Source organism: Rhyacophila brunnea, unplaced genomic scaffold (genome assembly GCF_057557595.1).
Source record: "Rhyacophila brunnea isolate RB1 unplaced genomic scaffold, BYU_Rbru_1.0 scaffold_12, whole genome shotgun sequence".
In the NCBI taxonomy this organism is placed as follows: Eukaryota; Metazoa; Arthropoda; class Insecta; order Trichoptera; family Rhyacophilidae; genus Rhyacophila; species Rhyacophila brunnea.
This window is the reverse complement of record NW_028232774.1, coordinates 25,610,622-25,671,569: the sequence shown is the minus strand read 5'-3', so window position 1 is coordinate 25,671,569 and position 60,948 is coordinate 25,610,622. Positions and strand designations below refer to the sequence as shown.

Here is a 60,948-nt window from a genome sequence, read left to right as displayed (position 1 = left end):
GGTATTAAACCCAAAAGTTGGTTTCAGTAAGTTATATTCATCAGCCAACTTCAAACACTGTTTTCAAATAACTTGAATGTGTTTCAGGTCATTTTATTTCGCCATTTCGAATTGTTTCCTATGGATTGTAAAAAATAAGATGCTGGATGATTTTTTGTAATTATGTTAGTGTTAAACGTTCGCTTACCGTAACTTAGTTTTTGGACAAAGGAGAGCAGGAAAATGTCATGGCCAAGGACCACTTTGACAATAAATGGAAAGAGATGGATTATCAAAAATAAAATCGCATGAAAAAACCAAAAATAGTCTTTTATTCCAGCATTACATTCTTATTCCATCAAATACAATCAATAGTTTCACTGATTTTACAAACCGATTTATCGATTTATTAAGGGCTTCATGAAAATGGGCATTCATTCATAAAATGGGTGAACATACACCCATTCAATAACAGCGGCAGTCAATAATATACATGTCTTCAGTCTACAACTATTACATTGCAGAATACCAAAATTCAACTTGGGAGTCCCTAATCAAAATGAAGACAATAATTATAGAAAACTGAAGATGAGATGTGCATGTCCTCCGAGGTTTACATTCAGAAGTGTGTTTTTACCCTTTGAATATCATGTATGATTAATCATTTTGTTGGTTCAAACCAAATCAATGTTTGCCTTCAGTTTTCTACAAAAAATGTGGTTCCATTAAGCACCCTCAGTCGATAATATCAATATGCCAATATTATTTCCTAATTGAGATCTCAATGGACTGTGCTTCCTTCCTAGCCACCGTGATATTACCAACTTGTTCACTTTGAATATAGTAATCTATACAATTCTTCTTTTACAATCATGTAATAAATAATTACCAATGACTACTAATGACTAAACATTGAGCCATTCGTCTTTTTAATTTTCAAACATAATATACAAACAGCATCATAGCATAATTTTAATTTCTGACATTTTTCAGTTGTTGCTGTGATTCGGCATTTTATCAATCTTGTAATACTGAATAGAATGAAGAAAAAAAAACAATTTGAATCGTCTCAAAAATTATAAAAGATTAGCGAAATTAATGAACTTGGAACAGATTTTATAAAAAAAAAACTTGATACCAACTTTTGATAGGTATAAATAGAATTTTAAATACATGCTCATTGGTAGATAAATACAACTAGGTATAGTTTTAAACTTTCATTTAATTTAAGTTATAAAAAAAATTAAAAAAACATTCTATACGCATTACGAGAATCAAAGATGTCATCTTTGTCTATTGCGATTTAGTACTTGAATACCAAAAATTGCATTCTTCTTGGTCTAGTGCAAAATTATCCAACTAAGTACGGCAGAATATCTGCTTTTGAATCCGTGGCCGCGGGTTTAAATGTCGCATTAGCTAAAGTCACATGCTTTTTCAATGCATGTTTGGATCCAATGATAGTTAACAACCATTTCTCGTAAAAAAAATCTGTTAAGAAAGCTATACAGGAGACGGCCGAGATGCACTTGATTCTAATAGATACTTCATAAAGACATGCTTAAAAATTACTTTACTGAAAACTGGGGGGCTTAGAAATCTATTTTATGAATAAAAATGTAGGTATACCCATAAAAATTAATCAGGGTTCAATATTCAATATGAATGTAGGATAGTTACATAAATGAGATATATATTGAAACCTACATGATTGTAAAAGCAGAAGTAGGAACGTTTGATGGATCCCTCTGATCAATAATCAATTCTTGAAATTATTATGCGTTAACACCGAATGCGATCCAAATATATACATATTAAATACTGAATAAAAATGATCAGGGACCGCCGGGATTATAAATTCTGTTCACTCCCGGCATATTACAATTTTACTTTACAATAGCGACATAAAATAAAAAATACTTAAAACCGTTATTATTAAATAATTAACCATCTCTGGCGGAGGATATCAAGCTACGCCGCGCCGGCCTCTTTCAAAGTTCGGGTTTTGGCAGACCGGCACACGGCAGGTAGCTCGCGCGACAAAACAAACCGCTATACACAATAGTAATGTTCTATTCATTAATAAATTGTCTGTTTTGCAGTTTATTTTTTAATTTAATATATGAGGCGACATTAAAAACCACTTTTTATTCATTTTCTTTTAATCACATATTGTTGGCAGTCAGTCGTTTGGCATGAACCTGGTGGGCGGCCGCGACGTTCACTCGAAGCCTACAACAGAAATGAACACATCATTAATTTATTACTCACTCTTACAGCTACTAAATTTTTGATGATATACATAGGATGGCATATAATTGAGCCCCTAGCTGAAATAATACCATTATGTACAGATGTATGTAAGATAACGCTACACACGCCATCTGTATACCCTATCCAATTGTTTTGAATTTTGTCTAAATATTCAAAGTAAAGACTCTGATGACTGCAGTGGTGATGATTCTCCCGAGGTATACACTCTGCAGTCAAGTCAAGATGGTCATTGAAAGAACTAGCCTTTAAATTGCTCAAAGTTATATGGATCTTTGAAAGGGTAAGGTAAGTTAAGCGAATCCTCATAAATTTTGTGGTCGTGAAAAAAGAGCGTTTATATTTTCAAGGTATGTATATCTATTATAAAAACAAAAAAATTATGCGTTGTTGATTAGTTAAACTAGTTTATTCTTTCATGTAGAATTATGTCCACAATACACGACTGAGATCTTAAAACTGCCATTATCTCAGAATGAAGATTTTGTAATAATGCTATTATTCTAGCAAGAAGCTTAATCAGAAAAAGGTCAAATGCAGGTTGTCAATATCACATTTGTTATGCAAATACACAAAACTGACATGTATTTTCATATACATAAGTAAGAAATGTGACAAATTGAGAAATTTTCTGTGAAAATGAGAAAGAAAAAATTTCAAAAAGACACTCATGTGTCTTATATATTATATTATCATAACGTTTAGTATACAAGATTGAGACTATTATATACAGGCGCTGCGTACTTAGTTCAAAGTAATTTAACAAAAAAAAACTATATTGCAGGCACGATTGAAGCGAAAGTAAAAAAGATGTACCGGGGCTGAGCTGCTGGTGGTGCGTCTGGGAGGTGTCATCAGGCGGCAGGCCACTCCCGCTGCAGTTGAGGAAGTCCCACACGAGGATGGTGTCGTCGTGCGACGACGAAACTATCTGGAACTCGTCGAACTGCAACCTGAACACGCGCCCCGTGTGCTCCTGGTGGCCAAACAAGGGTGGCATGGGCAAGGGCATGGACATGGACATACAGCGAAGGACGCGGATGAAAATAAGGGCCGGATTCATTTACGAGGGTATCAAGAATAGATGCATTTATATAGGAAACAGAAAATTTTGAAATGACACAATTTTAAAGAAAACAATCGAACAGAGAAAAGGTAAAGTTTCGAGAAAGGTTGTAAAGAGAATTGTTTGTTGTGAAATTAAAGTCACACGCGGTTGACAATGTCGGAGGGTGGCAGCGAAATGAGTGGTTTTGCGGAAGGAGTGAAAGGAATATTGGATAAGGAGAGAATAGAGAAGACACTATATATTCCACTTAGTCACAGGTAGTACATGATTTAAAAAAGGCCTAAACGCCAACATGTATAATATAAAAATATTTAATTTTATTCTAAAAAAGAATTCTAGCGCTCAGCTATTTAGAGAGGAGTTTTCGACACTCGTAGCTTATGCATACCCAATTTGAAAGAGTCTTCACTAACTTACCCCATTTTGGACAGAAAACACAAATAGATGGAGCAAATTTTCATTGTCGCCAATGGATTAAAAAAAAAATGAAAGATTCATATGCTTTGGTGATTGTTTTCTTGATAAATGATAACAAAAATTAAACTGTTCTTCTTTTATCACAGATATTATGCAGATAGTCAACATCGTATTTCATTTGATAATGGGTCTCAAATCTAATTCTGAATGAAGTTTTATGCACTAAAAGCACTGTGAAATGAAAAAGTCTGAAAACCACTGGGACTGAAATTCATATATTTAAATAGCATTCAATCACTTGAAATCTTTTTGCGTACTGCACTTTGGTTAACACCAATTACGAGCTTCAAAACTGATGATAAATTTTTACTTAATACACTGGAATTTGGAATAGAAAGTATTGTCAGGCGGCACCTACCACGAGAGTCCGGAGGCAGAGCTGCGCGGCGGGCGCTCGCGGGTCTAGGGCGGCCGGCAGATCCCACACTTTGATTTTGCCATCATACGCTCCGCTTACGATGCGCTTCGCATCAAACCTTATGCAGCGCACCAGTTCCTCGTGGCCTTCCAGCACCCTGCCGACATGACACTCGATTAACATAACGAATGGGGGCGGCGATAGAGAAAGTCAACCATGAGACAAACACTGACCTGAGACACGCCCCGCACTCAATATCCCACAGCCGAATTGTGTTGTCGCTGGAGCCGCTCACTACCAACCGGTCTCGGTACTGCAGGCAGGCAATGCCTCGTTTGTGCCCGTTAAGAGTGCGCACGAATTCACAAGAACTCGTGTTCCAAACCTGCAACGATTGATATTTGAGTTATTCATTTTAAATAGTCCACAAATTGCAGTCAAAGTTTAATAAAAAATATGTATATATTTTAAATTGACGGTGCTAAATCAAAAAGATATTTGGGATGTTATGGCAAAAATTAGTTATTCATCATCAAAAGTGTGTCAACAAGTTATTTCGTGACAAAGTATAACTTCCAAAACCAGTTAAAAGTACACATAAGAGAATGATTAAATACTTAATGACCGTTGAAATTGACAAAATAAAATGATCCAAACAAAATATGCTGATACGTCCATTGTTAGTTTTCTTATATAGGTAATATATTGCAATTGGGAGGTCAATCTCGACCGCATAGTAAAAAGGGGTATATTATTTTTCTAATTTAAAAATACTAAACTAATGAAATACAAACCAAAGTGGACATATCTCTATCTAGAAATAGACATCATTTCATTCATCTCCGCAATTCCAATCTACGTACACAACCGGTAATCATTGTTACGATTCGTTTAAAAAGCACATTAGCTCCATATTTTGTAGATGCTGGAAAATACAGTTAAGGGGGGACATGCTCGTCGAAGGTCAAAATTGAGTTTTTATTGTATATTCAAACCATGATCCTGGACACTCCTTAAACGTTGTAGATGATCTATTTATATAATTTTGAAGCCTTATTATCCTTTATAGTTATTTTAAACATTTGATGACTGCATGAAGTATTTTTGTTACATAAAATAGTATTCTTTTAAGCCTCTCGCTCTAATGTTTTAGAATATAGTCATATTTCGGTACATAACTGTGCAGTGGTGTTAAGATTTTTTACATTTATTAATTTTTAAACGCATTTATAAAACCATTAGCATAATTTATTACGAGATAATTTTTGTAAAATATTCACGATACAAAATTATATTGATAATCTCTGTGATCCCAAATTTGACAAGAATTAGGCATTTTATTATTCAAAAAAATCGGCAAGATTAACACATTTCAAGATGATTCTAAAGATATTTATTATAAGCTATGTCTTTGACCATTCAAGTGTGATAAACATCTTATGAATAATGATTGCTTTATAATAATTATTGACCTAATAAGGTAGTGTTTTTTTGAAATACGCCATTTCTTTTGTCATTCCCCAGTGGTTAAGCTACAACATACGGCCGTAGCCATAAATTAACAAACTATAATTGAAGTAGGGAGTAAAATGATATTAACGCGCATGTTTGAACATGTACCGTTTAAAAAAAAATTAAAAAAAATTCGGTTAGGTACATGTTCAAACACGCGCGTTAACATAATTTTACTCCCTACTTTAATTATAGGTTATGGCTACGGCCGTATGTTGTAGCTTAACCACTAGGGAATGACAAAAGAAATGGCGTATTTCAAAAAAACACTACCTTATTCTTAGGTCAATAATTATTATAAAGCAATCATTATTCATAAGATTTTTATCACACTTGAATGGTCAAAGACATAGCTTATAATAAATATCTTTAGAATCATCTTCAAATGTGTTAATCTTGCCGATTTTTTGAATAATAAAATGCCTTATTCTTGTCAAATTTGGGATCACAGAGATTATCAAAATAATTTTTTATCGTGAATATTTTACAAAAATTATCTCGTAATAAATTATACTAATGGTTTTATAAATGCGTTTAAAAATTAATAAATGTAAAAAATTTTAACACCACTGCACAGTTCTGTACCGAAATATGACTATATTCTAAAACATTAGAGCGAGAGGTTTAAAAGAATACTATTTTATGTAACAAAAATACTTCATGCAGTCATCAAATGTTTAAAATAACTATAAAGGATAATAAGGCTTCAAAATTATATAAATAGATTATCTACAACGTTTAAGGAGTGTCCAGGATCATGGTTTGAAAATACAATAAAAACTCAATTTTGACCTTCGACGAGCATGTCCCCCCTTAAGTCACAGAATATATTCAGCATATTCACGGATAACACGAGAAGAAATGGATTCATGATTGACCTTGATCGTCCTGTCCCCCGATGCGCTCACAATATACTTTTCATCAAAGTCAACGACGTTGACGGCCGCTCTGTGCCCTACTAACACCCTCCGTAGGGTGATTTCTGTTTGCGATGTCATATCCCACACAGCTATCGATCGGTCCTGAAAACAGACATCACATTATTGTTTTTAAAAGTACTTGAGTATCCACTCCAAATACACCAGATTAGCTTGGAAACCATCTTAAAACTTATATAATGTGATTGTATTTACTTTTCTCCTTCCTAAAGTTTAGTAAACACAAGCTTTAGGAAGGAGGAATGAAAATATCACATTATAATAAGAAAACAACATCATCATCTCTATAATCGATTCTATAATGTATGGCATTCAGCAAGATAGTGTCTGCCTTTGCGACGGACATGATTGTCTTGCACTCTCAAAAGTGTGATCTGACATATGCAGTAAAAAAATCTTTTCAGGGTTGACCACTCATCGCTATAGGATTGGTTTGTTGAATATTCGTTTTTGTCGAAATCAACCTTTTAACCCTTTCCCGGCGACCGTATTCCAGTAGGATACAGCTAGTACGTAACACATGGGCGACCGTATAGCAGTCAGATACGCAAACCTTGACCTGTGGATAACGCAAGAAATATTTTTCATGCGGCATTGAGAATTTTATTAAAAAATAGCCCGATCCATCCGCCTACTTCCACCTATATAACTTTGTCAAAAATATGTTGTTTTAATTTCATAAACATCGATCTTTCGAACCCTCTCGATCTATTGAGATTCGCCGGTACGATTGCATCAGTTCAAATCTACGCGGTATTTTTTAGCGCCTGCGCACTAGGTATACAAAATATTTTCATTCGAGTTTGAGTGTGCGCCGAGTGATTTATCGTGTCAAGTTGAATATTCACCGCGATCTTTACAACACCATGTTTGCGGGAATAAAATACAACCAAAAAAACGAACCTGTGTCGTCAAAATATTTATAAATATGTACTTGAACTTGTGTTCTGGATTATGTCATTTATTTTTATTACTCATGGTCATGTCGTCATGTGTCACCCCAATTGTTTGAAAGTCATAAATCGAGCTCATTATTGAAAGTCGTAAATATGTCGTAAAGATACGTCCACACGGAATGAAAAAATATAATATATTATTATATTTTAGTTAGGACGATTGCGAGTTTTACCAATAAATTACAGGAAGGAATATATAAAACGTATAAATAAACGTAAGTATAAAAAAAAACACACGGGTATACAACATAATATAAAATGTAAATCATGGAATATTGACTTTTCAACTGTATTACATATTATCTTTGTATGCAATTTAATGTTTATGAAATTTTAAAACCTCACGCAATAAATGTTTTTATAGCACTTTTACAAGCACGCAGCAGATTTTACAAAATAAATATTGTTTTTTTTTATAAAACATAAAACGACAATCACTAACATAACACAATGCTCAATAAAACTGAAAAGTTTAATCTAGTAAAAATCCAAATTACACTAAAAAAAGAACATAAGAAATTATTACAATATTTCCACCACTGTGGACTCAACTTTACGCGACCCATAAAACTTGTAATAATATGCGACACAATAAAAGCTATTATTTTCAATATTTTTAACGGCATTTTTAAGTGTTTCTAACATGACTAAAATAAAATTAGTGTCAGTGATTTATTTCTTTTCATAGGCGCACAATCTCAATGACGCGTTTTTACGTCACAAACATGGCTGCGTATTTTTTCGGTACAAGGGACTATGGACGATTTTATTCAAGCATTCACAGCTAAATTCAACAATCGATTCTATTTTTTAGTGTGGCACTTCGAACCTTATGTATCTAGGCATGATAACAGTAATACCAGCTATTTTTAATTGCCGTATTTATCATAATATAGCGAAGCATAGCATTTAGAAAAATGATACCGCAGAGAGAGCCCCTTTCATATTGAAACTGACGCGGCGGCCGGGTTAATGAAGAATGTTTTTTTGTATCTAAATGGACTAGAACCATCCTTTTCTTTAAATTACTTTGTAATGGTAATGAATACATCATTCATATGCTGTAAAAATAACGATTTAAATATCTCCATGTATTTAAATATAGGATTGTGAAATTTGTTTTTCTTCTGAACATTTGGTCTATTCGACAAACCAATCCTACAGCGACGCACTGTTGACAATTACCTTTACTAACAAATTACTAACTGATATTTTTGCAACAGTTCGCAACTGGCAAGTTGGCAATATTATTTATAGTCATAAAAGTATGATAAAAAAAGACAATAGATGAAATAATAATGAGAAACAATAAGATGCGCACCTTACTACACGTGACCATGAGGCCGTTGGTGAACCTGAGATGCAGAACAGCCTCGCAGTGGTGGATAAGTGTATTGACCATGTCTCCGGTGGAAGCGTCCCACACGCGCACCGTCGCGTCACTCGACCCACTGATGATGACACGCTCGTCGTACTGTAGGCACAGCACTGAACCCGTGTGGCCGGTTAACACCTGCCACATCCAAACATCACTCATGATAATCTTTTCACATTTTCAAATTGTTCATTTTTTTGTCTATAGTTATGGATACAAATTGATTCAACATTCCATTTTAGTTAGTGCAATTGAGACAAAAATTGAGTTTTCAGTAATACAATGAATAAAAAATGATATTGTTTTTTTTCAATGTGTGTTTGATCCAGCACAAGGGCAGTAGGGTAAGCCAGTTCCCGTTAATTTTGTGTTCCCTGTAGTTTCCCTATACAGTTGTGCAGTAAGCTCTTTGCACAGTATTATGGTTTGACTATACATGCAATGAGCGGCCAAAAGAAGAGAAAAATTTATGATTTTCATGATGAGTGGGAAATTGAGAATTTTTTTGTGACAGTGAAAGACAAGAAAGTGTTTTTGTTTAATTTGTAAAAACTCAATAACAATTTAAAAAAATGTAATACGCTTAATTAAGTTGGAGGATTACAATGGGAGAGTATGGAAGATCACCACTAGTTTTGATACTGGATAGTAGATCACAGCCTACTTGAAGTTGGATATGCCTGATTTTCACAACACAATGTAAGAAAACAATATTTAGATATTGAAGTTACGACTACAATAAAAAGTAAAATACTGTTGGTTATAGTAATTTTGACAACATTCATCTGTCAATTTCTACCCAAATGGACTCATTAAGTTTACGTAGTTTGAGTATACGTTTTATAACTTTGCACTTATTTGCACTCTTTACTTGATACGCCTCTTTGTCTGATTACCTCGCATAAAATTAGATCAAATGATATTTACTTGTATTAATATATGTATGTAGTAATAAATACAGATAGATAACGTATGTAAAAAAAAATATTTTTAGAATATGTTAATTACATCATTTTCATCCTAGAGTCAGAGTGCAGTTAGGAAGCATATACTCTACTGGACCATATAGGTAAATACACAATACATTAGAATTTGTTAATAGTAAGTTTGCCATACCTTTATGCATTGTAATGTATTTCTGTCCCATATTTTAATTGTGTTATCCCGTAGTCCGGAAACTATTTTGTGGTCGTCGTACTGTAAACAATAAACTCCTTTCGAATTTTCACTCCGGCAGTTTATCCTCTGCAACAAAAACGATTAATTCATTAAATTTACAGTTCTGATGACATAATATTTAATTACCTATATAGGTTAGGTACGGTTAAGCGAAATGTTACCTGAAGGTTATGTCGGCCCATTCGCCAGTTATTTTCTATGGCGTCGATGTCTTGGATGATTTTGGGGAAGAGAGCTCGGTAAAATGAGTGGCCAGGATGTAAGCAGCCTGGTTTTGGTTTAAATAAATATTGTATCCTGAAAATACAACAAATTTTATATAAGTGTTAATTGAACCGGTGTTTACATTATAGGCCACGCGTGTTTTGAGATGAGTTTTAGTTACAAAAACAAAATCGGGAATTATGTATTATAATAATATTTGGATTGTTTAGACAATGGAAAAATATTGTGGAATTCACAAAAACTTAGCGAGAAACCATTGTTATAAGTATTGAAAGTAATTACAAAATTACTCCGGTATCCGATAAAATAATTACATGTTACGATAGATAGGAAACAATACTCTCAGATGTCAGCAGGATTGATTACAGAGCAGGTTGCCTTACGAGTATCAAAAAATAATTTTAATACATTTAATCATGGCCTCCACGTCCCGAAGCAGGCCCCCAGGTCAGAATATTTGACGGGCCCTCCTACCTATCGCTTACATTAATGGCAGTGTGATGCTCTACAGTAGCGTTTTCTAAATAGTGTTTGAGGTCAAATTAAGGTTTCAGTGTATTTGTAGTGATTTTTTGTGTTATTTAATACATCCACTTGAATTATTGTCGAGTATCAACACACAATAATGAAAAATTTCATCGCACAATCACATACTTTTCATTACTACAAGAGAAAAATTTTGGTGTGTTTATCTCACTTCTCCAGCCAACCCGCTACGCCGAACCCCCTGAGTCTGGGCCCCCAGGCTAGAGCCCTGTTAGCCCCCCCTTTGTGGGAGTCATGCATTTAATATCATGCTTCCGAACTCAAATTGAGTCGTCTAATTACAAAAAGCGACAAGTCCACAATTCAATATTTTCGGGAGAAAACTTTTTATGTTTCAAGCTTCAATTATTTGTTTTAACGTGAGATTATTTTTTCCGTTGTATTCTATGTCGAAATTAGAACCAAATGGCAATTTGTTTCAGCCGATGAATTCTTAAATGTAATAAATATAGACTAAATAAAATTGAACGTAGCGCTACTTGTACCTCACTTTTTAATTTACTCCGCATAAGGCACATAGTTCCGTGGCACTGTCATGAGTTTACCAGATGCTACAGCATGGGATATGCCCTTTTCAATATTGAACGTTCCCTTATTGGTTGACTTAAACACGCGCGAAATCAACCAAGCTCAAGCCAATAAATCGAGACTTAAAATATTTTTTTTCGTAGGGTTATGTCGCGTTTTGGAATTTATAGATCAATACATATTGTGTAAAATTATACAAAGAATACGTATTTTTTTCTCAATTATGACCAAATGTGGACTTATCGCTTTTTGGAATTAGACTCCTCAATTAATATATTGCATACGATTTGAGCATGTTTAAAACAAGAAGTTATTGAATCTACATTTAAATAAAAAAAAAAATACTTGAGCACAAACCGCACACTATCACCAGTAACAACTTCAAGCATACAGCGTACAAAAACATCCATACGCAGATTGCATGCGATTGCACATAAGTGGAATCATATTGATTCAGGATTGATTCTAAATCACAAAGAACATCTGTACTACATTGGAATGAATGGTTATATAGTGACAATATGATTTTATTAGACACACAATCATATTTTAGTTAATCACGATACAAAGCAATTATAATAATTTACAGACCATCCCCGTCTCTCGGCCAATCCCCTCCAGAGAGAGTCGGTGCGCACCTTCCTCTCGACCAGCTTCTTCCAAAGCATGCCCTCGGATATGACTCGCTGCCACTCCCGGCACACCAGCTCGGCGGCGCACAGCCAGCGTGCGTCCAGATACGACAGGATGCTTTCCGCAATGTGCTCCAAACCTTTTACTGCAAACAATACGACCGCATTGATTATACAGAACTCCGCCATGATAATTCTTCAGACACGAAACGATGGATTGTAATAATTTATCAGCGACTTATATGTAACACCTCAGATGCTGCCTCAAACTACAGGATTGTGCATTATCGGTATTGCGATAGATAATTATATACACAAAAAATGAGCTAGGTAACACCGCCTAGGGGGAAAGATTTGAAAAAGATAAAAGTAAAATGTTGACCAACTGAATAAGTCACCGCTGAATGCAAATTATATTAATATGCTTATACTTTTTCCACGGAATGTTTGTTAGTCATCTGTCCTATCAGGTCCTTATATCGAAAGACGTGTTGTTGAGTTTTTTAATGTTTGTTATCTATTTTATCTAATTGTTTTTCTGAATAATGTCGGTAGGTACACTGACTTGAAAAAATTCTATGGGCGAACGACACTAATGTGTGTGAAATTACATATAAAATATTATGTACATTTTTTTGTTCCATACATTTATAAAGTAGTTGAAATGAAAAAATATGTAGCCCCATAAATCTAAATGCTTTTGACAGAAAAGGTAATATTTTACATTTTCTCCGTAGAACCCTAGCTAGTAATCAATCACTGGCATAGAATAAGGGTTTTCATCATCTTTGGTAGGTAACGAAGTCATTATTTTTGGGACGATCGATACCAATGGGGATTTTCCATAATCTTTGTTGTTTATTTACCTTTTAGATTCAATATATTCGTATAAAATGCTCTATAAAGATTGTACTCACTTGGTAGTAATGTGATGAAGTCCCTTTGCAGCATGGGCTTGAGGTAGGCATTGATGTGTCCGTGTTGATAGTGGCACATGCGAGCTAACGCAAGCTCCACAAACTCCACCTGTAGTACACATACACATTAATTACCTGCCAACTTTCTTTTAAACACTACAACTTGTCACCTATGTGGCCCAATTATAATAGTGTAGCAGTGGTGAAAGAATCCGTCAAATATACAGACTATTATATAGAACATCACATAAATGTATCATGACCTCACCGGGATCGAAACTGGAGCCCCCAATACAAAAAGCCAGAGCCTTACGAATTGGACTACGAAGGTCGCTTAGCTGTTGCACTATGTGATTGTGTTGAATTAAGAATACATATTACAGTAAAACCTCGTTAATACGAATTCCATGGGACCGAAAATCGAAAAAAAATTCGAATTACAAAATGTATGGGGGAAAAATATTAAAATTTTGATATTTATATATAAGATTTTCATTAATTTCGTTTTTGATCGTAGATGTGCCTACCAAATTGGGTCATAAAATGTCAGGATTATTTTTATTACCATCATAAAATAAGTCATTTTTGATGTTTTAAGAAAAGTCTGTCACAATTTTCAATGACTGGCTCATGAAATAGTGTACTTTATTACGATTTATTGAATATTTTTATATGCCAGGGACTCTGAAATCATTTCGAATTACAAAATTCGAATTAAAGGTATGGTTTTATATGAAAATAATGTTCAAGGGACTTTTTTATTGGGAAAATTTGGAATTACAGCGAATTTCGAATTATCAGTGTTCTTACTAATGAGGTTTTACTATATTAAACAAAATGTTGCTTCATTTTTTAAATTCACTAAGCCCTGCCTAAACCAAACTATAATAGATACACAATATTACTCTATCCATAAAATAGCCAAAGTTATGTATGATTGAATTGCATAATTTTAGATATTTTGTAGATAGACGAGTATTTTTTGACTATTATCTATAATGACTTGGTTTTCGCAGGTTTTAATTGAATTTTAAAAACTAACGAACACGATCTGTAAAATGTAGTCTTGTTTAAAAAGACATACGTATGACTAACAAAATTTAGTGTGCATTATTTATGGCTGATAATAACAGCCTACCTCCACCCTTAGCCACCGGTGGCACTTAGCTACAAACTAAATAACTAAAACTGTTTTATTATCTTTAAACTCAGAATTCAGGCTAAATCTATTGTCTGAAATAATTTGTTAAGAGATAATGAACTCATCCACGCTAAAACCAAGGCGACAAACAGCTGACCTTTTGGTTGTGTTTTAAACTGTAAATTCAATCTTCGTCTGCTCCAAACCATTTGAGCATGATCCAGGTTTGTGCCCCCACTAGATAGACAAGAAATTTATTGTGACCCTTTGCACATTGATTTTTATACCAATATCTCATCTGTTCAGTCACTCAAGCAACGCAGTAAATGAACTTTTTTTGCTGTTTACCTACTCAACTTATTTTTCATATTAGATTTTAGTTATCACACTTTTTTTTCAATTTATAAACTTTATGTACAATCAATGTAAGCGTTGGGCAGAACAAACCTGGTCGGACTCGTTCCATGATGCAAAATAGGTGAGACAGCGCTCTCTCTCGGCACGTTGCGTGTCTCTGTCTTGTCCGGGCGGAGGTTCTTTCTTCCGGGCGGGGTCATACAGCACGGTCGTCACCGGTAACTGAAACAAACCACCAATAAGACTTAGTTATTATTTTCTTTAAGTAATCTGTGAATGAAATAGTTCTCACTCAACATGTTCCTTAGTGAGAAAGCCCACAAGAGGTGTAGAATTTGATGGGGTTTATAAGGCATTGGTCAAAACACAAAACTTAGATAGGCAAGAGGCCTTGCCTCGAGAGAGGAGTGGCGCCACCCCCTGACCAAGACACACTGGAGTACATGGTAACCTCAGTTTTGGGTAACATCTTAAAAAATACTGGGGCTTCACATTCAAACGTAGAGTCCTGTGATACGCCTGATTAAAACCGGGTGTGGTTCGGTGGTACCATTAACTTCAATGACCAAGACATCAGTGGCGTAAACTGAACGACCCACACGTCTCATAGCCTCCTGTGGGCTCTACATTAATACATTCACTGCTGAGCTACTAATTACACCTTAATTACCCCAATTGGATAACATGCTAATGACCTCTAATGGCCTTGGGCCAGGCGCGGTGAGCGCACTGAACGAGTTGTTAAATCACAATGTATCTTGGTTGAGTAGTTAAAAATTACTCCTCGAGTTGTACTTCAATGTTTATGATAATAAATAATTACAATTGCAGCTAATTTTGAGACGTCATATTTACCAGCCATGAGAAGGTTTGAAGAATAATAGTCATGCTTTGTTATGTTATGACGAATGATTGCTGATTGGTTTGAAGTAAACAATAATGCAAATAAATAATTGATACAGTCTTCAGTTTTACTTTACAATGACTAAATAACCAAGAGTCAGCATTGATTGCAGTTTATATTATCTCCAGGGTACAGCAACAAATTTAATGACAATAAAAAATCTAGCATATATCACCGATCACTGTAGGTTTTTATTAATGAAGAGCTTTGAAATTGAAATCTCTCATATAATTCAGGATAATCTAATTTTATATTTCTACTGTATCTGCTGACATTAATGAAAAAAACCACCAATTTACCAATTTAAATAATATCAAACATAAAACATTAGAATCCATAATATGACATTCTACCATACATAGGCAATTAGGCTAGTGCAGGGTTGGCGAACCGTTTTACGTGCGCATGCCAAAATTTCCAAATATTAATTTTCGACTGTCTCAACGTGCAGAGTAGTTTTTCATGGGGAAAAAAGGTCTTTCAAAAAGTCTATTGAAAAGGTTTAAAAATTACAATTGAGTTCTTGATTCTATATTTCACCGTGTTTCTAGCCGAAGGCATATCTTTTATTCTTACAATAATTTTTACCTTGTTTTGAAAATTTTCAAAGAAATTGTGGGAGCATTTTAACCATAATATTATATTTCCTATCACTGGTTTTCCATTTTTAGCAATTATTATTGAGGCAAAATAACAAGCAGCTGTTATATTTGAATGACTGCCGATAAATTTCATTAGATTTGTTGATTGAATATATTTATTTTTAATTGCCCGATAAATAAATTCTTTTTGTGCATCGTTGATTTTCTCAAGGAGTGATTAATGGTTTGTCTCATAATACTGTTTTATCGACGAGGTTCTGCATAAAACTGTCCTAAAATACATACTGGTTTATTGCCTTCGTTAATCATGCCATAGTCCTCAGTCCACCATCTTTGAAAGTCTCTGCTGCTTGATTCTAATAATTTTTGTTTTTTTTATTTCCACTAGCCATGTTAAAGAGGATTTATTAAATTAAATAAAATGCAATGCACTTGTCTTGACTGACACTCGCGAACATCAGCTGAATCAAATAATTGAGGCGTCTAATTACAAAAAGCGACAAGTCCACAATTCAATATTTTCGGGAAAAAACTTTTTATGTTTCAAGCTTCAATTATTTGTTTTAACGTGAGATTATTTTTTTCGTTGTATTCTATGTCGAAATTAGAACCAAATGGCAATTTGTTTCAGCCGATGAACTCTTAAATGTAATAAATATAGGCTAAATAAAATTGAACATAGCGCTACTTGTACCTCACTTTTTAATTTACTCCGCATAAGGCACATAGTTCCGTGGCACTGTCATGAGTTTACCAGATGCTACAGCATGGGAAATGCCCTTTTCAATATTGAACGTTACCTTATTGGTTGACTTAAACACGCGCAAAATCAACCAAGCTTTAAATAATATGAAAAACGGACTTGGCGCTTTTTGTAATAAATCGAGACTTAAAATATTTTTTTTCGTAGGGTTGTCGCGTTTTGGAATTTATAAATCAATACATATTGTGTAAAATGATACAAAGAATACGTGCATATTTTTTTCTCAATTATGACCAAATGTGGACTTATCGCTTTTTGGAATTAGACTCCTCAATTAATATATTGCATACGATTTGAGCATGTTTAAAACAAGAAGTTATTGAATCTACATTTAAATATAAAAAAATTACTTGAGCACAAACCGCACACTATCACCAGTAACAACTTCAAGCATACAGCGTACAAAAACATCCATACGCAGATTGCATGCGATTGCACATCAGATATTGCAGAATACGTGCGTATTTTTTTCTCGATTTTGACCAAATGTTTTCCAAACTTTTTGGAATTAGACGCTTCAATTATTGTAACCAATAACAAACATAACCTCCAATGACAACAAAATTTGTTGGCTACACTGCTGTTGACGTTAAATGTTGGCAATTAAAAAATATATAGGAGTACGGAAAGATGTAATTAATATAAATGAAGAGTCCGGAAATACTATGCATAAAAAAATTGGATTCGTAAATTGTTCACGCGCCAGCTAAATTTTCGTACCTGCCACCTCTGGCACACGTGTGCCATAGGTTCTCCAACCCTGGACTAGTGCAATATGTAAACAACTCAAAAATACTTGTAAAGATAATAGTGTTTCAAATCAATTTTAAATGCCTGATATTTTAGGGAAATGTCCTTTTCATTTCATTAATTTTCAATGGGATTGTACAGTTCCCCAGATTATAAGGAATTAAAATAATGATAAACTCCAGTCAACTTTATGACACATTGAATTAAAAAAAATTTTACTGGATTATAAAGATAAAATTTTTTAGCTGTTTCCTCCTTACTAGGGTATCAAAATATGTGTAATTATTGTCTTACTAATTTTATCCATTTTCTATTTATATCCAGAACAATACAATTGACATAAAGACAAGGAAATTTTGACTCAACACGCATAATATAAATAGTTATTATGCGGTTGATATGTAAATTTCAGTCTACGGCTGCTGCATGAAAATCAAATATTTGAATGAAAAATAGCCATCGATAGTGAGGAATTCAATTGAAAACGATCGTTGAGAGTCTCTGTGAATAATTGACAAACAGCTAGGGCAACCGTTGCACTGCGCTTCTAGAAATGGAAAGAGCTTCACGCTCCACCGGACCGTGAAGCCTTCAACAGACGGCTTATAAAAACTGGTTTGCCTAAAACATTAAACATCTCAATTTTTATTATGTAGAAAAATACAATAATCACTTGATAAATCAGTACAACAAAATGTTGCTAAAATATGAAATGATATTCAGAAAGCTTTAGAAGTGTCATTGTAACCGAGTACAGTATTACAGTAGAGTATTATTACAAAGTCTGAAAAACACGTAACTGGGCTGTTGACAATGCAAGAACAGTATACTTCTTGTGATGTCACAATAACTAGATGCAAAATGCAACTTCATCCAATAAGCTTGAACTAAAATGAGCTTTTAGATATTACAGCAATCTATGGTATTTTTGAATATTTGAAGTGTGGTGGCCACGATACCAAGTATCGACCCTTTTTGTTTTGGTGTGACATCCCTAATATTATCTATGTTCAACAATTTTACATATGACATACAATTTTTGCTCCATTTATACCATCTAAATACTGTTTATGTAGCTGCCTAATTGGTCTTTCTTTTCACAGGAGTTTATTAGTCCATGTAATCGCTATATTATTTGCATTCTAATATTGATGTTCTCGTTTGGTACCGGTCAACCATGTTAGTGGTCGAAATGGTCCTGTACATAACTATTAATAAAACAGTAGCATCCATCAGTTACAAACAAACCAAGCTCATTCTTAGCAATTAAGTTATAGAATTTTAATTGAAATTTGTTAGCCTATTAGTCTTTTTTCAAATTTGCTTTCATAATATATTTTAGGCTCCATCTAGACTAGTAGCGTTCTTGGTTTTACCCGTTAAACTAGTGGTTTCCAAACTTTATGTTACTACGCCTCCCTTTTAAAAAAAATCTAATCTTGGCGCCTCCCTCCCAGTTATTTCATTAAATAATACAGACACATTTTCAAATAGTCAACAATGTGCTAATACAATCGTTCATTGACAAATGGATTCTATCATGGGCCCCACATCCTGAAGCGGGCCCCCAGGCCAGGATCTTTGGCAGGCCCACCTACCTATCGCTGAGGTTAAGGGCAGTGTGGTGCTCTAATATAGTGTTTCCTAAACGGGGGTTATCATTTAAGTACCTACCTATATCAATCATCATATAGGTATCATATCAAATTGCAACACACAACCACATATTTAAAATATTTAACAGCCCTGAAACAAAGCAGCGCGCAGGCGACTTTTTTTTTACTATTAATAAAATAATGTGAAAAGTGCCATAGCATACTAACCAACAACTCAGTAAATAGATTTGTGTTTGCTTCAATATATCTGGCGCAGAAATCATTTAAAAGTGGAAACATGGCGAACTTATTTTTTTCCTAATTTTGATTTCCATGGCTCCAATTTTTTATGAATGCCTTCACTTTGTCTTTTTAAATCAGTGAATGCATTAGTGGTTTTTGCATTGATTTATTCACTCAATTTATTTAAATTTCAACCAAATAGACAAGTTTAACAAAATTATCATTCCTAAACAAATTTGCCTCAAATTTCAACATTATGATTTGACCCTTTTATTTCATTTTTTCACGAGATAGCCAGCGCGCTTCCCAATGGTATAGAAATGAGGTATTATAAAATTAGTCTCCATATTTTCAGACAGGTTTGAAAACAACCTTTTATAGGACTGTTTTATAAGTAGTTTATAACTAGCAGCCGTTTTATAAAATATGCATTTGCAAACTGCATACCTGTGGCTACATTAATTAATTATGTTAAAATTTTCGCGCCTCCCAGTTTGTAAATCGCTGCGTTACTTTACGATATTTATTAGAAGACTTATCTATTTACTGATAATAAAAAAATTAGTCTTTTGTAATTTCTCACGGAACCAGGTTGGGAAATACTACTATAATATAACACGAAGTGAAAATACAATGTGTGAATTTGATCTAGTGGCGCAACTCAAAATAAAATGATTCAATGGTAACGGTGGTTCCTGATCGGCTTTCGTGTGAAATTAAGTAAGCTGAAGCCTTATGAAGTGATTGTGAAAATTCCAATATATTAAAAGAATTTGTTATATTGACTTGACAAAATCTTATAAAGCACATGATGTCAAGAAGTGTTTATTCATGCTAAGTAATAATAAGCTAAGTACAAATTGCAATAGATTAGAAAAATCCTGTTATTTCTCTGTAAATTTTTAATTCATTGTATTTTAATAAAAAACACCACTTATCAAATAAATTTAATCAAGAAAATAATAAAATGACATATTGTTTATTTTCTCTGGACCTAAACGGTCAATCAGAATGCCATAATGCTTATCTCAAAGCATTAATACATGTTTGATTCCATGAATAAAAGAATGAACCAGGTAAGGCATTCAAATTTATTCAAGACTGGAAAAAATAATACAGAAAGACAGGGTGTCGATGAACTACCTAGATTCTAGATATTAACAATTGAAAGTAGGTATTTGCAATTTCAGTATTTTTATAAAGGGAATTCACCATATCCGCTAATACACTGCATATATACACGCGCATACACCTAGTGAAAATAATATATTTTCAAGAACAGAAATAGGCACACGGTACAAAGGCACATACGGTTTCCGTCCATGGATAGCCTTCCTGGTCTACTTAAATAGAGATGGTAAGACAATTAAACAATATGTATAGCTAATAAATTTCATATACTTATGAAAAAACAATAAGGAAGCATTATTTATCCACTGTTAATAAACTATCCCCCTAAAACGGTTTTTGAAAATTTTTGAGTTAGATAAATGTATTTAGATGGATAATTTTGTTACCTATATGATGGCCAAAGATTGAACTTTAAAAAACGCCAAAAACCGTCAATATGTATGATCAAAAATTAAGGTAAATTTGAAAACCCGCTAAAATAGTTGGGTGTGCTTTTCAAATACCCCTAAAATGGAAAGCCAAAATACTGTTTAGAATGTAACGAATTAAAAAATTAATATAAAGTTCACAGATCTAATAGATGAGTTTTTCTCAAAACTACCTAAAATCGTTTTTCTCAGTACTACCTAAAGTCGTTTTAGGGGTTTTTGAAACTAGGCGCTTCACGTGGTATATTCGTAGAATCTCATTCATCTGTCACTATATAAAACCTGATTATGGTGTATTACTTATTTATTTTATTATTTTAAGATATTATGTATTTTCAACATTTAAAATCGGTAGCAAAACATAATGTATTTCAACTGTTTACTGAAATAATCATCGATAGGCAATTTCTCACACTCTAGCCAGATATTTGTATGTATTATGGCGCATTGGCCAAAAGCTGTAATGCCGTAATACTCTTTTTTATAAATAAATAAATAAATTACTGGATGTGCCGGATCAGTTAAGATTCTACTGTACTAGTTGACCATACCAATACAATAGCTAAGCATTATTTTATGTGTTGATGCAGAGTCAATTTTATTTTCAAAGATCATTGATTGAAAAAAGTTATGACCAAAATCAATTTAATATACAAACCAAATAAAATAAAATCTACCAGGTCTTAGGCAAGCAAATTATAATAATACACAGGATAGATACATACTTACATATCTGTTAAGTATTTCATAATTAAAATAAAAGAAATTGATGAATGTTCAGTTCTGCATTACATAAGGCACTTTCAAACATTAACGTTCCGTTGGTTGCACATTTCAATTATTCTGAGAAACTCAAACAATATGAGTCATCAACTTGCATTTACTTCAACTTAACAACTTATACTTTCCTTATAGACTGCTTACTATTTTAGTTTGAGTCTCATCAACGTACAAATTTCAAAAGAGAATTAATACAAAGCAATAGTCATTCAAAAGATGCAATTTAATTAGACATATCGTCGCCTTGTGGTGAATAGACCTATTCCATATATACCTATTTCAAAAACTTATTTTACTAAGTGACTTTAAAATAGCACATTTAAGCAATATAAATGTGATATCTTGGAACATGATTTTATAAAATAGCTAAAAGCTCTCGGTCTAATGAACAAAAATAATTATATGTTCAATAAGAATTAAAATTTTTAAATTCCAATATTTCTGAATTTTGCAGATGTGGATCCTTTGATCGATTGCAGAGGTCTGTCACAAAGGTGACAATATGAAGCGTCGATTTCTAAGTCTTATCTACCAAATCTAATCTAACAAGAAATATGTACTTATACTACTGTATATATATAATAATGGTACAAGTTGGTTATGGGGAAGCCAGACGGGAACCGCGCTATTTTTCATAGATGATTTTGGCAACATTCATGAATTCAAGAATGAAAACCTAACCTAACTTAACCGAACAAATAATCCAGTATATCGGCTATTTTCAAATCCGCTGGCTTCCCCATAAGACTTGTACATAATAATTATATTAAATATACAGTTTAACAAAACTCGGCAAAAGTATACAAATGACTGATAAATTGTTAAAATGATATCGTTACAATTAAGGGTCGATTGTCTAATAAAAATGGGCATCTTACAATATATTAAAACCAACCATTTATTAATATATTAACCTTATTTATCACAAATATTTAATTAAGGATAATAGACAACTCATAATATAATAGATTTTCATTTACAATTCTATTAAATACTTTTATATACAGTACTCTCTCAGTAATCCGCCACCAACATTTATATCACTTGTACAATCAAAAGTTTTGTGCAATATTTTCATATACACGCTCACGTATACTCGTGCAAAAACATGGGCAACCGTATCACTCAAGTATGCAGTTACATTATTGTAGCCGTCTTCAACTCATTTACTGCTGACTAGTTAATGACCACAATTCGGTCACTGCTAAAGACACGCCTGGCGTGTAGCAATTAGCATGATAATTAAATGTTGTAATTAACCCGTCAGCAGTGAAAGTATTAGATCTAATGGCCACGCGCCTGGCGCGTCTTTAGCGGTGAAAGACTTAAAGATAAACCACTTCAAGTATTACCATTAACTGAATTGTTTTTTTGAAACTTTTGACAAAATGATACTAAATACTAATTGTCTACAGATATGATGTTTACAATATAATGTGCATTCAATGAAAACCAGATATTGATGAAAAATAGTTTTTGACCTCTCATATTTACATTAAAACAAAAAAAAACACAGGATCATTTTATACCATTATAATATTGAAAATTGTCAATACTTACTTACTAATAAATAAATTTGTTTTGATTAAGCACAATGGGGATACTGGAAAATATTTTTTAATGTGCTAATTAAATTTAACATATTTCCATTATGCAAAACAAGAATATTGTTAAGGTTTATAACCTAACGGAATAACTTCTGTCACATTATTTACACGTTATTTGAGTTAAGATGTCAAAAAATATTAAGTAGGTATAGATATTATTATAAACATAAAAACATTGTTATGCGTAGAATTTTGCAAATATTGATTAAATGGTGTGTTTTTAATTTCAAGTGCAGTGGAATTTTACATAATAAAAACATACTTTCATTTTTTCGCAGGCAGAATATGGACGGGAGAAGCGCCTTTTTTTGATGTCGCCAGAATTTTTGAAGACGTCGGTAATGTCAAAACACGCGAAATAATTGCAAATAATACAATGAACACAACTCGGAAGACAAGGCTATGAGCGTTTCTCTTTTTTGGAGGTCGAAAAATTTCACACGGTCCTTCCTCTGTTTGATTTCGGTGTCGACCATTGACATTTTTGACAACCGCCGATGACTATCCGATTTCACTTACATTGTGAAGGGATTTTAAGTGGTAGTCGTAATTATACGACTAAAATGTGATTGAATGTATTGTTGGACTAGTCAATAATGCAAGTATCTCAACTAAGAACTGTTTTAAATTCATACCACTGCAATGCAGAGGTAAAAATCATAAAAATTTAACAGGAATGCATCATTTTTATTCCTAATTATGCTAAATCATAAAAACAATTGCATTTTTATCAAAAAACGGAAGAAAATTGCAGATTTAAGCCTGCAAATATGACAGGACAGTCGATAGTCGTATCAGCGTATATCGACGTGAAGCGACAGCGATTTTACGTGAGTGTTATTATTGAAAAGATGGCGGTCCGTACGATCACCCTGACACTTTTGACAAGCAGAAGCACATTCAAACAAAATGAAACACTGTACCTGTGAATTACTGTTCAAATCGTCACTTATTTTATCACTTTCCATTTTAATCATTTTACTATAGGTAAAAAACACACTAATAACACAGATAATTCATTTAAAAATGTTTTATGTTCACGTCCACCTGGGATTTATTTCACAGTGACGTCAGCCGGCAGCCATTGGAATTGGAAATGAACACCATAGATATTATACAACCATGTCGAACGTCACGAAATAGTGCTACCATGTCCATGATAATTTAATAAAGTATCACTAATATGGTTAAAATAATTATTTACACTTTATACAAAAAATGAAGCGGTCATAATGTTTTGTTTAAAAATATGATGCGTTTATGTATTTTTTTATTTCAATTTTAATATCAAATCTCACTTGCCAATATTAATAGGTACTTATTTGTTTTATTCCTTGTTGTACCTACCGCGTGTTAAACGATTCTTTTTTTTAAACAGCATACCTAATATGATACTTTTTATCGCTCTACGTTCCATTGTATCTTTTGATAATATGTTTTTGTATACCTAGCTTAATAAAAATCGATAGTAGAATATCGCCGAATAAATTACATCAAATTTAATTGTTCTCTATGGTCGATCTACTCGCCAGTGTTGCCACCATATTAAGACAGTCGAAAACCACCCAATCAACACTCGTAACTTGATAGAATCTGACATTCGAATGACGTTTTCAAAATGGCTTCCATATGCTAGATCGTAGTTCCATTTTTGACCGAAAGTTTTAGAAGATTTAAATGCTATTTTAATAATAATATAAATTGGAAAATTCTTTTTATCTACTTTCGTAGTATACTATATTTTTTTTAATATGGCTCGGATGCTAATCAGAAGAGATGTTTTGGAAAAAATGTAGGTACCTACCTACCGATACACGATAAACAAAATGTAAGTGCTTTTTAGGTTCTGATCAAAAATCCCACCCAATTTAGTTGTGCTCTACATACATTGAAATACCTATCTTTACTTTTGAGAAGGTATGCGCATGGTGAAACGGATATAATTAATGTTAATAATTAGTAAGGTGAGTCGGGGTAAGTGTAACTTTGGGGTAAGTGTAGCTACTAAGATATCTCAGTATCTACTACAAATTGGATGATGCCATCTATGGAAAGGTGATAGCAAAGTCACCGATTTATAAAAATAATCAGAAATGGTGTCGATACTATGTTTTTTGAGGTGACTAGAATGGATTATTCTCCAGACGACATTTTGAAGTCGACGAGTGAGATGGTAGCTGTTACTAAACTATTTTTTAAAACACGGAAATCTGCACATTATGGTTGTAAAATTTGGTGAGTATATGTGTTTTGAAAATAGTGACTATGAATTCGCATAGTCATTATTTTAACTAGTGATGGGACACGACGCATTATTTATAAATCGATCGAAAAAATGTTCGCAATTGAAATAAAATGTTTATAATTTTATTGTTATAGTTTTATGTTAGCTAAGTAGGTAGGTACTCGGAAGAGTGCATGTGTTTCAATTTAGTACACAATAAGTTTTTAAAATAAGTGCTTATCTAACATGTGATAATAATTAATGTGCATTTTTTCCACATGTAAATATAAACGAAAGACAGATAAAGGAGCTTACGAACAAGGAAAATTACAAAAAACAGTTGAATGTGTAAAAAAACAGGATAATATAATATATTATCCTGTTTTTTTACATTAGGTCATATGGATATGTATAATCGTGTTTATGAAAGAAGACAAGACAGTTTTAGCAGAAGTACAATATTACCCAAAGACATTGAAACATCTTTTGCAGAAAATTTGCATACGTTGGATAAGCATGTCTCACAAAAAAAGTAGTCCTCGAATTAATTGGACAGTATATTAAAGAAAATAATATTGAGGGGGGACATGCTCAGCGTAGGTCATAATGGAGCTTATGTTCTATTTTCAAAGCATGATCCTGGACATACCTTAAACGTTGTAGATAATCTATTTATATAATTTTGAAGCCTTATTATCCTTTATATTTATTTTAAACATTTGATGACTGCATACAGTATTTTTATTACATAAAATAGTATTCTTTTAAACCTCTCGCTCTAATGTTTTAGAATATAGTCATATTTCAATACAAAAATGTGCAGTGGTGTTAAGATTTTTTACATTTATTAATTTTTAAACGCATTTATAAAACCATCAGTATAATTTATATCGAACACAATTTATATTACACAAATAAAATGCCTAATTTTTGTCAAATTTGGGATCACAGAGCAGTGGCGCACCCAGGGGGTGGGCCAAGGGGCTCTGGCACCCCCCAAACATGAAAATTATCTCAATGATTTTAAACATTGAAATTGAAAGCCAATAAACTATACCTTTGGGTTTAGACAAATTAAAACACGGCAAAAAAATGATTTGTTCTCCAGCACCCCTTTTAGAAAAATTTCTGAGATTTTAATTTCTAACACAACACTAATGTCAGTTTTTTTAGAAACAGTCAGTTTTAAATAGATTATCTACAACGTTTAAGGTATGTCCAGGATCATGCTTTGAAAATAGAAAAAAACTACACTTTGACCCGCGCTGAGCACGTCCGCCCTTAACACACCGTTTAAAATCGTAGTACCCAGACCCAATTGGTTTATAGGTTTTATTAAAAGAAATAAGTTATTATTTAAAGATGATGGTTACTTAAGCCCTAACGGCTAAAATTATTAAACATGGAACATGCTTTGCCCACTGATTCTCTGAATGCTGGTTGTCCAAATTCGAAGGAAAATAAAATAAATTGAGGGGCGCGGGTCATACGTTACTCCCGAAGCGCCGTTCGCGGCCGACTGAAGCCACTCCAGTCCGCGCCGCGCTACTTTCGTGACTTTATTTTTTGTTTTCGTTACCGCTGCCTGTGCGATGTTTTCGTAACGAATCCGGCCGGGTGGTCAAGACAAAAGCATGTTCCATGCTAAAAACCCCAAGCCGTAGAATATGTTTAAATAAAAGCTTGCGATCCTTTTGTAATCAATAGGTACTATAACTTGTCTTATTAAACAGTACAATCATCAACCTGAATTTAAAGGATTGTCCACAATGGATATATAATGTTGACTGTCAACTTGACATAACAAGTTTTTCCCATGATCCTTCAAAAAGTAAACTCGTTAGTGTCATCGGATTTCCGTCAACTACCTACGTTAATTAATAAAAAATATGTCGTTTTTCTTTCGGGATATCACTAGCGCTTCATACATTAGTATGACACACTTACCCCAAAAAATATGTTTTAGTCCATTTTGTTGAAATTCTATACTGTAGTTTTAACTCAAGACTCAATATCCATTAAATGAAATATTACCTTTCTATGCATATAATACATTATGGTTTTGAAGTACTTTTGGTATAAAGATGAATTTAGTTACACTTACCCCAATATTGGGGTAAGTGTAACAAACTGACTAGTGATCAAAAAAATATTAAAATGTCGTATTATAGTAAGATATACCGTGGGTTCCTTCTGTACATATTAATTGTAATGCTTTTATAGATCCTACGGTAAAGTTTTCAACTGTTTAAAACACACCTATTCATCATGAACCACATTGAAATTCATCTCATTGAATTATATGTCACACTTACCCCGACTCACCTTACTCCTCGAAGTGAATATAAATAATATATTGTTTGCCTTCTTACTCCAATGCATAAGCATGGCATTTGTTTTAAAAATATTGCAATAGACATTCATGCCTATCTAGGGTTTTTAATAACAATGCAATAAAAATGTGTAACTCGGACCATTTTTTGTATGATTTTTTGTTTGAAAATAGGGTGATCAACAATTGAGCCCACATCCGGAAAACGGCGTTCAAAGATATCACCAGTTAAACATTTCAGTTGGTTGTTCTGGAGATACCCGTTATCGAAACTCTAATGAATAAAAGTAGGTAGTTTGAGTAATTGCAAACACGGTTTATTAAACAAAAAAACTTTATTGGATAAACCACCATGTTTATAATAAAATATTATAAATAGGTGACAAACTTAACGCTGTTTTTCCAAAAAACATAAAATAATCGTACAACTTTGATTTTGATGGTAACATCCTTTACCCTAAGTTTTTAAGTGAGTCACTTGAAGTGATATCTTCATCAGGATGTCCATTTCCAACATTTATTAGGATAAATTCAAATTCAAAAAAATAAATTAAAAAGGCAAACAAGACAAAATGACTTCCATTTACTTTGCATCCTGTTTCCCATTTCCTAAAACTTGGAAAATAAATTATTTTGTTCAACGGCTGAAAAAAATGTATTGCACAACTTCTGACAACACTTACCTACATACATCAAAGTATATTTTCTTGATAATCTCTCCTTTAAGGCGAAGTCTTCACTGTCATCCTCAAAATCTAATTTGTTCATGGGTACGCTAACTAGCCTGTGGATCATGGCATGGTATGCCGCCAACTTATGAATCCATGGATGTTGCGATCCTTTATGTATAGTAGTTTCAGTAAAGGTGGGTTTTCTATATATTTTGAAGTTATGTTTATTATTAACCCTCTGAATAGTGAGGTCTAGATGAACTACATACCATTAAACAAATAGCCTTAAGTAATGGATATGAAACATCAATGGTAGATAAAATATTATATAAAAAACAACTTAAATTAGCTAGATCAACAATATACCCTAACGTTAAAGATTCAAATCGTTATTACAAGTCCATTGGTTATCACGGCATTATTTCAGACAAAATTTATCAAGAAATTAAACATAGCGTTAACGTAGCATTCAAAGCTAATAATAATCTAGGATTAAACTTAAAAAATAGTAAAGATAAAATCAACAAACTGGAGAAAAGCGGAGTTTATAAAATAACATGTGGCACATGTAGTCTATGCTACATTGGTCAATCTGGCAGGTCAATAAAAACTCGTTTTGAAGAGCACCTCCGGTCTTTTAGGAATGGTAAAACAGATTCTCAGTTTGCTAAACATTTGATATCAAACTCGCATAGCATCAGTAACAATGAAACGCCACAATGTTTGCATATATGTAATAAGGGTCTAAAATTAAATTTACTTGAACAGTTGGAAATTAATCGCGAATTATCCAAAAGTAATCACATAATTAATGAAAATTTGGTAATGTATTCGTCGCCACTATTAAATATAATCTAAACACACGATTAAGACAATTATACTAATAATATTTTAATTGATTAATAATGTCAATAAATAACCATCGAACACTGTAATTTTGATAAATTTCGAAAATTTCGATATCCAATTTAAAAAACCCACTTAGGGTTTTCAAAGTATTAATAATATTACAATTAATAATAATGTAAAAAAATTCATAATATTGCTGGAACGAATAAGAAAATGTATTCTGTCTCTATCTATACACGTATAGTATTTAAGCAAAGGCAAACGGCCTATCTGAATAGTCTTGATAATGGTGTTACAACCGAAATAGCTATCGACAAACCTTTTATAAAAAAACCTGTAGAATTTAATATTAATTATATTTTCATTTCTTGTAAAATGGAATTCTACCAAGTAAATGCTAACTCAATTAATAAATTGTCAAAAATCGCTTAGGTGATGCTTAGAAAACTTAATTAACTAAATTTTAATAATAAATATGACCATAAAATATATGTAATAATAGGGTGCGGACCGATAGAACAAATTCACATTTTATTACATTTTTTACAATTGTAAATTTGTCTCTGACTTAAAATAAAAAATATTTTTATTTTTAATGTTTTCAGATACATATTTATTCATTAATACAGTTGAAATTGTAAATTATCAAAAAAATGTCTCAAATTGCAAGCTTCGTATTTTTCCGCTAGGTGCCTCTTTAAAAAAGGCTCAGTGAAGACTTCGCCTTAAAAGTTTTATAATTTTGACCACTATTCGTTTTTGAGGTAATAATTAGTTAATAAATAAATAGGTTCATATTTTATACTCTGAAGAGTAAAAAAATATTTATAGCAATAACAAATGGAAATCCCGCGAACGTCTGTAAGCATGAATTGTGTGTACAGTGCCGCAAACTTATCTGAATGATTGATGGGGGAACCACAGTCGAAAACTACCCAATCAAGACTCGCAACTGGACAGAATCTGATATTGGAATAGTGCATTCAATATGGCTTCTAGTAGTTCCATTTTTGACCATTATTCAGATAAGTTGGTTGGACTGTATGTCGTGTACAGCAGTTCTCAGCAACCGGTGTGCTGTGAGACGATGCTAGGTGTGCCGCAGTACATTGCTCCAAAAAAAAACACAAATATTTTTGTATATTATACAATACTTATTTTTTTTTTGTACACAAATTTGTGTACATGGCTGGTGATACATTTGAGCACCTGCATGAACTTAATAAAACAATGCAAGGTCAGAATGAAAATATATTGACATGCTCTGATAAATTAGAAGGAGTTAAGCCGGTAAAGGCAAGGATCTCTACAGATGTATCAAAGGAAACAAACAATTAATTTTGGATCCGTTTCAAAAACATTTAACTTTGCTGCAAAAGAAATTTCATCATTACTTTCATACAATCAATACGACTGGATTCTAAAACCCTTTTGCAACCAGAATGCCGAAAATTCTATATTCCTACAATACAAAAATACATAGAAATATGTACATTTAGTTCTTCGCCGTGTGTTATGTTGTTTGTATATTTAATTATTTATCAAATAAAAAACACAAACTAATGTAATTTTTTGGTGCATAGCCCCTACAAGGGGGGAGCTGACAGGGCTCTAGCCTGGGGGCCCAGGCTCAGGGGAGGCAGGCGTGGCATGTCAACCAGATAAGTGAGATAAACACAAATTACAAATTTGCTCTAATAGTAAAAAAAGGCGGTATTTTACTGCACTGGTTTTAATTATTTAAAACATGCGATTTTAGGATACAATTTATTATTATGTCAATACTCGACAAATAATAAAATTATTCTTAACCCGACAACTAACCATAATTCAAGTGGATGTATTAATAAATACAAAAAATCGCTAAACATACAATCAATACCATTATTTTTCCTCTAACACCATTTGAAAAACGCTATTTAAGAGTATCACTCCGTCTTTAACCTTAGCGATAGGTAGAGGGGCCCGCCAAAGATCCTGGCCTGGGGTCTCCCTTCAGGATGTGGGGTCCATGTTTTGGTGTATAATTTTTTTTACATGTGGTGTTACCTTTGGTGTGCCGTGGGTGAGAAAAGGTTGCAAAAAACAGCGTTATCGCGACAACGCTCGTTTTCCGGATATGGGCTCAATTATTATACTAATAGTTAATGTTGTTTTATTTTCATGACTATTGTATTAATCCTAAAGATATGTAGGTACCTACAATATACATACAGAACAGAAAAATACTTTTTATGTTAATTAAATAATATGCAGCTAAATTAATGTAAACAAAGTGTGTTGATAGGAAAATTAATAGGCTGGAATATCTGATCAAAATTCTTATTTCAAAATAAATTACACAGGTAAAAATAAATTAAACAAATTTTAAAGAACCCCACGAGAAACGTGAAACAAAATTTTATTTAAGTAACAGTAAATGCACAAGATCGCTACAATGTGGAGGTAAAATATACTAAATATTGAAGTTAATATTACGAGGAATGGTTGTTAGCCATTCGCCTAATCCATTGGATCCTTAGACTGGATAAACCATTGAAAATACACAATGCTATACCCCAGACGCCGGAACAAACCCGTTTCCTACCAGACGGGCACTATACTAACTAGGCTACGGTGGGTCCCATACATAGATATCTATATAAGAATGGAAATTACCATTTCCACCCCTACTCATATGGGCTTCCACAGAGATGAAATTATTTTAACAGGGTTTTTAAGAGGAATGGTTAGCCATTCACCCACCCATTAGGCCTGTTCAACGGTTAAGCTGAGTTGTGTAGGTAACGTTGTCATTACCATAGAAATAGTAAGCTTATCAAAATTGGTGTTTTAATTTCTGCATTTTACGGAGATAAAAAATAACATCGCAAGTTATTGCGATCCAACTAATTATAGGTACCTAAAGATGGTGTTATCACTCTAAAATGAATAAAAAAGTTAGACCTCCAATAGAAAAATAATTAAAAAATGACTCTCATAATTTTGCATAGTCACCAACGCCATCTTTTGATTAATAAAGCCTGAGCATATCTTTTTGCACAAGCAACGGGTGGTCCACTGTTCAGCTGTCAAAATCAGATCCAAGATTGCTTGACATATTGATTCGCCCTTTCACGTTTCAAATTGAATTATAAAAAATTCTCAAATCAAATATACCTATAACTATCAGTGTTATTTATAAATACCTAATATACATTCCTGTTATTCATCAGCTGTTAAATTCAGACCAAAGTCAGACTAGTCCTTCACAAAAACCGGTGGTAATATCGATTTCCAAAAAATATGTAGCATTACATTAATTGTAGAAGGTGTGTTAATGCTAGTGTATTACTTATTATGTAACTCGTCTATCCAAATCAAACCTGAGTGAACACGACAGACGCGTCACTATCAGCACTCTATAGATCAATGACAGGCAATGACAGGTCATCCATAGATAACAACGGGAGGGGCGGAAAAGGTAGGACCAGTCGTTATGAATGTATCGGCTTTCTACTTCAGTCGGCAATGATGGTCACCCAAGTGACCCTTTTCCAAACAAATTGTTTTATTTGATGACAGCATGTTGGAAAATCCCTCTACTATACTCTATGAAACATGTCTATATACCCATCCCCATGTACCAGCATATCATTTTTGACTACAATCTGAATAAATACCTACATATTGAATCCTGCGAACCACAGACTAGTTTTATCCAGGGCTTCAAAGCATTATTTTTTTTCGTGTCGGGTCAAGTAAAGAAATATTGGTTCGGTTCTGGTTTTCGTTCTGAAAAAAAAAACAGTTTTTCGGATTTTCGGTTCAGCTGAGTGATTAATTTTTAAATGTTTTTATTTGTATTAAAAAAATATTTTCTATCATAATTTAGAACATTTTATGGTACTTATAGCCCGGCACTACGCTCCGAAACCAATAGTTGTGGTGGACCACACGGCCGTAGCCATAATTTTTTTAAATAACATTATAACATGAGAATTATGTCGAGATGTGTCACATGATCGTGAATGATTTCTTAGCGCCTTGAATTTGACTCACATATTATTTCAAATGAAAGTGGGGAGTAAGATCATGTTAACGCGCGTATTTGAACATGTACCGAACCAAAAAAAACGATATTTTTTTTCCAGTTCGATTCTGGTTTTTGGTTGAAACCCTGGTTTTATCATATCACCTCCTATGAACAGTCAGATTATAACAAATCAATATGTACCAGTAGCGAAGGGTGGAGGTAGGCTATTAAGATCTGCCATAAATAGTGCACATTAAACTTTGTTAGTCATACGTATTCATTTTTATTGAACTAAGACTACAATTTACAATTAATGGTCTTAATTTTTAAGTGAATTAAACCGTGCCTAAACAAACCATAATATATGGTATACTTTGGGCGATACAACAAAATTGTGCACACTTTTTCTTTCATTCTTATTTGTTTTCATTGAATTATTCATTAAGCCCTGCCTAAACCAAACTATAATAGACAAAATATTATTCTATCCATAAAATATCCAAAGTTATGTATGATTGAATTGCATAATTTTAGATATTTTACAGATAGTCGAGTATTTTTTGAATATTATCTATTAACTTGGTTTTCGCAGGATTTAATTGAATTTTAAAAACTAACCAACACTATCTGTAAATAATTGTAGTTTTATTTCAATGAAAACAAAATGCAAATAACTGACAAAGTTTAGTGTGCACTATTCATGGCGGATCTTAACACCCTACCTCCACCCTTCGCCACTGATATGTACAAAATATACTTACATACACACGTACAGTGTGACTTTTATATATTAGCGGACACATCACAACAGTTATTTCAGCAACTAAAAATCGTTGTTATTCACATACACCTCCATCCTTTTACATTGGATAATCTGTGGCACTCCATGTCTTATATTGTAGTCCATCAGCCAATGAAATTAATGCAAAAAAATCTTAGCACATCCTAAATAATTACCAATACTAGATTTTCAGTGAAAGATTTTCAGTGAAACATAGTAAAATGTTTTCAGTTATCAATTGTAATTAAGCTGGCTCGCACATCACAACTCGCCTCGAGTGCCTGACCGCCATAAATCAAAACTTCCGAGAACAGGCAGCAAGTGTTGCATGACACAACCTCGCACATCTATCTAGCGACAGTCGCACGTAGCCTTCGAATCGTATGGATATTTCAATGCGGTGATCGGCGAGCCGGTATAGGAATGTCCAATTCGTAGGTGTTTCTTTGTGACTTCGACCCTCCGACTCGGAGCCCGAGAAGGATGCAACATGTCGAATGCAACAGCCAGATGTTTTTTTCAGACGAAACAGTTGCATTCGATCAATCTGCGAAGCTCCATTTGGCAACACGTGTTATGTTGTTTCGTGAAATAACGATGACGTCACATCGACGTATTCGACACGTTTTTAGGCGTGACGAGTTCCAATGTGCGAGCCGACTTAAGTGTATTGTATTGCAACAAATATCGTTGATCCACGCTGTGGTGATAAGTTTATACTTTTTTCATTATAACCGTGAATGAATTTGTGTTTAAACGATATAAGCAGTAGTTTGTTTCCTGTTTTGGCCATGTTTTTTTTTTAAATATTGAAATTAAACATACAACTTGTAACAGTTTTAGGTTTTAGTAAACTCTCGTCAAATTTACTACAAAATTAAATCTGGCTATTGGTCCATTTATTCTCCCTTTTAAAACTGTCATCAATGGGTTAAGAAGAAGTGACAAATAAAACACCCTTCGACTTATATACACATCATTTATTTGAGTACATTGAGTTTGTGTAATATAATGGACACTTGACATAATATCATGTTAATATAAACAAGTTACTCCAAGTTGTCAACAACTCTGACTACGACCAAAAAATTCGACAGTCCGGCACAAGCAAACAGAAGTTCGCTTATGATTGAATTCGCTGTTCATTAGTCCGTTCATGAGACTTGCAGCATCTGCCTACAGCACCATTTCAAATACATTTGTACCAGAATACAGATCCAATTCATTTTCTGACATTTAACAGTGAAATTCTAGAAAAATTTGATTGAATCAATAATTATTCATCCAAGGTGTTTAGATCAAAAGATCAAAATTGCTTGCAAAAAGCAAAAAAAAGGTCCACTGTTTTAGTTGGCTACGAGTGACTTTGCATTGCAGGTTCATTTGCAGAGAACTTCACACTACTGCTATGACATTTATTTGCCAATTTGCAGGGCGTATAAAAAGACGATCCGTCACGGCTCAGTTCCATAGTATGATAAGTCAAAAATTTCAAGTTTTGTTCAGTTCCAGAAAATTACAACTCCAAAAAATTACTAGTTGTACTCGTAGGGCCAATGTTTTTGTCACTTTTCTACAAGTCAGTGTAGGTGAGTCAAAACATTGATCAGCCATTACTCAAAACTACTTATTCCTAGTTATAGCACTATGGAACTGAGCCATCGCTATAAGCAGCCATTAATACAACAATTTGGCATTATTATTTATATGAAAATTCATGTAACATTAAATTTGTATAAAACCGTTTATAACTGCACTTGAGAAAGTAATTATAATGAACATTAAAAATGGCCACTATTAGGTATGTATGAAAATCGGAATAGCACCTGAGCGATCTTAATATTTGGGCAGTTTACTAACTTAACCATACTTCATGCGCTTGCAAAATAATTTCAAATGTCATAACAGAAATAATGACTCCTATTTATAGTGATAGGAAAACGGATGGTACAGCCTCTTGCAACATAGAGATGTGACTTTGGTGGGGCGTGGCTCAAAAAAACTGCTGAATATCAATGAAAATCTATGTTTTCTTTCTCCATTGAACAATTTTCACAAGATTTTCTTGAATAGAAGAGTTCTGCAATGGTTGCTCCATTTTAACTATATTAGAAATCTCTATATCAAAATCATTAATTCCTAGCTGTTTCTCGTTCCTCTGAATTATCCGCGGTATCTTACGACGAACATTTAAACTTTGCTTATCCTTATCACCCTTCTGGACATCCTTAACACCGTCTTCGGTTGAACCATAGATATTGTCAGCGTCAACAGAAAACGAGTTCAAGCTGTTCGATATGATATCGGAATCTAAATTTTCAGTTTCCAACGGTTCTTTCTCTTTTATGGTTTTTTTAGTTTTGGCTTTGCTCTTCTTAGTTATTGGGGGATTTCTGTGGCTTTTGGAAATGTGTTTTCTCTTTAATTCATTACTTCGGAATGGTTTATTACAAATTTCACAATTGTACGGGGTCTCACCCGTGTGCAAATTCACGTGGCCCTAAAAAATAGAAAAAATTCCATTAACTTCAACAAACACATACAATAAAAATTCTGTGAACGAAATAAAAGTAATATACAGTCGGTTATTACGATCACGGACATAGCGAGGTCTCGGATGTAATGAGGAATCATTCGTTGACATTTAAAATTATGATTTTCTATCTACTTATCGGATATACCGAGCAAAAATTTTCTTAAAACTGTTAATGTGTCGATCATTTAAAAACATTTTCGACCCTAAGCAATAAAATCCGACCGTAGACCGATGCCGCCGGGATCGGATTACGTTTATGACACTAGTTAAGTGTCTAAGTACCGAATTGGTATTTTCGCCGACAACATTGAAAAAGTATCCTCGCATATGGTTGAAATTTCATGTAAAATATCCAAGCTGTTGTCAGTAGGTACCTACCAACGTACATTACAATAAACAACTTCTTTTATTTGTAGTTTATGAATGCCATGCTTGTTTCGGGGAAAAATTCTAATTGTGTATTTTTGTTTGAATTGCGACTGCTCATTTAAAAATACCTATTCTCTGAAATAACGAGTAATGCTTATAACGAGTAAATTCAGTCGGTCCCATCTTCCTCGTAATAACCAAGTTTGACTGTATTAAAAAATGAGCTGAATGTCTCAAATTAACCGTAACACATATTATTTGAAAAGGAGAAATGGGGTTAATCAAATTAACACCGCTGAATCAGTCAATTTCACACAGAAACATAGAAGTTCACATATCGAGTTAAGTTTTGATTCCGGCTCTCCTGAGAAAGTCAGAAATATTTTCCTTTCACACACAAAATTTGAAATTTCCATAATAATTAAAAAACATATCTTTTATTTTATCTAGCTCATAAAACTATTACGCTGCATTAGGCCAAGCGAGCGAATGTTTGTTCTTCCCCTACTCCAGCGAAATTCTCTTGACGTAAACGCTTTTTGTTGAGCGAGCATAAGAATTTCGCTGGAGTGGGGGAAGAACAAACATTCGCTGGCTTGGTCTAAATGTGGCTTTAGACAATGTCAAGATTAATTATAGTAAGTACTTACTATACAAAATGTAATTGAAAGAAAGGTTAATATGGCAATGCATTGACGTAGGTAACAGTTTCTTTTTATTGGTTCTACTATCTATAGAGGATTTATGCTATGTCACGAGGAAGTATTTTAACAGATTTTTTTATGAGAATGGTTGTTAGCAATTTCATTTATCCACAAGGATCCATGCTCTGTATATTTCTATAATCACTATCACCGAAGTGTTTACTTCGCTTCTGTTGTATCAATTAATCTCACTCGTCCCCTATCTTCCATGTTATACAAAAATGTGTATTGTGAATATAGGGGAGTTGGAAATACTGTCACCAGTTTGTATACTCAAGTCTCAGATGCAACTACCCATACTCAGTACGTGAGGCCCAATAAACTTGTTCGAACGCATGCGATGAGATCATCGGCATCGCGACTCGCTAGTTGGTAGACTTTCAATACCATTGAATGACTTTGATAACTAACCAACTTTGATTAAATGCGCGAGAGCGAGGTAGCATAATACACGTATGTCGAGCCGTGATACACTCAACTATCATTGCTCTCTCTTTCTCCCCTGTTGTAAAGTTGGTATATTGAAGGACAGAAATGGTGACAAGCTTTATGTCGGTTGATGTCAGTCGCAAGTCCCGGAATAGGTACTAGTGTTCGAGTTCTGATAGGTATTTACACGTTTATCTGGTTTCATCACGTCGAGTATCTCAATTTGTTAGTGTTATAATTGGAACTTATAAACTGAATTCAAATTTTATGCGTGATTGTGTAAATCGATAATAATTATATAAACAACTTGTGTGAAAATGGCTTCTGAAAAGCCAAGTACGCCAAACGCTCTATATAATATCCCAAATACTAGTAAATATTTTGGAACAAGTTTCGATACTAAGTATTTTTTTATACTGGTAGTAAGTATACTTACTGGCGTATGTATATGACAGCAAACTGCATTCAAGCTATTTAATGCTAATTTGCAATCATAAACCTAAATAGAATAGTGACGTCACGTCGCTGACGTAATACGCGTCATGCCGTGACTAATGTTACCAACTTTTAAATTTTGATTCCCCGATAATTAATTTAAAATTGTGAATAGGTGTAAAAATGTGCAAACGGTACTATATAAATTTAATAATTATAAATGGATAATTATCATGAACTTTAAATAATTTATTTGTTATAATATCATATTCATTTTATATTTCTTAATGCACAAAAGGATAAAGTATACCCAGTAAACATTTCCATAATATGGCAATACAGCTTCGCGGGCTCATTGACAATATTGACATTTCCATCGATCCTCCTTTATCTGTATACATTTTTACAATTTTAGCATTTTTACCATCATGAATCCATCTATAGCCCAACGACGACAGGCAGTTAACTTCAATCAAGACGAACTAAACCTACTAAACGCTTGTTGTGATGAACTCATTTTAGACGTATATTAAAGTGACACTGACAGATCGCGCAGATCGCCGCCATTTTAAGTTTGGTGCGCATTCCTGTACGCATCTTCGTGACGTATTCATTTTTTATAGTTTTCTTATTCGGCCGATAAACCACTAACTGCGTTGAGTGCGGTTTGAGAGTGTATGAATACGGCTGTTAGTCTTCAAAATCAACCAGTTTTCCCACCTCTAATTGTAATTAAATTTGTCTTGATGCAGTTGAAGGACCCTGTGGGTTGAATGAAGGCTAGCCACCATTCCTCGTAAAAAACTTTTGTTAATATAGCCGCCAAGCTTTTAAGAAATGGCGATTTACTTTTTAATAGATTAATTAAAATAATATGTAATAATTTATTATTAATTAGGTCATATTGTACCTTCAAAATTTCATTAGTTTTAAATACTTTGTTGCACATATGACAGCTGTACTTCCGCTCTCCGGTGTGTGTGGAGATATGATACTTCAGTGTGCTGTACTGTCTGAACCTAAAACAAACATTGCAAAGTTTACGGAACCACGATTACGGAATTAATATTCTGTCAATTCCAGGATTAGACGAAAACAAGTGAAATTTTGGTAAAAAAAATTTTAGTTCTAGCACATACAAGAAATTTCACGTTTAGTAGCGCTTTCTTGGTTAATAATTTTACTTACATTGAGGATTATAATTTATAACCATATATTTTTTTACCGATCCCAAAACCCCGTGAAAATTAGGACATTAATGGTATTTTTAAAATAGGTAAAACATCTTTTTTCTGTAAATAATTTATAATAAAACTAATCCCGTAATTCCAACATTCTCAATCCCAGAACTTCCAGGATTAAGAAATTGAGTGGAATTCTTGATTTCCGCATCCCGGAATTAGAAGAATTGGCTTACTTTTTCCCGCAGTGCTCGCAGGGATAAGGCCTCTCGCCAGAGTGTATCCGAAGATGTCCTTTCAAGTCGGTGCAGGCTTTTCCGCATTGAGGACACACGTGTGCCCCAGCTACAGCGTGAGATCTTGCATGCACTGACAGATTCCCTGCTAGTCTGAATTCTTTGCCACACACCTTCAATTATATAATGCAATATTATGTAAAGCTGATCGGGATCATATGGCAATAATAATTAATGTGTGAATTTTTAAATACTGATAAAAATTTAAAATTAAAATCTAACAAAAAATATGGATATATTATATGCCAATATAATAGGTATGTACTTAATTCATTTCACGCAACAAGATTGGACTATAACTAGTAGAACTACAAAACAACAACAAAAGATGTTCTTACATTGTTAATCATTTTTTTTAAATAATTATTGTCCATCCAAATAACGATGTACCCAAGGCCTGAACAAAAACGATGCATAAGTGCGAGTGAGAAAGTATTCGGCACCCTTATAACCTCTGCGACATGCGCTTTTAGAGTAAGATAAAAGGTTTACAGATTTGGGAGATGGTTTGCTCGGTGTAGCCGCCAAATCTTACCTTATTGCTTAATTATGCGTCGATAACCGTGTTGCTAAAATAGCTATTTTTGTGTTAAACATAAAGTCAGTGGTAAATATTTTTAGTTAATTAAGTAGAAAAGATGGTTCTGTGTCTGCCGTACTGATAAGCAAGAAGATGGTATTACGTTTCATAGGTAAGTTGATACATGTTCGTTATAATTTATTTGTATATTATTATATATTTTAATATCAAGTGACCGTGTTTCTTTGAAATAACTTAAATTAAATGGTTAAATGGTTGCATTTTGACCGCTTAAAAATACTATATAACGTAAAAAAAATGGAAAAATATATTTTAATTCTGAGCGTCTAGTGCAAGCGACTTGGGCGAGCACTAGCGAAATGGTCTATGGTCTCGAACATTTGAATACGAATGCGTTCGCTTGCCCACAAACCAAACGCACGGCATGCAGCTTCATTTAGCAATGCAATAATGGGTGGCGTCTAGATATATCTATAGTCTAAGGATGTACCTAATACTTAAAATCAAAATCATTGGTCTAGCAATCAAATATCTGGAAATCAACATTATTAGACACTTCTTATTATTTAAAAGTTCACTCACTTTACATTTGAAGGGTTTTTCCCCTGTATGTAATCTCATATGCTCCGGAAGGTAACTTAGTGATACAAACTTTTTTCCTGAAAAAAATATATTTTAACAAAATATTAAGTTAGTTCGTAGATATTTTGTTTTGACAGATATACATATTATTAAGTCAAGCCAGAAACACATCACAGAATCACAGAAAGTAGGTAAATTGGCAGGATATCAAGAAATTGGATAGGTGTCCAATTAGATGATAGGTGATAACTCCTTTATTGAGATTTATGTCTGTTTGCAAGCTGTTTTATCGTATATTATATCAAAAAATAGATCAATAATTTGGACATGCCCATTTATTCCAAGCTAATTTATCATGAATGCCAACCGCATTAAATACACCGTACTGCCTATTATTTGATTAAATTTCAGACTAAGAGTGAATTACCTAGTTTCACCATATCATAATAATAGATTATTGCACAAATTATGTGTGCAAAATTGCAGATTTTTGATACTGACCGCAAACATTGCACTGAGCTTTCCTTTCTCCAGAATGTGTCCTCTTATGTCGGGCGAGGCCTCCATGGGTGGTGAAGGCACCCCCGCATAGATCACATACAAACGGATGCTCCCCGGTGTGGCGCCGGCGGTGCGTCACCAGTGATCCGATCTGAGAGAACTTGGCCCCGCATTCTTCACACCTGTTCAGTTAAATATCAACAAATTACTATTACATAAGGTACTTTCCTTCATCAATTCAATATATGCTGCACCTTGTGAGCTTGGTGCGATGACAATCATTCTATAGAAAATACTCTGACATTCTTTAACATTAACGGTGCAATATAACACTATTTGGAAGTCATGCCATTTAATTTTACATATGTATAAAATATTTGAAAATGTTTTTACGCAAAGGGTTTTTCCCCGGTGTGGGTTCGCATGTGCGTCCGGAGGGAGCTACGCATAGTGAAGGTGCGGCCACAGACGTGACAGAAGTGCGGCCTCACATCCGAGTGGCTCAGTAAATGCCGCTCCAAGTTGGACGCCGTGGAGAATGCTTTACCGCACACTCTACACTCACATGGACGCTCTCCTGATCAATAAACATCAACATCACAACAGGTGGCAATCAATATTACTTCTTTTATAGAAAGAATATTGTTACATATCAAACATGTTAATGAAAGAGGTACCACATGTATATGTCAGATTATTATCATGCTGTAAATACACAAGCAGTAAATAGCAGTAAATAGCTGTAAATACACAAGGACGAAATCTGGCGCCCATCTTATTAATATTATAGCTATATCAAAATAATTATCACACACACTTTGTATGCTGGGGTTGGAAGGATTTTATAGGTATTAACAGAAACAAAGAAGCCACGCCCTGAGAAAAGATTGTAAGTATGTTGCTTGCTAGCCGGCGATTTATGAAGCCTACATAACTGAGACTAAGAATCACTTATTATTTACATATAGAGTACGCGTTATTAACGTTACATTTCTATTTATTATCTGTTCTGTGACCACACCAAAAAACACTATCCGTCTGAGGTCGAAGTATGATATTTGATTCGATTGGATTTAGTGAATAAAGAACCAAAAAAGCAAAGCAGCGGAATTTGACAGTTGTAGGTTCAAGTCCCATCCATTCCAGAATTTTTTCTAAAAATTGATTTAAGGTTGTTAAAAGTTACATTTAAGTTATATTCAATAAATAATGCAAATTTTTTTGTTTGAATAAAAAGTAGTTTAATCAGATTGTAATGAAATTATTTTTTAAATATACACATAGATTTTTTTGACCGTTCAGCAGTGTGCCCCCACTTTCTAGACTCACGAGCCACCACTGCGTACAAATAAATAAAACTGCAAACCGTCACATGAGAATCTCCTATATATTATTATCCTAAGAGATTTTGGAAAACGCACAATTTTTTTTATTTAAATACCATTTTGTTGATTTTTAAACTATTTCAATTCAATTTTTAGAGTCCCGAATTTACTTCAATTTGAATCGGGCACAAATCTGACAAAACTCGACACAATCACAGATAATATCATTTTTAAATCGCGTTTTATATCCGTCACCATGCATTTTCGCTACTTTACTGTCTATCTACCGCAAATTGATTATAATGTCGCTTAAAACTTTCTATATAATCGATATTTCACAAATCTAAATTAATATTCCACAAAACTATTCAAATCTGAAATCGCCACATTGGCGTACTATGGGTTTTGACAAGAATTAAATGCATATTTCCCCACTAATTACTACTAAAATATAATCTAAAACCACTTCACAGCCACTTATCTGTCAAACTAATAGACTAATGATTGTCAATTGTTTTCGCCTATAACAAGTTCATTTGACATGTCAGAATTCAAATTTAGAACTGGCAGGAATAATCGAAAAAATGTGACATTTCTATTAGAACCCATAAATAATCAATTTCAATCAAGACATTTATTGTAAGATGACGATAATTTTAATACTGCTTAATTTTAATCAATAAATTGAATAATTTCAGACTTACGAGTAATATAAGAAACTACATTATATTATACATATTGCGTTCTTCTCAATATTATAGTAAGTATCACATACTATCCTGATTCAGTAATAATTGAATTATTTTTACATTTAGGTAGGTAAATGAAATTGATGTGAAGTTTAATACAAGTAATTAAAAATTAATGATGTTTATATATTTTATAATAATAATTATATATAAAATCACAGTAACCCTTCTTCTTATTTTATATCATTAGTAACTATTAATCTTCTTCCTTCGACCATGTCCAATCCAAATCGGATCATATGGAACTATTAATACTCAATAAAAATTAAATTGCAATAATGTTTCTTTTAATAATGACATTATTTTATCCAAATACATTTTATCTTTGATCACTTCTAAGTGAAATATAATATACTTATAGTCAAATATAGTCCTCTATGACCTTTTTACGACACAATTAAGTACAATAAGTAAGTACCTGCTACTTTTTCCATTTTTTACATGATAAATATATAATTTTTTTTATTTCCCCGCCCAGATAATTTGTTAAATAATAAATTTAGCAAGTTGGAATTTATTCATTAGTACATTAAGTACGAATTTTAAAATAAAATATTATTTTTGCGCCTAACCAAAGCATATGGACACTCCCCTTCTGGGTGGTAATTACGAGTATCATAAAAGGCATTATGAGACATAGTTTTTTACATTTTTTTCAATCTAATGGGATCTTCCCCGATTGAATAAATAAAACATATTGTAATGCAATAATCTAAATGTATGAAAAATTAGACTATCCTGCTGTGGCGATGGGTTGAGGTAGGGTGGATCCACCATAGATAGTACAGACTAAGCTTTGTCAGTTATACGTATTTGTTTACATTGAAATAAGACTACAATTTACAGATGGTATTGGTTAGTTTTTAAAATTCAATTAAACCCTGGGAAACCAAGCCATAATACGCATCGGTCTATAAATATTTAAAATTATGCCATTAAATCATACATCATTTTGGATATTTAATATCTCACTCACCGCAGAGTATTTAATTATCACATTTAAATAACATGCTAATTATATCTAATGGAGACATAACAGTTCTGCTGTCAGCAATGTAAGGATTTTAATAGATAGAATAATATTTTTAACTACTATTGTTTGGTTTAGGCAGGGTTTGATGAATTATAAAAAACTAACCAACAACATGACGTGTAATAATATGTTTTATTAGTTCAACGAAAACAAATAAGTATGAATGAAAAAGTGAATTTATAAACATACGAGGGTGGGTCAATAATTCCTTAGAAAAAAGCATTAAAACAGGTTTTATTTTTGTATTTTTTTTTTATTTCTCAACATAATTTCCTTGGAGCTCAATACACTTGGTCAGACGTTTCTCAATTTTTTTTAAGCCGTCAGAAAAATAAGTTTTCGGAAGGTCCTCAAAATAAGCATTTGTCCGATCGATGACTTCTTCATTTGAAAAAAAACGTTGTCCACTTAGCCATTTTTTTAAGTTTGGGAAAAGGAAAAAGTCACTGGGGGCTAAATCTGGCGAATACGGTAGGTGGTCGACCAATTCGAACTTTAATTCTTCAATTTTAGCCATTGATCGTAAACATGTGTGAACACGGGCATTGTCCTGATGAAAGAGGATTTTTTTCCTGTTTAAATGAGGCCGTTTTTCTTCAATTTTGTTTTTTAGCTGGTCCAATAAAGATGCATAATAATCCCCTGTTATTGTTTTTCCTTTTTCCAAATAGTCAACGAAAATAATTTCACGTGCATCCCAAAATACAGTAGCCATAACCTTACCAGCTGATTTTACGGTTGTCGCCTTCTTTGGACATGGTTTGCCTTCGCAATCCACTGCTTTGACTGTTCTTTCGTCTCGGGAGTATAGTGGTGTATCCATGTTTCATCTACAGTCACAAAGCGACGAAAAAATTCATCCGGATTGCGTTGCATGAGCGACAACAGGGCTTTAGAGGCCACCACCCTATTGCGTTTATTGTCGACTGTGAGCAAACGCGGCACCCATCTTGCAGAAATATTTTTCATGCCCAATTTGTCATGTAAAATAGAAATGACGCTACCTTTTGAGATCCCTGTAACCTCAAATATCTCACTCAACTTTAATCTTCGGTCACTTAACACCATATCGTGGATTTTATTGATCATTTCTGGTGTAGTCACCTCTACAGGACGTCCTGAGCGTGGTTCATCCTTTGTTGATGTACGACCACGTTTAAATTCATTTAACCAGTTATAAATAGTTGCAAGTGAAGGAGCAGATATGCCGTGAACTAAATCCAACTCATTTTTTATTTCCTTTGATGTTAACCCTTTTATATTAAAATGTTTAATAACAACTCTAAACTCAATTTTCTCCATTTTCCATTTTTCCATTTTCCACAAGCAAATTTTTTTTTTAAATGTACGAGAAACACACAACAACCCGACCAATCTGATTGAAACTTCGCAGCATACTGAATCGGTAGTGCCGCTGCATGAAAACAAACCGCTTGCAGTACTAGTCGCGCCACCTGTCGGCTTTTCTAAGGACTTATTGACCCACCCTCGTATTATTATATTCTATTAAAATGTCAGTGATAGCAATCGACGATTGCCAGCTATTCTGCTTGGCCTATCAGTCTGAAGTGGTGTCAGACAATATTGTGAAGGCCAGACTCCAAAATAAACTACGCATATGACCCCAAATTTATATTGGCAGTGACGACTTGCAAATCGTAAAACTGACAAATCAGCGAAATGTCAAACTGTCTGAGATGAATGAAAATCCATCCCGAAGGGAAAACTATGGCGCCGTCTATGCATACTTCACAATTATATTAATATCCAACACCGCCAGGCCGTCTGCAAGTCCTAGCGAGACAGACTGGCGACCGCCAGTGCTATATAATTAGTGAATGGTCAATTGATGTTGTGATCGAATAGTTTTCTGCGGATGATAGTGCAGCAGAAACAGCGTTCGGTAGGAATAATTCTTTATACAGCTCAAGGCAGATTAAAAATAATAAACATTATATACAGTGGTGAAGTGGGACTTCTTTTTCTAGGGAGGAGCATGCTCCTACACTTCGTCAAATAGTTAACAACAAATAATATGTTGCACAATATAGAAAATAAGTCATAACTTTTTTAGTACTAGTACTACACCACCGATTATAATCCATATTATTGATCTCCACCGTTATGCGAGTAAATAAATATTATGGATGAACTCATACCCGTGTGACTTCTCATGTGCATCAGCAAAGCGCTTTTGCTGACCGACACGTTTGTACAAATGTCGCATTCGAAGGTTTGCTTTTCCTTGCTTTTCTTCCTCGTCTTTTTGACAGGTATTTCTGAAATTTGTTCCTCATCTTGTGAATCTGGTGTCGGTGCAGGATTTCTACCAGCTGATTTTTTCAACTTCTTCACCTTTTTATCAATGACTGCAATAGTAAAATATTTTGAAGGTGAAACATATACATAAACATTGGCAAGCCCCAAGAAGTCAGTTAAATCATTTAAAAACGTAGCGCCATTTTCAGAATAACTACTTGGTTTCCATTATCACAACTGAAATCATTTACATTAAGAAAATGCGAGCTTTATGAGTAAACTTCATTGAAAAAATAGTTTAAGGTTACAAAAACACAAAGCTAAAGAGGAAACACGTTCTTGTTTTCATAACAAACATCTTATGAATAAAACAAAAGATTATTTCGAAAGATAGATAATATTATGTGCCATGTACGTGATAATGCTGAAAGGGGAAACCCGGGTCCTACGGACTAGTGCAAAACTCTCATCAATTAAAATTTTAAATTCAATTTCCATCACGTATCTTCAGGTTTTATTTTAAAATTTGATTTTTTTTTATACCTTTTTCCAGTTCATCGTTATTTTCATTCGACGAAAACTTGACAATTCCGTTAATTTTTTTAACTTTGGCTTTACTCTTTTTTTTTACTTTCCTTAAAAATTTCTGCTTAAGAATTTTAGAAAGGGGTCTGTCTTCCTCTTCTAATTGGTCAATGAAACTGTCTTCCAAGTATAGGCCATTTTCTATATATTCGTCATCTTCAAGTTTGATATCCTCATTTTTAATGGTTAAGTCTTCATCTTTTATGGCTTCTTCCCCTCCAGTCAGCTTTTCTTCGCAAGCTTGGATATATGGCGTGAGGCTGTTGAGTGAATCACTGATGTGATATCTTAACTTCACATCTGATTCTTCACATTGTTGTTTGAAGCTGTAGGCATTATTGAGATTTACAACACAGGGTAGACAGATGACCGAAGGTAAGTTATCATCAGGGAAAACCTATAAATTAAACATTTATTTAGAGCAATGCAAGCCCAGTCGTACACTGAAAATCATCTCGACTGGGATATTGTCATGAATCGCAAGTTGGCACAATGTAGCAACTTTCTTCCAAACGCATAGGCGAAACCATACCGGGACAGTGACGTGACGTGGCTAACCGAAATTAAATGAAAAGGCAGCTCCTGCACATATGCCAGTGCGACGTTTTGGAATTATACCTGAGCGCCCCAAGTGGGGTGACATATGTTGATTGGGACACCAGCTGTTTTTTTTTTCCAAACAAAAATGTAGCATTCTACTTGTGAGCAGAGGTACATTAAATTACATATGTTTTGTGAACACCAACAATATATTTGATGTGTTACAATCAAAACGAGTTTAGATGTGCGACAGGTCACAGCAACTCGGAAGTGAGTGTCCAACAGGATGTTCATTGCTAGAATTAAAGCACAAAATGTCTGAGGGCATGAGGAATGTACCCGGTAAAGTGAAGAGGAAATAATGAGACCTGGTAAGCAGCGGCGGCTGGTCTAACATCATACAAGTGCACTGCACTGCTTGCATTGCTATGAAACATCGTAAATTATATTTTTTCTTCATAGGTTTTTAATATTATATCGCTCACTTATTGTAATGCAAACCATAAACCGATGTGCCCGTATTGCCAATAGGTGATAATATAGGCACTATGCATCGTATACGTCATCTTCACTGAAATCATTTGCGCCCCGGCAATATATTTAGTTTACTTAAAATGAACCCAATGCTTAGTATGAACTAAAGCCATTATAAAACAACTTAAACCGTGCTAATCGTTTTCGGCATGCGTAAGTTACAGAATATCGTGTGCGGACTGGGTAAAATGATATCATATTGGTCTGAGTAGAGAGCAATTACAGATTTGAATTATGGTTTGTTATTATAGATGCTGCAGCTTACTGTTCACGCTCAAATTAATATGTTTAGTATCATATTTAGCAATGTCGTATGTAAAATGCCTGTAAAACTAAAAACAATAGAATTCATTATTTTCTAAATTTAAAATGGGTAAGAAATATAATACAATGTCGGTAAGATATTTTGATTTATGTGTACTCCAATTTAAATCAGTGAAGATAAAAATAATTTTGCTACCTACCGCGTTTCTGGAAAATTTATATTTCATTATCCTGTGTGTTGAATAAACGCGAAATGATGTCGGTTATTTATAATATAGAAAATTATTAATTCATGAATTCTAGTGATAAGCTAATCTTAATACTATTTCACAAAGTACAGTTTCATAATAATCATTATTCCTACAGCGTACAAATTGCTAAAGATAATGTACTTATATAGAATAAGATGGCTTCCGTTAAAAGTAAGAGGTATTTATCTACTATAAGATATACAATCATTTCTTAAAACTAATCCAATAAAGATTTAAGTAACTCGCAACATGTTTTATCAAAAATATAAAATATACAGGTAAAAATGTCAATAACGTTTTGTCAAATCAAAAACAACGCCGAATTGATTTAATTTTTCAATAAGTTAAGTTTCCAGCGCACCCTCAAAAATTACAATCCAAAAAATCACCGGCCGCCACAGCTGGTAAGGTAACGCAGGGTACGAGCGGTCTTCAGTCATGATGGAAAATTTTAAATTTTCTGAACTCTGTAGTGAGCTGCATCCGGCTAGTGCACGGATATTTTTGAAATGTATCTCCCCTTTTCTTATGTCGATTCAGATGCAAGTCAAGGTAACTGCATCTATGTTGGTATGTATCTATTGAGTATAGCTTCTAATCGATATATTACAATCAAAATAGATTATCAAGACCCATATACAAATGTATATTCTGTTATAACTAATGTACCTTACTTTACAGTAAAAATAATATCTATGGTGCCGCAGATAACCGCACGACCATTTATCATTTTTTAATGAAATCTAAGTATACTGAGATTATAACTTCTAAAGAAGAAATCTATAAACTTCTCTGTCATATAGTAAATATTATTAATTGGTTGACACGGTAAAGAGTATCAGTTAATTGATAAGTAACTACTCAAGGTATGAACACGATGAAGTAGATACTGTATCTGTAAAACCAAAATAACACCACATCAATAATAACTATCTAACCTTAACCGTTGTACAAGACATCACTTTTTGGGCATAATGAATAGAACCGGAAGGATGGAAGATTGATTGAAATTCTCCATTTCGCATGCATAGCCGGCAAATATCACTTTTAATAGCTATTTCATCCATTCTTGAGAGTGGTGACAAACATAGGATAGCTAATCGGTTTTTAGTACTTATTATTAACCTATTATTTTGCAATTAATAATTATAATCTGGTAATCTATTTTGCTAACAGAAGAACTGTCAAAAACAGTCATAAACAAAAGAAAACCAAGTAATGCGACCAAAAAGTTTAATATATTATGGACTGTTTTCACAAAGCGCTGACAACATTTAAAAAGATGTTCGTCACATCGGAAATGGATGATATTCACAAATCAACTACAACAATCAAATGATCGATTTGCACTAAGAAAAAGTAGTCTTCACGTATCAATATACTATTGTAACCCAATTCATCGTAAAAGAATATAAACACTATGAAAATTAGGTTTAATGATTTTAAACAATATTTTGGCAAAACATAAGTATGTATTAGGTTTTAAAAATTATTTAAAAAGTGACGTTAATTAAAACTTAGGTAATTCTGCCGCAGATGCCGTCATGAGCTTTTATGATTTTTTTTTACGAAAACAGTTTATTCCATGTAGACAATTATAATAAATACCTTTTTCTGTCGGCGCATAGGCTTTTCGATCTAATAATTGTTAATTTAAAATGCTCATAGATTTTGATACTTACTTCATTATCAAAAACTAAGATTATATTATGTAATATTAGGTAGGGGTAGGTTAGGTTAGGTTAGGTTAGGTTAGGTTGGGTTAGGTTAGGTCAGGTCAGGTTAGGTTAGGTTAGGTTAAGTTATATTAGGTTAGGTTAGATTAGGTTTAGTTCAAAAAAGATACTTATACAATCTCATGACGGCATCTGCGCCACATTTACCAAAATTTATATCGATGAATCGAAAAAGATAAGTATACCTAGGTGGTGTTATTTGGTTGTAGATTTACATCAAATAATATATATACATATTTATATTACTGCGTTAAACATTCATTATATTGACACCTAAGCATCATTTTTGCGATTGCTTTCTAATAAAATTGTATTGTTACAATTATTAGTTTGACATTTGTGAATTTCTACCTTTTCTTTGTGCGATATATTATTTATCGGTGAAAACAATTTTACAAATGTGTGCAGTTGTCAAAATTGAGTGAATTTATATTTACAATGAGTGATTTATGATTTTTGTTTTGTGAAACAAACTATTTTATGTGATTTCATCTATTTATTTGTCAAATCATTTAATATATGTGTAAACTATTTTCCAAATGTTAAAGTTATTTTTTTTTTGTGAATTTTGATTATTGCATTGTGAGATTAATTCCCACCTATATATTATTCTTTTGAAACAAAATAGATGGATGGAATAAGTATATTAGTCTATGTATTGAATCTATGGATGCCACTACTTTTTAATTGTCAAACATTTGAAACAGGTTGGTAATTTTTTAAATTTACCATTGAATTTGTATGTTTCTAAATATTTGAATACATTTCACCGTGAAATTCCAAAATATCTTTGGGTTTTCGTGCTGTTCGAACTTCATCGGTTCAGTAGGTACCTAGGTAGGTACTTAACTGCAAGAAGCAACATTTTTAAATTTAATGAATTCGTGTAGGTACCTATTGAAAATTGCGTTTTTGCGGTAATTTGATAATAAACACAAAATGAGGGCCGATTCTAGTGCCGGCGCTCCATTGGCACGCAAGTCAGACGATTTACAGTCTTCGGACTTTTTTTTCGCGTGGAGCACCCCAGATCTGCGGACTTTTTAATCCGCAGACCAGGCTGGTTGGATTTCAAACAATATGTTTGATATTTTACTCTCCGAGTTGCCAGACTTCGTCTAATAATGGTTTTACACATTTTCATTGATTACTTTGTTAATTTACACATTAGAAAACGAGAGATTTATCAATTATTTTTGAAGTTATACTTCTTTAGGCGCGTTTGGAAAATCAGATCTGAGTGTATCTTTGGCGTGTGACATGTAACACATAATTTATTTTTTGATGTGATCATAGTGACCATAGAATAAGGAGTAGGTATGTATTATTTTGCTTGGTGAAAAATATTCTTTCGCGTTGTGAATTTTACCTACTCCTTTTTATATGTAATTAGCTGTCAAAACTAAGCTTAATGTTTTTCAGTGTGATAGGTACGTTACTTTTGTTTGGTATTACATACCTAATTTAGTTTATGTGAAAACTATTTTCTAACTGTTTGAATATTTTTGGTTGGTGTGAATTTGGACAACGCGGTGTGTGATTATTTTATTTTGCTACGCCAAAGAAGTATAACTTCTAACGCGCGTACATAAGTACCTACACACACCGATTTTTTAAAAATTTGCATTTATGAAATTCATAAAAGAAAACGTAAAACTTTTGTTGTTTTCACTGGTATACTATTTTATGCAAGTCTACATATAAATAAAACAAAATTATACGATTATCGGAAGACATTACGATAATCGCAACTTTTGACTTTTGACAGCTCGACTTTTTTATTTGTTCGTTGATCAGTAGGTAGTAGAACATACACAAATCGGACAATTTATTGTCCTCGGAATTTTGGCTCGCCAATGGAGCACTGGCATAAGGGCTGGCGAATAGGGCGATCGCCCTGGTAGCCAAGGTACTGCAGGAGAATAGAGGGCGCCAAAATGATACCAGAATTTTAAGAAAACTCGGTTTGTATGGGCAGAGTTTTAGAATTAACATATTAATTATATATTTAGTTGAAATGAATAAATAAATAATTATAATTATAATCGCTTTTTATTAAAAACCACTGGCCAGACCAGTCATGGTGATCTCGACTGTGTTGTGTCATGGTTGTGTCTGAAGACTGTAGGAAGGTCTTAGGTCTTTGTTATTTTGTTATATTGTTTATATTGTTACTTTCAGGAATTACGAATGTTTTGGTTGTGAAGCTGCAAAATCTACCGCTTGCCCTGGGTGCCAAAAGACCTTGCCACGGTCCTGCACAAAACCCTTATTATTAGGTACCTACTCGATATTTCTATCGTTAAATCAAAAAGATTTGAAACCCACAGTATCATAAAATTCTAGAATTTGTATTGTGGCTAAATCGTTTCGTTTTGATAAAACAATATTTTTACAATAGTATGATCGTGTTATCTGTGTTAAGTTTTATGGAAAAAATTAAACTTATTTGGCAGCACTGCTAGCTGTCAAATTTCTTTGTGTCATTTATGTATTGTCTATGTTGCGATAAGTATATTAGTCTATGGTTGCGATTGCTGTCACTCCTAACAATCCTAACCTGTGCTCAGCGTAGTGATAGATGTTTTTGTATTGTAATACAATTGCTATTCCGTGAAAAACACAGGCAAATTATTGGTAATATAACTACACGCAAATTATTTAACTTGAAACCAATACTGAAAAACCGATGACCCTTCGGATATAAACACATCGCAGTCAATTATTGTATGTAAGTAGGTAGGTACTCTAAATAAATAATAATAAGATCTGATATAAAAAAATAGTGCACCTTGTCAGTCAAAAGTATTTGTTTTGTATCTAGTGTTTGTTAGTTTTTAAAATTCAATTAAGTAATCCCTGCTTAATCCAAGCCATTGCTGTAGATAATGGTCAAAAAATATTCGTTTTCTATAAAATATCTAAAATTATGCCATTAAACCATACATAATTTTGGATATTTTATAGATAGAAGATTATTTTTTATCGGTTATGGTTTGGTAAGGCAGGGCTGAATTTTATAAAACTAAACAACACCAATCTGTAATATGTATACTTAATTCAATGAAAACAAATAAGTATGACTGACAAAGTTTAGTGTGCACTATTTATGTCGGATCTTAACAGACTACCTCCACCCATCGCCAATGTGTTATAGTTGTTAACAATAATATAGTAAAATATATTTTAGTAAATTTTTCATTGGATGTAATTGACCATGATATAATATTTGTCTTTTATAACAGTTTAATCCAGGGGGGGGGGGCAAACTGCGGCCGACCATCATTAATTGTACTTCTGATTACGAATAACTTTTTTATAATTTTTAAAAAAATATTGACAATAGATTAAAATTTCTTTAGCAATACTACGCGATCCATTTTCAATAGATATTGATAGTGTACCAACAGAGCTACAACTTGAGATTATTTATCTGCAGTGTGACACTGATTTAAGAAAATTGCATCGTCGTGAAGAAATCTCCAAATTTTACAATGCCCTTAATTCAGACAAATTCGACCAACTTAAAGATTATGCAAGAAAAATGTTCATTATTTTTGGATCAACCTATATATCGAGTGCTTAAAGTCAGACAACGTTATCTACAAAAAAGTGTTGTTTTTTTTTTGAGATAATGTTATTTTACATTCATGGCTACATGATAGTCAAACAACGTTATGTCAATCTTTTCTAATTTCTTATTAAATCGTCAGTAAAGTTTAATGCTAAATACATAAGTTACCCTTGTTTTCATATTTTTTAAAAACTATCCCTATAAATTTTAACATCATCATAAGCAAGATAAATGTACAATACACAATAAATTATAAAATATTAACATTAGGTTTTAAATAAACATTTCCCTTGTTGAGTTACAAAATCTAAAATAACGATTTTTGGCTCTCCTGTAAAGTTGCACTTTTGTAGATAGTGTTGTTTGACACTAAGCCCTCGATATGTGAACAAACATTTTCGATCATGAACTTCAATAAAAATTCTTTACCATCAAATATCTCCGATGCCCATTTACAAGCAGTTTTGAGAATATCAACTACAAAATTAACACCTGAATTTTAAAAAAATGTTAAAAAATGTACAACAGTTTCATTCTTCGCAATATTTTTTTTGTAATGTTTATTTTTCGTGATAGTAAATAGTGTATATCTAAAAATGGTAATTTACTTGCGGCCCGCCGCTCATTTTGAATTCTTGAATTTGCCCCTCCATCCAAAAAGTTTGCCCCCCCTGGTTTAATTTATATCATTATCTAAATGTTCATTCCAGCCCATTCAAAAAAAATTTATGGGAATTTGTTTATATTAACTATTAATTCTTCAATTTATGTTGTGAAAGTACCATACTTTTAACATTATAATTTAATAATTATCGGGCAATCAGGATTTCAAAAATGCCAACAATTATCAATGTTGCCTTGTTAATTGAGATTGTCAAAGCTGTCATTCAGTTTTGATTTATGCATGGCTTTCGTCTTTATTTCGATTTGACATGTCAACATTCTATACATTCTGGGCTGAAGATTTTTTCAAGAATTTTTATGTATGTTTCTGGTACTTTTTCAAAGTTATGTTCTATCTGCTTAGATACTAGTCTGACGTATATTCTATAGATACTTTTTCCTTCTTTTCAGTTACCAATATGTCTGAATCAAGTAGTGAACCGTCAGCGTCTAGTCCTGTAAGCAATGAAGATATAATACACGATCTAACAAGAGATTTGGAATCTTCTTTATTGTCATCGGAATCGCGGGAAGAAACAGTTTCATCACTTCCAATATCCGAAGAATATGTACAAAAGCCCAATGGTCGAAGCGACAGTCCCATTCCGGAAGCCAACACCAGCAGAAGTGAACCGGATGACATCGAAAACAGAAAGGATAAACTGTCCTTCGATCCAGATAAATTCGATGAGTCTAAAGATGGTGAAAATTCAGATAGTGAGAACGAAGATTCTGACATTGAAGTCTTAAAAGATTTAGAAGTTGTGTTGACGGAAGAGCAGAAGAATGAAAGAAGAAAAACAGCGGAGGAATTGAAAGATAAAGGGAATAATGAATTCAAAGCTGTCAAATATGAAGATGCTATCAACTTTTATACTGAAGGCTTAAGAGAATGTCCGTTGTCATTTCCTGACGATAGAGCCAAGCTCTACTGCAATCGGGCCGCAGCTAAGATGAAGATTAATTCTAATAAAAAGGCTATTGAAGATTGTACCAAAGCCATAAATAACGATGCTAGCTATCTTAAAGCTTATTTTAGGTAAAGTCAAATTTACGTTTGGTTCATTGGTTATCGCTTCTACCTCTTTCACCTACGTGGCATTCTTTTCTAGGCAATGGCTATGAACTGCATACATCACAGTGGCCTTAAGACATATTATACATCTTTGTCATACAAAATATATTCATTTTTTTTTGTGCCGGCATGCGTCAGTGCCTGGTCCGGTGTTTGAATTTCAAAGGTCGATCTTAAATAACATCAAATGGCCGGCGGTCATAAATACTCTTCTGTTGTTCTATATTTGTAGAATGTAGAAGAAGTCATGACTATGTGTCCTAGACAAAGATGTAGAAGAAATCCTCTCACGATTATGCGGCTCTGTGGTATTTTTTTTCCATGCAAGTGTTGCGTCAATGATTTTTATAGAAAAATCAAAAAGTTTATCAAAAATAGCAAGATATTAAAATATAATATTATTATTTAAGTTGACATTGAAATTTTTAGTGTTTCTTCTTGGTTTTTATTCATTATGATATTATGTTACTGTGAAATACAAAAAGTAACTTTCCCATCTTGAGTTTTAAGCAATTAAATAATAATGTAATGATTGGTTTCACTGTTACTAGTCTGTATTCAACTGTTGATACATTTCAGACGTGCACAATGCTACGAGCTCACTGACAAACTGGACGAGAGCTTAGCCGATTTCACCAAAATCGCCGAAATGGATCCTGACCACCAGGAGGCAAGGAAGGCTCTCGTTAGGCTTCCTCCGCTTATAGAGCAAAGAAATGAAAAAATGAAAACTGAAATGCTCGGCAAGCTGAAAGACCTCGGGAATCTCTTTCTCAAGCCGTTCGGACTGTCCACTGAGAATTTCCAGATGACCCAAGACCCGGAGACGAAAGGATATTCTATAAACTTCCAGCAAGGGAAAAAATAATGGACCATCATAATTAAGAAATTAATATTATGGCGCCGCTTCAGTTATTATATTATTTTTGTATAGTTTTAATAGGTTAATAATTATTCCACAAATCAATTATAAAATTCTTCAAATTATTCTTAAGGCAGTTGCAGTTGTGTTCAATATTTTATAATGGCTTTTAGAAAATTCAATTGGTGTATGCCACAAATCTGATAAAATATCCTCATGGTATGAATTAATATCTTTTTGTACTCTTCTGTCCATGCAAAGGTAGTAAAGTTGTTTAATTTAGTATGGAATTCCTTTGGAATACTTTTTTTATTCGAAATAATAAATAGTAATGAAAACATCTTCAAATTTCAGAGAAAATAGCTTTATACCCCGTTTTCACGTGCATGGATTTACTGCTGACAGTACGTATTATCGCGGCCATAACGAAAAAATGCACGTGTAAACACATATTATTGTGCAAATTACAAGATTGCATGCATGCATCAAAAAAGTTCAGAAGCTTCTAAATTTTCACGCGACTATTAGACTGTGCGATATCTGCACGTCTGCGCAGTAGAACAGTAGTGGCGAACTGCCGGTAAAAAAACTCATTTTGGGAATAACCGATTTTCACGACCTGTCAAATAGTACCATACAGTGACAAGGTCGTGTCTCGCTACTCTTGAGGAATGAGATCGATAAGACAGTCAGCACTTTTACATGTAAACAGTTATTATTGCGATAGTTTAAAATACACTATTAGCGCAAGTAAATCCATGCACGTGTACAGGCGCTATTATGTTGTTAATGGTCTAAGCCTGGGTTGGCGAAACTTTTTACGTGAGCCAAATTTTCACAAATACTATTTTTGGCTGTTTTTTTAAGAATTCTATTGAAAAGGCTTAGAATTACAATTGAGTTCTTGAGGTTCTATCTTTCATCGTGTTTCTAGCCTAATATTTATTGTAACCAATAACAAACATACCATTCAATGATAACAAAATTTGTTGGCTAAAAATATGTGGGTGTACGGAAAGATAATGAAGAATCCGGAAAAATACTATACATAAATAAATTGAATTTGAAAAATCGTCCACGTGTCAGCTAAATTTTCGTACGTGCCATAGTTTCGCTAACCCTGGTCTATGCCTTGACTGTCATTCAAAAATACATTAAGATCTATGGCTTTATGGTTTTAGAATTTTCCTGTTTCTGTTTTGAATAGACTCTGAAGGTGAATTGGCTCTGAAAAATATATAGGATACTGTCATTGTCAGCTAAATTAGACATAAGACACAGTGACTATTGTTACATAATTTGAATTTATAAATATTTTTTTATTTGAAAATATTTTTATTTCATTTATTTTGAATATGAGGACAATGATGAAACAAAATAATGCTTGAATTCTGACACAATAACAATCCACATCGGATTGTAGAGATAATGAAAAAAAATGTTTATTGGATCAAATCTAATTGTAGAAGTACAGATGAAAGAGTCTTAGGCCGAAATGCATAGAATGACACGAATCACTGAACACTAATTAGCTGTTTGTCGGGTGATAAGTGTTTAGTGTTAAAACATGCATAGACTGATGTGCGCAGACGATAGATAATCTGCAAATCTGATAACTCACATTTTACAATCAGGAATTAAATAAATAGCGTTTAATGTCTTATACTTGGTTCCGACAGAGGTAAATTATTTTGAATATCAATTATGTACGCAAATAAAAAAGACTAGTAGTATTAAAATAAATAAATGTCTCATTATACAGTACTCTCTCAGTAATCTGCCACCCCAAAAACCAGACAAGTATCTGATTATTTGTAATTATATTTTTATATTAGTTTTATTTATAATTAAAATCAAGTATTTACTAAATTATACATATTTTTAAACTAAGTTTATTAACTAAATATTAACAGTAAATCAGTTGATACAACCAGTTGTTCAGTGCAGATATTCTTGAATGACTTAGGATTCCTGGCTTTCCCTATGACCAAAAGCTTCATTTTGTGTGTTCCGGTTGCATTGGAGCACGGCATAATTGTGATGCGGTCCTTGGGCACTTTTACTCCCTGGTGCATTACTTTCTTCGCGATGAATGTACGTTTTACGAAGGAGAAGTTTCCAAAATAAACCCGTCTCATCTGCGTTGTATACCTACTTGTACGCGGCGGACTACTGAATTTGACAATCGAATACCGGCAAATTATAGAGCTTGATTTTGTGCTTTCAACTAGTAAAAATAACGGCAGATTACTGAGAGTGTACTGTATTATCAACATCTTTTATATATACATTTGTAAACAGACAATATGTATATGAATATCTTGACATGTCAATGAATGAAGGTATACTTTATCACCTTGCGTGCATTTACAATTAAAACACTGATAAAGTAACCATGAAATTATTTAAAGTTTGTAATATTAACTATTCATTTTATGCAGTTTTCATACTTGCACCGTTGTATAAAATTTATTTGGATTAGAATTTAAAAAATTGGTAACATTGAAGATTGTCAAACGCAATGTTGCCTCAATACTGTTACAAGTATGTGCATGACATTTTTATGTTACTCTGTTTTAACGTAACTCAATATTCTATGCATATCGGCTTACTTATTATTTATGTGATAAACTATTGACTTTCATTTATATTGAGCATTGTACATATTCAGATTATATAATATGTTTGAACAATGAACCCATTTTACAGTGCTTGGGCTCAGTTTCAGAATCAAAATTATGTTATTAGCTGTTAATATATAGATTACTTTTACACAGGTAAGTATGCCCAAATATACATAATTGTCACAATGTAACAATAATATAAAATGTCCTCTGTAATTTATTACACCAACAATTTGTCTTGATACATATTGTAAGAATTATTATGAATATTATTAAAAAAAAACACCTATCATGACGGAAAGATCTCGTCATATTTATTGAGGAAGTATATTGTTTTTGAGCTTTCTTCTAAAACATAAAAATCCAGGTTGATTAAACAAGAGTAAAATTTTGTTTATTCGATACTGATGTGGCTGAAATTACAAAAAAGCGGAACTATACTCTGTAAAATATACGTAAGTAGCTACATATAATTTATAGATTACAAAAAATATTATTTCTGACTGATTTTAAATAATACGTTTTATTACTATCGTAATTATTAACATAATGAAGGTGAAATACGAAACAATGACTAGGTAATTCATCGGATTGTGGGTGATTTTTGATTATATGAAAGTAGTTTTCAGGGTATTTCGAAAAATTTGAATTATATATGTATGAATGATGTTCTACCATCCTATGTGTGTACAATCCCAGGGCTCGAAATGGACTGGAGCGCCGTTCCGGTTCGTGAACTCGGTAAAATTATCGCTCCGTCTCGTGGAAAAAATAATTTGACCGTTTGAGCTAGATAGGCTACACAACAAAAAATCTAACACACTTATTTTTATAAAATACATTGATACCTATGTAAATATTTTCAGAAAATTGTCGAGTGCTCCGGTTCGTAAACTTTTCCATTTCGAGCGCTGTTCAATCCTAATATAAAAACAGAATATCAATCAAAATTGAGAGCACTTATTTCAATCATAATACATAAATATTAAAACCTTGATGTAACAAACAAAACTTCTAAACAAAGAAAACATTTACACATTTAAATTGAAGAGATATCACTTGTAAACAATCACATGATCAACACAGTATTACACGCTGTTGTCGCATGTTGTGACTTTCTATAGCAGTTTTAACGCGTGCCGACCAATCTCAGAATCTGATATGT

General features: G+C 33.2%; 3 protein-coding genes across 8 annotated transcripts; 1 reads left to right on the top strand and 2 right to left on the bottom strand.

Moving 5' to 3' along the window:
• Window positions 1-290: 290 nt before the first annotated feature.
• Window positions 291-24,349, bottom strand: slmb (beta-transducin repeat containing E3 ubiquitin protein ligase slmb). 3 transcript variants are annotated; one of them, XM_085961061.1, is made up of 12 exons: window positions 24,187-24,349; window positions 14,551-14,682; window positions 12,963-13,071; window positions 12,005-12,191; window positions 10,276-10,411; window positions 10,052-10,180; window positions 8,882-9,073; window positions 6,545-6,688; window positions 4,388-4,539; window positions 4,155-4,311; window positions 3,067-3,226; window positions 291-2,211 (listed from the first exon to the last, which is right to left on the bottom strand). In XM_085961061.1, the coding sequence occupies exons 1-12, from the start codon at window positions 24,238-24,240 to the stop codon at window positions 2,201-2,203; spliced, it is 1,563 nt and encodes a 520-aa protein (XP_085817187.1). In that variant the 5' UTR covers window positions 24,241-24,349; the 3' UTR covers window positions 291-2,200. The 3 variants fall into 3 exon arrangements, with proteins under 3 accessions (XP_085817187.1, XP_085817189.1, XP_085817188.1); XM_085961063.1 differs by having other exon boundaries at window positions 3,067-3,223; XM_085961062.1 differs by having other exon boundaries at window positions 4,158-4,311.
• A 10,747-nt stretch (window positions 24,350-35,096) lies between these two features.
• LOC147077983 (uncharacterized) lies at window positions 35,097-50,432 on the bottom strand. The gene is made up of 9 exons (XM_085961060.1): window positions 50,188-50,432; window positions 47,619-48,057; window positions 46,976-47,185; window positions 42,103-42,286; window positions 41,710-41,891; window positions 41,209-41,285; window positions 40,026-40,198; window positions 39,519-39,627; window positions 35,097-36,635 (listed from the first exon to the last, which is right to left on the bottom strand). The coding sequence occupies exons 1-9, from the start codon at window positions 50,314-50,316 to the stop codon at window positions 36,159-36,161; spliced, it is 1,980 nt and encodes a 659-aa protein (XP_085817186.1). The 5' UTR covers window positions 50,317-50,432; the 3' UTR covers window positions 35,097-36,158.
• Window positions 50,433-53,500: 3,068 nt separating this feature from the next.
• LOC147077982 (tetratricopeptide repeat protein 1-like) lies at window positions 53,501-58,207 on the top strand. Of its 4 annotated transcripts, none has more exons than XM_085961056.1 (3): window positions 53,501-53,622; window positions 55,634-56,261; window positions 56,877-58,207. In XM_085961056.1, exons 2-3 carry the CDS (start codon window positions 55,642-55,644, stop codon window positions 57,163-57,165), a joined length of 909 nt encoding a protein of 302 aa, XP_085817182.1. In that variant the 5' UTR covers window positions 53,501-53,622; window positions 55,634-55,641; the 3' UTR covers window positions 57,166-58,207. The 4 variants fall into 4 exon arrangements, with proteins under 4 accessions (XP_085817182.1, XP_085817185.1, XP_085817183.1 ...); XM_085961059.1 differs by having other exon boundaries at window positions 53,501-53,716; XM_085961057.1 differs by having other exon boundaries at window positions 53,501-53,720.
• The last annotated feature ends 2,741 nt before the right edge of the window (window positions 58,208-60,948 follow it).

What these genes read in the sequence shown, in the direction of transcription:
- LOC147077982 (XM_085961056.1), top strand. Translation starts at nt 55,642, where the DNA reads ATGTCTGAATCAAGTAGTGAACCGTCAGCGTCTAGTCCTGTAAGCAAT. An exon ending in TATCTTAAAGCTTATTTTAG is followed by an intron (nt 56,262 to 56,876) that starts GTAAAGTCAAAT and finishes GATACATTTCAG; the next exon opens with ACGTGCACAATGCTACGAGC.
- LOC147077983 (XM_085961060.1), bottom strand. Translation starts at nt 50,316, where the DNA reads ATGGATGAAATAGCTATTAAAAGTGATATTTGCCGGCTATGCATGCGA. An exon ending in TAACGATGAACTGGAAAAAG is followed by an intron (nt 47,186 to 47,618) that starts GTATAAAAAAAA and finishes TTACTATTGCAG; the next exon opens with TCATTGATAAAAAGGTGAAG. An exon ending in AAACTAATGAAATTTTGAAG is followed by an intron (nt 36,636 to 39,518) that starts GTACAATATGAC and finishes TCTATTTTTTAG; the next exon opens with GGCCACGTGAATTTGCACAC.
- slmb (XM_085961061.1), bottom strand. Translation starts at nt 24,240, where the DNA reads ATGATTAAAATGGAAAGTGATAAAATAAGTGACGATTTGAACAGTAAT. An exon ending in CATGGAACGAGTCCGACCAG is followed by an intron (nt 13,072 to 14,550) that starts GTTTGTTCTGCC and finishes TGTGTACTACAG; the next exon opens with GTGGAGTTTGTGGAGCTTGC. An exon ending in CTTCATCACATTACTACCAA is followed by an intron (nt 12,192 to 12,962) that starts GTGAGTACAATC and finishes TATTGTTTGCAG; the next exon opens with TAAAAGGTTTGGAGCACATT.